The following is a 72,089-nucleotide window of genomic DNA, read 5'->3' on the forward strand; positions in this document are numbered from 1 at the left end:
ACAGTTTTTGGGCTTCAGTCACGTACTGTGTTGATGCGGTATACTTTGTGTTTTTCCATATATATATATATATATATATATATATATATATATCTCACACAAGCGCACATACTGGATGTTTCTTGTCGCCTTTTTCACCCACCATAACTTAAAATGTGTGTGATGTAGATATAGATCTAGAGGTATCTGCCCCGTGTTAGCTGAGCTTAATAATAGAAAATGAACGTTCTGTGGGCAACGAAATGCTTTTTATTTGTGCGAGCTTTCGAGATACACTGATCTCTTCTTCTGGTGGTGTTACAATGGATAATTGTGTGTGTGTGTGTATATACTATATTTCTGTGATCTGACCCTGTTGTTCTGGCTATTAATAGGATCATAGTTTTTCTATGAAACAACGTCTTAAAAGGTAAAGGCATACTTTTTTTTTTACATGGGTGAGAAGCAGAGGATCTCTGGAGCTCGATCATGTTAGTTTCAGCTCTGGGGTCCCTCTGCTTCCCGCGATTTGGGGGCCCCCTGATTCCCGAGATGAAGCCATCGTGGCTTTTGTTTGGCCCGTGTGACATGGGAGATTCAAAAAGTTCTGTTGGGGGAATTGCTGCTTTTATATGAAAGAGAGGTGGTAATCCTGGTTTGTTTTCACCATCTTTTATCCGCTCTCTGTGTTATCTCCAATGAGAACTTGCATCTTTTGTTAAGAGTTTGCAAATAAGCGTAACCATATTTTGTCTTTTGTGACTTTGTTCTCCAGGTGGTATGTTCATAGCTACGGGCAGCACCGACCACGTGATAAGAATATATTACTTGGGGTCAGATGCAGCTGAGAAGATTGCCGAATTGGAGTCGCACATGGTAAGGTGTAGATTTAAGTATGATTATCTAATTGGCATCAAAAACAAGGCATTGGGTTTAAAGCCCTCATCAGTTTGCTTTCCTGATTTCATTTAAGATCATAAAACGTTATATGAAGCGTTAACCCCCTACATAACAAAAGGACCCGCAACAGATTGTACAGTGCTGAAGAGGTTGTCGTTTCTTTACATATAGTTTAATGTGGGTCGTGTACATTTCTATCCTGTTTGTATTGTATGTCTTTATTTAAGTAGCGCCAAAAGTGTACTCAGAGCTTCACAAAGAATACAGTATGGGGAATTATAATAATACAGTAAGCGCAGCAAAATCAGACAATAGGAAAGGAAATCCCTGCCCCGAAGAGCTTACAATCTAAGTGGTATGATGGGAGACTTACAGAGACAGCAGGTGAGGGAATAAGTGCTGTAGATGACAGTGCTTGGTCACAATGGTTGGTAGGAGTGACTGTGGGTGTGGGACAGTAGCCATGAGTGCAGGCTATTGGGATGATTAATTTGTGGGGCGAGTTTTAAGGTTAGTCAGTATTAAATGAAAAGGTTAACACCATTTACAGGGGAAGAGATGGCAGGGAGGCGTGGGTGAGAGCAGGTGTGTATGTCTGGTTTCAGGCTTAGGGGAGATCCCCAGCAGCAGAAAGGAGTAGCTAGAGGGTGTGAATAGAGGATTTGTGTGGGTGTTTTTTATTGAGGGGTAAAGAAGTTGTTGGGAGAGAGGTGTATATAAATAATGGTGGAGTGGGGAGTGGGGAAGTTGGAGAGAACAGAGACGTTCGCAAAAGGAGTGAGGAAACAGTAAACAGAAAAAGTATTATGGAGGGCATAGTGAGATGCAGGAGGAGAGACTTCCCAGGTATTAGCGGATAGGAAGAGTACAAATAATCACAGCTTTTAGAAAGTCAAGTTCTCACAGTTGTTGTTGTTGTTGTTCTGCAGAATCCAGATCTTCCTCTAATCTTCACCTCCAATTTCAACTCCAAAATTAACTCTACAGACACTTTAAATGTGACACTTTGTTACACACAGCCATATGGCTCACAGCCAAGATAGACTGTCTTAAATACTCTGATCAGATGCATTTAACTAACAATTAAGGGAGGGGTTTGCCTAGTCGGCTCACAGAAACATACCAAATAGTTGTTGATTAGATTTTATGTTCTCTTTCAATTGATAGAAGAAATCAGCTCACAGAAACATACCTGTTTAAGAAATGAATCAAAATGTTAGGCCAGATATTCAGAATGCATCCATGATTAAAGATATAGAAAGAAAACATCCAGAGATGATAACTCCAAAATTAACTCTTCAGACACTTTAAATGTGACACTTTGATGTTACACACAGCCATATGTGACCGGTAATAATATCTCTATGTAACAGAGCAGCGGCCCACACTACCATTACATACGTTACAATCCTGTTCTGTGGCCCCCTGACATGTGGGGGACTCCCCGGCTCCTGAACAACGAGATCTTTTGCCCACCAGGCAAGAATAATTTGCCTGTGGACAGAAAATGGCTTCCGGGTCAGCGCTGCTTCCTGCGACAAACAGGAAGCGGACACGTCATTGGTAGATGGCGTGCTGTTTTTCTATTGGCTATCGTAGGCAGGCAGGCAGCCATTTTGTAGTTTTCTGTAAGAAACGCCCAAAAATACCATTTCCCACGTCACCAGGAGTTGTGGTGCCACGGGTCTGCTCCGACAGGCACCCCGTTCAGGTGAGCTAAAAAAAGCAACCATTTTGGGAGTGATTGCTGCTGTAACATGAGATAATAAATGTAATCCATACATAAATAGAAGAGTAATGTATACGTATCGGCTGTATAATAGCCCTGTGTGTTTGCTTTGACTAATTCATATTCTTCGCATTGTTCTCAATGTCCTTGTTTAGCAATGCAATTATTATCCTATTTGACCTTGTTTCTGTGCATTGTGCTTCTTCCTACGTACTGTAACTGGGCAGAGCATAGATCTGCAGTGATGGCCTATTCTCTTACCTCTCGCGCTTATAGTGCCGGCGACACGACGGTGACGACACGCTGCGGTCGCTGGAAAAATCAAATTCACTTGACTTCCAGCGATCGCGACCAGGCCATCACCATCTCTACTATAAGCGCACGCGACGGCGGCAACACATTTGTTTTGCCGCGCCGTCGCCGGCACTAGAAGCGCAGCCTTACTTTACATGGGTATGCACTAATGCTACCGAACTGTTCTAAAATCTGAAAAGAAACACACTTACACTGCACCGGGCAGGGTAACACTTGTGCCACACACACTGCAGCGGGCAGGGTAACACTTGTGCCACACACTTTCACTGCAGCGGGCAGGGTAACCCTTGTGTCACACACTTACACTGCATCGGGCAGGGTGACACTTGTGCCGCACGCACTGCAGCGTGCAGGGTAACACTTGTGCCACACACTTTCACTGCAGCGGGCAGGGTAACCCTTGTGTCACACACTTTCACTGCAGCGGGCAGGGTAACCCTTGTGTCACACACTTACACTGCATCGGGCAGGGTGACACTTGTGTCACACACTTACACTGCAGCGGGCAGGGTAGCACTTGTGCCACACACACTGCAGCGGGCAGGGTAGCACTTGTGCCACACACACTGCAGCGGGCAGGGTAACAATTGTGCCACACACTTACACTGCAGCGGGCAGAGTAACACTTGTGCCACACACTGCAGCGGGCAGGGTAACACTTGTGCCACACATTTACACTGCAGCGGGCAGGGGGCAGGGTAACACTTGTGCCACACACTTACACTGCAGCGGGCAGAGTAACACTTGTGCCACACTGCAGCGGGCAGGGTAACACTTGTGCCACACATTTACACTGCAGCGGGCAGGGGGCATGGTAACACTTGTGCTGTGTCTTATTAAACAGTACACTAACCAATCACTTCCTTTTTCTTCAGGATAAAGTGGTTGCTGTTCAGTTTTGCAACAACGGAGACCGGTAAGTGTGGTGTAATAGCAGCAGATAGAGCATAACAAACCAACTGTGGGGATACAGAGTCCTTCTCTCTCACTGTGATAGTGCTGTCGTTATCCCAGTGTCACAATTATCCCCATTGTGATGGCGCTCTCCTGAGGAAACCAACCCCATTGTTGTTATGAGAAGGGATTTAATTGTATACACATTTCCTGCCGTGCAAAACCAGCTGTAATATCACAATTGTTTAACTTGTATCGCTCCTTGTCTCTACTGCTAGTAAGGACATCCTATCCTAGTGTTCACTCTTTGCACTCCTGAAATATTGAATTAGAAGACGTTAAAGTGGCGGTGTTAATCTGCTCACTGTTCTGTAAAGTCCGAGAAGGCTGGACCCAAAATCAGGCTGTAATCTGTGTATAATGCCCTTTTCCATTCTTTTCTTTGTTCACACTATACAGTATCTGCTGTTTATTACTTTTACATGAGTTCCATGTTACGATGGGTCACTGCGTCCAAAAAGGAGTTGTGTGTTTTTGTTTTCATTTGTGTATTGTATAAAAAGGTGACATTGATTATAGAATTATTACAGTTCGTTTAATAACCGTAAGCTTTATTTAGCTCTTCCTGTTCCCTTATTAAGAGGTAATGCTGGCAGTATTTTGTTTTGGATCATTTTGCCACTTTGTGTGTAAAACCCAATGCAGATATCTGTCATGTTTCATTATTTCAATTTAAATTGCAAAGTTAAACTTTGTTTTTTTATTATTATTATTGTTACAAAATCCTATACAGAATGACCTCTTTTGGTCATATCAATCATATAAACACATTGTTTCCAAAAAATGTCGTTCCTCCTTTACATTTCTTCTAACTCCCAGGCTAAGACCCATACTGTATGTAAAAACGTTTGTACTTCCGTGCACATCAATAAGCTCCAAACAATTTGCACATAAATTGTACGTTTTGTAAACTTTCAAAGGTCTCTTAATTTAATATGCAGAACCATGTCATGTATTAAACATACAATGCAGCGTAGGTTCCTATTATTTAGAAGTGTGTAAACACTAAGGGCCTTATAGGGGTGGCCGACTCCAGCTATCAAGGGCCACCACCAAATCAGGTTTTCAGGATATCCCTGTGTCAGCACAGGTGGCTCAATTAGTGTCTCAGTTATAATGACTGCACCACCTGTGCTGAAGCAGGGATATCCTGAAAACCTTATCTGGTGGTGGCCCTTGATAGCTGGAGTCGGCCACCCCTATAAGGCCCTTAGTGTTTACACACTTCTAAATAATAGGAACCTACGCTGCATTGTATGTTTAATACATGACATGGTGAAGCAGTGAAGCCGGGTTTAGCAGATACTAATAAATGACACATTGCATTGAGATGAGTAATTTTCTCGGATATGTCATCGGAGACGCATGAAATGTTTCCCGCTTTGCTCGTTACCGAGCTCACAGTAATCACAAACACTGCTGCTCATCTCTTCTTTACCTCGGGTTTATTTTCAGCGTGGGTACATGAAATGGGAAAAGGCTAATTCTAGCATACGATACTAAAAGCATGTTGTGTGCTGTGTTTTTCTTCATTAGGCACTGAGGTTATCTGTGTGTTTGTGACTCTGGCAGGAAAGATGTTGGTGTATTTACTGTAATATTGTAACCCAGTCAATGCCATTGGCTTTTGAGTGAATTCATATAAAATGAGTTGTGGGCCGTTAAGAGTTTTAGTTTGTAGGATACTAGATGAGGTTAAAAGCCATATGTCCATCAAGTTCAACCTATAAATGTAAAAGTCACATCATCTATAGCTGTTCTGAATGTGGGGCTTGTTCGATGACAGTAGAGGGTGATACTTTGATCATACTTTTTAGATTCAGTACTGTTATTGCTGAAAGAAACAACCATTATTTACCTATATTACCGACCAATAATAATAATCATTGGAAGACCCCTGTATTTACTGTACACTTGAATGTGTTTATCTCTATGGGCTGAAGGCGGGGGGCTCTGTGAAGAAGGGCACTGACTTAAGCAGAGTAGTGCGGTTCAAATCTCAGTGTGCGCTCCTTGTGACCTCGGGCGAGTCACTTTATCTCCCTGTGCCTCAGGCACCAGAATCGCAGTGTAAGATACCTGGGCCTGTGACATTCTGTGTCCTGCGCTGCAGCCTGTGAAGCACTTTGAGTCCCATTGGGAGAAAAGTGCTAAATGAAAGTTATTAATATTCTATTTAAACACGTAACATTTAAAAATACCACAACTCCATCTGCAAATCAGATAGTGGATGTTGCAGAAGTCACAGATTGCAGGAGGGGGGTGTGTAATAGGCGTTTGGAGGGGTTACAGGGAGCACCACTATTGTTTTGGGTGGCTCTGTCCGGTACTGTTCGAATGGTTCATGATCCCTATACTTAAATCATTGGCACAAATTATTATTTTCTATAAATGCAGATAGGGACTAAAATTGGTTACTGTAAAATATCAGAAAGAATCTGCGTAATTTTTTTTTTTTTTAAATAATCAAAAGGCTATAGAAAATGTGGCTTATGCTCATTTTGAGTTTGTTGATTACTACTTTCGCATCTAAGGAACCGTGGCGGTGAATGTCTCTCAGCAAAGGGCTGTTTCTCATTAACGGTTGGAGAGACATGAGCGCCTCAGTTTATCGCCTCAGTATTTTGGCTCAACGAGAGAGCTATTCTGTAAGCCATACATTCTGTAAGCCACACAGAATCCCACCTTTCTGCCACCACCCATTACAGTAATGGAGAAGCATTTCATTTGGTAGCTTTTGTGTTTTAATTTTGCAGATTTAATGCAACAAATATAATTTCTCAAGGAATTCAACACAGGAGAACATGGCAAGGAGAGGCGGCCATGGCAAACCAGATACCCTCAGCCTTTCTGTAACGTATATACAGGCCAAAGAACCTTTATGTTAAAGATTGGCAGCTTTTACGGGTTCCAAACCTTAACTTTGCTCACTTCAGTCATCATTTGTTTGAGTCGAACATCAGAAAGTTCTTTTGAATCTGAGCAATATTAGAAGCGAAACCCAGGAGAGATTCTTCCTCTGGCTGTCATGTTTTTTTCTGGTTTACTTTGAAGAATCTAGGTCAACGTTTGAGTTTGCAAACTCAAAGTGCGGCAATTTTTGTTTCCAAAAAGTTTGTTCCAAAACATGTACCTGTTTGTTTTACGTTTTTTCCAAAATTTCAAATAAATCCAAAACCAGCCGAGTTCCACCAAAACAGCAGCCACTGTGCCCACCGTTACGTTACATATGTCTGTTTAATCAGGAAACGGTTCCGAATGCATTTAGAAAGCGGCAAACAAGCATAGGGAGATGCATCAAAAGATGTAACACAGACATTGCAGCAGATGTAGTCCAACTTCACAAGAGTAGAGAAAAAATAAAAGTGGTGCTAGTCCTATTAATGAGGTGCAATAAATAAAGTCCCGCAGCTGGTGTCCCAGGAGGTGATTCAAACTCCTCCTTATATAAGATTGGTAGAAAATAAAGTTGTCCTCCAGTGCGTGGTCTTATTGCTCTTTTCTTCCTTATGCAGACAAAAAGACAACAACAAAAAACACCACACACCAGTGGTATAATAGGCGTCGACACGCAGTGTCTTAATCTATAGAGAAGCAGAGAACGTGACACTTGCCTGTGTGTTTGTTCCCGTAGTGCATACTCCTCTATTTTCCTTCTGCTGTTACCTTAAAAAGTGGAGAGAGGCGCATAGCATAATACTGTTTATTACAAAAATAAGGGAGGTGAGATAAAAATACACTTACAAACGACCAACCACATGGATTCACTGATGAAGCCAAACCAGGCGAAACTAGTTTGATGTGGATATCCCCTTTTTGGTCTTTTGGAGCCACCATACCTGTGGAGTCTGCGGATCAGCCAACCATCACTGACAAGCAGCAGGGAGCTCTGCACAAGGAGAGGGACAACAGACTGCACGAGTCTGAGAAAGCCTCCCATCCCTGTGGACCCAGACGGACAAGTCAGGAGTTGAGAAAAAGTGACTGAAAAGCACCTCCAGCAAGGACGTTTTTTAAGGACACTTGCAGCAATAGAAACCACTACAATCCATGTGGTTGGTCGTTTGTAAGTGTATTTTTATCCCACCTCCCTTATTTTTGTAATAAACAGTATTATGCTATGCGCCTCTCTCCACTTTTTAAGGTAACAGCAGAAGGAAAATAGAGGAGTATGCACTACGGGAACAAACACACAGGCAAGTGTCACGTTCTCTGCTTCTCTATAGATTAAGACACTGAGTGTCGACGCCTATTATACCACTTGTGTGTGGTGTTTTTTGTTGTTGTCTTTTTGTCTTCATAAGGAAGAAAAGAGCAATAAGACCACGCGCTGGAGGACAACTTTATTTTCTACAACTTCACAAAAGTGCAATCAGCTGCAGGCCTATAGTATATAATAGTATGTCGTACTACTGTATAACTACTGGCCAAATCATCTAAGATGGTAAGGCAATGAAGCCTGTGGTTGATAGGACCTGTATGAGCATGGGGTTATTGGTGAGGAATTCTGTCCGGAAGGTCTGTTGGTGACTTTTTCGGTGTCCTATCCAAGTTTCTATTGTAACACTGGTCCACAAAGAAGAATAGGTAGGTAAATAGGGGTTTATCCGTTCAACTGCAATAGTGGCGATCGGGGCACTATCCGTGTGACAGTACGCCAATCGGCACTGTTGCAGTTAATTGGATAACCCCCATAATCAACATTTGTTTCTAATTGGGCTTCAACGGCTGTCACATTAAATAGAAAAAGTGTAAAGAAAATAAATCTGATGTATGGATTTCTGGTTAATGTTTTCTTGTTCTTAGCTCGTGCTCTGTTTTCTTGTTCTTAGCTCGTGCTTTGTTTTCTTGTTCTTAGCTTGTGCTTTGTTAGTGGAAGCAGAGATGGAACTGCACGAATTTGGCAGTATCAACAGCAAGAGTGGAAAACGATCGTACTTGACATGGCGACCAGGATGGCCGGGTAATCATTGCACCGTTGGTGCATTTCTCTTTTCTGAACTAAGAAGTAGACAACAAATGTATGTAATCATTACAGTAAAGAAAGCAGATGAGAATTTTGGTAGAAGCTTCTGTATTCTGAGGCAAAGCTGGGACGGGTGCTCACAATTTTGAGGTTAAACGAGGAAGCATCACCTAATTTGGAGATGAAAACCCGGGTCTCTAATTTTTATCATCTGTAAATAAAAATGAGTCGTGGGGGGGGATTAATCAAGTACAATAGTATTTAATTATAGTGTATAATCGATCTGGATGTATTGCAAACATTAGTGTCCTTTTTGTAGGACAACCTGTAAAATTAAATGCATGCCCGACATGTGCCTAGCTAATCTAATATTGGTTTATAAAATAGCCATCAGTCATATAATGATCAGCATCCTAAGAGCATGGCAGTAAAGCACTATCAATTTCACAGGAGCAGTATTGCCAGTTCTGAGGACAAAGTACCGAAGCTCAAAGTCACTATGGTAGCCTGGGACCGATCTGATACAACGGTCATTACCGCAGTGAACAATTTCCTTTTAAAAGTGTGGAATTCCCATACTGGACAACTTCTTCATATCTTATCTGTGAGTACACCTAAAGACGCTTGGATTTGTCAATTGCTATGACTTAATTCCAAAAGATAAAATTGCATTTTATTCAGAATAATTGTTGTCCAATCGATGGGGAGCACAGATATGTGACTAAAGATATAAAAACAAAATAGTGCAAAATGTCTAATAAAAGTATAATGCTTTAACTTTGTAACCTATTAAAAGTATTATAGTGTTAAACTATAGGTTACAAAGTTTAAGAATTATACTTTTTTTTTTTTAGACATAATGCATTATTTTGTTTTTATATCTTTATTCACATATTTGCGCTCCCCACCAATTGGACAACATATCTTCTGAGGATTGGAGAAGCAATTCTGTGGAGGGTTGAAGCTGCACTTTATATAGTATTGTATATTTATCTACACTTTTATTTTATTTTTTGCACATTGTTGCACTGATAATTGAATCACTATTTCAACGGATTCACTATTAGTTTAATGCACCGATTTAATAACGTTGCTTTCACTTTATTTTTATTCAGAATGCAGGATTTTTAGTTAAGACTTGGGAACATAAGAATAGGGAATTGAGCCATTTGTGAGAGCAAGCTGAATATGCGAAGGAATGTGTGTTTCTTAACCAATTGTGTTTATTTTTCTACCAGGGCCATGATGATGAAGTATTTGTGTTGGAAGCACATCCATTTGATTCCAGGATTATACTTTCTGCTGGTCATGATGGGAACATTTTTGTCTGGGACCTAGAAAAGGGAACCAAAATTCGCAATTACTTTAACATGGTAAGTCACATTGTTATACGGTTGGCAACATACACAACTCCTGTATTGATGCAGCAGAACACCGTTATAGCGCGGTGGTTGGGGCCCAAAGAATCTGATTGCATTATATGCGGATCGCGTTTTAAAAAAAAAAAACCTTATGCGACCATTGCACCGCTCGGGTTCTGCAGCCGCCGGAGGGGGAGAGCTGGGATAACCCTCCCAGCTGTCCCAGAGCCGGCAGCGCAGCGACACCCCCACGCAGGACTTACCCGGCATCTGCAGCAGCGGGCAGCTCTCTCCTCTCCCTGCTTCTGCCTTCAGCTTCCGGCTGACGGAGATAGGGGAAAATCAGAGCAAGCTCCCTTAAAGTGACAGTAAGTCTGTGTTTCTGTGCGTGTGCGTCTCTGCGTGCGTGTGCGTCTCTGCGTGCGTGTGTGTCTGTGTGTGTCTGCGCCCGCGCGTGCGTGTGTTAAAAATGGAACTGGAGGGGTTAAATACCTGAGACGGGAGGTGGTGGCTTAAAAACGGAACTGGAGGGGTTAAATACCTGAGGCCTTTCCTGGCTTTCTGACAGCACAGTGGGTGGTAGGACCAGACTGACAGAGATCCTCCTGAACAGAGAGCGTCAGAGCGACGCGTCGCCATCGTAACCGGTGTCAAATGACGCCGCAGGGTCACGTGACGTCGCGTTGACATGGCAACTTGACTCCGCAACATCATTTGTTGCCAGAGCTGAGGAGGGGGGGGGGGGGGCGCGCAGGCATCAAGCTCCCTGGAACATGACGAGCCCTGGTCACACAGCAAGGCACAGGAGAGGCTAGAAAACGTCATGGTAGGAGATCTGCATATTATTGGGAGCCACGCTCACATCGCGCTATAAGCGGATTCGCGTTGTAATGGATTGCGCTATCACAGGGTTGAGCTGTAGTTGGTTTGTTGTACCTGTGGCTAGATTTGTGTTGTAATGGATTGCGCTATCACAGGGTTGAGCTGTAGTTGGTTTGTTGTACCTGTGGCTAGATTTGTGTTGTAATGGATTGCGCTATCACAGGGTTGAGCTGTAGTTGGTTTGTTGTACCTGTGGCTAGATTTGTGTAGCCTGCAGTCGATCGTTTTATTTATTATTTGGTGATGACTGTGAACTTAGCAGAGTTGATTAAATAAAACCAAATCATTGCCAAAAACCTTATTAACTGTATTCTTTTGCCTCTTAGTTGTAGTAATGGAATGCAATTTAGTACATTTGTAATGTCCCACAAGCTCCTTTGTAAAATTATGTTTAATAATTAAATGTTTTCACAAATATAGTGTATGGGGGTAAAGAAGGGGGGAAAAGTGCATGTGATGGGTATACCAGCACTGTATAGTTAAGAACAAAGCCTTATCAGGGGCACAGAAATATTTTATGAATTTGGGAATGTTCTATGTGGCTTTATTTATTTTAAAGCAGTTTATTGAATAAAAATGTACTCTGACAAATGGAGGGATATTTCTTCCCCTACGTATTTCTCTTCTGCAGGAGACAATTGGCTCAAATTGTTTAACATGTCTTTGTCCGTTCCTGCAGATTGAAGGCCAAGGACATGGTGCAGTGTTTGACTGTAAGTTCTCTCCTGATGGACAACATTTTGCCTGCACAGATTCCCATGGCCATCTCTTGCTGTTTGGTTTTGGGTGCAGTAAAGGTTATGAAAAGGTAGGTTGTGGGTTTGGGAAGATGCCAGGGGAGCTCTGCCATCATCCAGTTTTAATCAGTTGATAACTTTTCCATCTTTGAATCGGTGCTTTAACTCATTAGAACGAATTGAACACGATGGCCAAATGTATAGATGTTAAAGTTCTTGTGTAATCAGCGGTCTCTACGACAATCCTATCTTCTGTTTGCTTATACTGTGATTTGACTATTTGGGTTCCCCGCTCTGATGCCATTGAGGAAATGCATTCCTTAACACTATTAACGTTTCGAGATGAATGACATTGGTGTGATATATTTTCCCATTTCTTGATGGAAGGAGCCTTGAGTCACTCATAGTGAAGCAATTGTTTCTGACTTCTAGTTATGATCAAATGGAGATCAAACGTATTTGCTGCATATTAAGTCTTGGCTGTATTTTATAGGCTAATGCTACACACGTAATCTGTACCCTGATTTGTCTTCACTTCCCCCAACTTCTTCTAACCATGTACATGAATTATATTGGCAGATTCCGGATCAGATGTTCTTCCATACAGATTACCGGCCCCTCATCCGAGATTCGAATAACTACGTCCTGGACGAACAGACTCAACAGGCTCCGCATCTCATGCCACCTCCGTTCCTCGTGGATGTCGATGGCAATCCTCATCCTACCCGATTACAGCGGCTGGTACCTGGGCGTGAGAACTGCAAGGATGAGCAGCTCATACCACAACTGGGATATATAGCTAATGGTATATTGTAATATTCTGTACTGCAAGTAAAGTCTAGGAGATCACTGGTTAGTCCCATAAGGAAGTGCAATGTTCCTGCAGCCGTATTGGTCTTGAAGAAACACACGTGATGTAGGTTGATACCTTTTATCAGACCGTTCTTGATCGATTAAATTATATTGTACAGAAGTTTCATAATATCATGGGTTTCTTCTCGAAGAAGGTTATAAGGTTTTGAAAGCTCTGTAACTATAATTTAATCTATAAAGAATTCTGATCTTTCTCCGCTAAAAGGTAACACACCATACATTGAATAAGGAAGAAATCCGCATGGATAAGAGATGATGTTTTACATAAACAGATTTCTTTTGCTGGTATCATTCAGTTGATTTTTTGAAAAATGAAAAACTAGAGAGTACATTTCCAGAATTGACCAAAGTAAGTTGTTAATGTAATGTTCCCTTTGCTGTGATAAGGTGATGGGGAGGTGGTGGAACAGGTCATAGGCCAGCAGACCGGGTCCCAGGAGAGAAATGTTCTTGATGGGATGATCAGAGAACTCCAGAGAGAACAAGACCAGAGGCATACACATGATGGCGAGGCTGTGGATAACCCTCCATATAACAGAACAAACTCTGTCAGCGGGGGCAAGTACATTTATTTAATTGTTCAGTGGTTACAGTAACACTTTGCCTATTGAATGTAATAATAAATACTCCATTAACAAGCGGCAAAAGCTGAAATGAGGCATGTTCCCTTTCCTTGCAATTCCATATACCCAACTCCAGCAAACGTCAGCATCCATCGGTCCTTTCCTATCTCACTCGCAGGACGAATATGTCCATAGTATGTAGCATTGTGTTGCATTGTCCATATATAATGTATAACCTGCTTCACTTTGTTGATTTGATATAGTTCTAAGAAGCCAAAGTCTGGACTTAACATCACCACCTAATGTCGGTCTCCGCCGAAGTGGCCAAATTGAAGGGGTTCGTCAAATGCATCACAATGCTCCTCGAAGTCAAATAGCTACTGAAAGGGACCTCATGGCTTGGAGCAGACGGGTGGTGGTGAATGAGTTACATCCAGGTATTAGTAGGTAAGATCCAATACATATCTTCTTGCTTATGCCTGTTAGTAATGAAGTCACCATTTATCATGTTTGGTTTTACTAGCTCAAACGTCTCATTTGCATTACTTGCTAGTATTAAAGGGCTTCTAGATAAAATCATTGACATGATTACAATTCCTCTATTGCAGGGTTCAGGAAGAATGCCGGGCTGCCAAGGGTGATATGGAGATGTGTCTGTACAATACAGAAAAAAAGAGAAAGCCAGCTCATCTCACACAAAGGGTGAGCATTTTAAAGGTCATCTGCAGTTTTCCATATAGAGACAATCCAGCAGTAAGATTGGTGTATACCGTTTGTCATACAAAGTGTGACCATGTTGCTAACTCAATCTGCCTTGAAGTTGCCATGTGGTGGCCTAATATTTGATGAGGATCACAGGTGCAGGCTTTAGGGGGAAGCGTGCAAAACCGAATTCTGGATAACCCCCTGAACCCACCGTCATTCGCCAGCTGCTAATTAAGATGCAAATTAGGAGCTGTTACTAAGTCCCCCTATACAGACTGTTGTGAAGCAGATCAGAGTCCCAGTCATTTAAAAAATGACGCTGAACTCTCCTCAGCACTGGGAAGCAGCTCACAGAATATCGTGATTGTTAATCTTTACAAAAACAGAACCATGATTTTTATTTCCATGTGGAATTACAATGTTTAATTCTACATGACCTCTTGTGGACTTTTCTCTGGATCCTCATGTTCAGTTTGGTCACACTTAGGGTATCAGCACTGCCTAACGTCACGTACGGCACACCTGTGTGACCTGTGTATATGGGACATGGGTTAATACCCACAGCTTTCTAGCTGGTTCAATCTTCCTTCGCAAGGTCCCTCAAAACAATAATATCTCCCCGCACTCCGTCTCCATATACCATTTGTCACGAGCAGCACGTTTGTGAGCACGTGACTTAGATATGCAACCAGGGTTAATACATACAGCTATGTAGCTGTCCCAATTTTCTCCTTTGCAAGGTACTTCTAATGAGTTAATATTTACCCTTATTCCGTTACAATATATATCTTTAACCTACTTCCACCACCAAAGTCTCTGGTCCCTGTTTATTAAGAAAAACTACGCACTTAACACACACAAATACTGTTGTAGCAAAATGTGTATGTAAATATAATTTACTCCCTATAAAGCGTGCAACAGTTCAATCAGAGCCCAAAGTACTACTTTTCAAAGTTTGGCTTTTATATATAAACATACAGTGCTTGGATTACAGAAAAAGATTATTACAAAAACATAAAGTTATAATAAATGCAGGCAGTTCCTTAAAAGAACAGGATAAACATAAGCAGAAATCCCTATACAGAACATATACAGTGTTCATTAATGATCTTCCCACAGCTTGTAAGGAAGCCTCAATACACATGTATGCAGATGACACAATCCTATATGCACACAGCCATAGCCTCTCTGACGTTGAACACATACTTCAGTCTGACTTTTTGAGACTCGAAAACTGGATTTCCCAAAACAAACTGTTTTTAAACACTGACAAGACTAACAATGGTATTTGGGACCAAGTCTACATTTTTAAAGCTTCCAGCGACTGAGCTCCTGATTAGAACCAACGCTAACACCACCCTAACCCCTGTCACTAGTTTTAAATGCCTGGGCTTATTGTTTGACTCCCACTTAACATTCGGAATGCACATTGATACCCTGACAACCAAGACCTATGCCAAACTAGGGGTACTTTACAGGAACAAATCCTCCATAAGTCTCCTGGTCAGAAAGCGTATCGCACAGCAGATGCTAATGCCAATTATTGACTATGGAGACATAGTATATGGCTCGGCACCTCAAACCCACCTTAGCAAACTTGACACCCTCTACAATTCAATTTGTGGTTTTGTTCTCCAATGCAACTACAACACACATCACTGCGAAATGCTTAAAGAACTAGATTGGTCATCACTAGAGTCTAGGCGCAAAGTTCACCTTTCCTGTCTTGCCTTTAAATACTTTCTGGGCAAGCTACTCAACTATCTGAACAAGCTCCTCACCTCTACCACATGCAGCACTTATCACCTGAGATCTGACTCCAAAAGACTGTTCATGGTCCCAAGGCTCAACAAAGTATCCGGACGTTCCTCCTCCTCCTTCCGTGCACCCCAAAACTAGAACAACCTACCAGAGACTCTCACATACAGCACCAGTTTAAGTTCTTTCAAATCTAAGGCTGTCTCACATTTTTATCTGGTCTGTAACTGTTTTATACGCCCATAATATATATTTTCTTTAACTGTGCATGCAATGTCTTGTACATAATGTATACCCCGCTCACTTTTATGTAACTGTATTTGTAACCATTTGTCGTAACTCTGTGCACATGACATACTTGAAAACGAGAGGTAACTCTCAATGTATTACTTCCTGGTAAAACATTTTAGAAATAAATAAATAATATCACGTGTCATAGGTTCTTCCCAGAGAGGTCACTGGCGTAGAAAAGATGAGAATGAATGCGTTTGATCCCAAAACACACCTCAGTTGAATTCCTCTGTTGAATAACTCCCTTGCAAGACTTATATACCATTCTTCTCCAATTGAAAACATCATAAACCCACCCCTGTCATCAGTCGGCTCTGGCTGACATTTACACCTTAAAAGAAACAAAACTTCATGTTGAATCTTTAAAGTTTGTATCAATATCTAAAAGGCTTCATAACTTTGTTTCTATAATACATAGACACACGCCATCTTCACTGTTGTGTCTGTGCACTCAATATAGAGATCTAAGCTGCACACCATAAAAATCTAAATACATACTATTACCGGTGCTCCTGGTTCAGGGAATACCTGTCTCTAATCCAGAATCAGTAGAGTAAGGTAACTCAGGGCACTACGTATTTTCAAAACTAATTTAGTGAGTGAAATTCTGTGCGCTCCACATACACGCCTCCGCATAAAATATATATGACCACCTAATGTCTATTTTGCAGGAGAAACAGCTATCTGTCTTTGGCACCGCCTTAGTCATGAAATGTTTGGCATAATTTGATTTGTTTAATCACAACGGTTACGCATATCTATTTGTTATTCTTGCAAATTGCCGCCAGGCCCATGATCTGCATATTTAATAAAGTTACTCTTTTTGGAATACCTTCATTGCCATGACCTCTCATACTTTGCAGGACCATCCAAAAAATATCTTTCAAGGTGCATTTAAAAGGGTCTTGCTTATACTTGTGTCAGGGAAGCCATATTTCAATCTTTCCGTAAAAAAAAACAACAGATGTCCTTATCAATATATAATCAGTCCTATACACTAGGCCTGGTCAAGGGTTTAACAGGTCATAAAAAACAACTCTTGTATTTTTAAGACATAATTATACAGTATAACAGGCATAGTTCTTTGTATTCTAGGACGACGGGATGAACCTTAAGGCTGCGCTTATAGTGCCTTGTGACGTCGTTCCAAAACAAATACATTGAATCCAACTCATGTGCTTATAGTATGCGCGACGGTGACGTTGCGACCAGAAATTTTGTAGTGAGTGTTATTTGATTTTTTTTTAGAGACAGTCGCCGCATGTGACTCTAAACCAATCACAGGGAGCCTATTGCACTCTGCCTTCCCTTCGTGACGTCACTGGCCTTGTCGCCTGCGACGTCGCTCAAAACTAAAGTTCCACTTTCGCCAGTGGCAACGGGTGACGTCATCGGTCGCGTCGCCGGCACTATAAACTCAGCCTTACGGTCAGAGTGAATTGTCTGTTCCTAACGTTCTTGAGGATCTGCTGCCTCACGTTTCTGTATTTCCTCATTATGTTTTATCAGATCATTTTAAATTGTGTGCCTTCTGCTTTCAGAATGAACATCAAGCCTGCACTGGGCGTTCCCTGAGACAGACACGGCGTAAACGCCAACATGCCTACCAGACTCGTTCTACTATTGAGCATAATCCACAGGCTCCCGTCCCAAGTACAAATGGGGAAGAGTCCCAAAGCTCCCCAGAGGTAAGACAGAGATGAAAGTCTCCTCCAGCCAAATGACTGTTAGAGGTACAGAAATGTTAACACAGTAAGTAGGTATTATTAGCAGTATCTCAATAAATCTTCAACGGGCTATATAATCATACATTGTTTTTTTCAGCTTTTTGCTGCCAACACATTGTGCTGCCTCTTTGGTGTATCTATGGTACAGAGGTACACACACACACACACACACTCACACGCACACGCATGCATCATTTCATATTCAACAAAAATAAACAGATCATGAAATGCACTCAGTGTAAGTAGTTTCTTATGGCATCAAAACTGAACCCTGAGAAAGTAAGGACAGCCCTTGGCGAAACGCCTAGGGAAGGCTGTGAGCAGCCAGGAAGTGACATCACCAACAGGAAGTGGAGGCTGTGATATGGATTGGAACCAATTACTCACCAGGCACCGTCCGTGGAATTGACCTAGTCGGCATCACCACAGAGGATCAATTCTGATACCATAACTTTTTACTTTGTGAGAGCATTTAATTAATTCTTTATTTTTGCTGACTAAACAAAATAGTGTGTGTGTGTGTGTTTCTGTACCAGATATGCACCACTGAATGTCAAGAAGGAGATGATCCTACAGGAAGACAAGCTGCACCACTAACCGCATTTGTATTCATTCCTAAGGACTAATTGTGAAAGTTTTCTACTAATATTTGTAACCATATTTTAATTCATATTACTACAGCTCAACCCCATTATAACGCGATCCGTTACAACGCGAATCCGCTTATAACGCGATGTAAGCGTGGCTCCCAATTTTCGTATTTATGAATACTTTACAACACAATTTTTGGTATCTTAAATACTTTATTGTACAATGCATACAATTGTATATTATTTCTAATGCGATCCGCTTATAGCGCGATGTGATTCTTTGGATCCCAAGAACAGCGTTATAAGGGGGTTGAGCTGTAATTACCTTCAGAGCGCATTTTTGACGTTCTATTGAAGTTGTGTCACATTGTGCCTTTTGGCAGCAAAAGGGTTAAAAAAAAATATTTTCATATTTCTCCCCCACGATGGGCCTGTGAGCAGCGATTGGTCTTCATTTTGGGAATAAACGTACTTCTGGCTGTTAAATTAGCTTCTCCGTTTTGGCACCTAATTCCCATTTGTTCGTGGTGAAGCCGGTTTCTCATCACAATTGTTTTGCTCCAGGAGGATGAACCGGACGGGCCGAGCGATGCTTCTGCAGAGGACACGGTGGTTGCGTGGCAGACCGAGAGCTCATCTAGGTGCTGGCTTCTCCGTTCTCATCGTCATATTGGGGATAAATAGCCATCTTGCATAAATAGGGAGAATGCGGCCAGATATGTATATACTGTCAGGGAGAATACGGCCAGATATGTATATACTGTCAGGGAGAATACAGCCAGATATGTATATACTGTCAGGGAGAATACGGCCAGATATGTATATACTGTCGGAGAATACAGCCAGATATGTATACTGTCGGAGAATACAGCCAGATATGTATACTGTCAGGGAGAATACAGCCAGATATGTATACTGTCAGGGAGAATACAGCCAGATATGTATACTGTCAGGGAGAATACAGCCAGATATGTATATACTGTCAGGGAGAATACGGCCAGATATGTATATACTGTCAGGGAGAATACAGCCAGATATGTATACTGTCAGGGAGAATACAGCCAGATATGTATATACTGTCAGGGAGAATACAGCCAGATATGTATATACTGTCAGGGAGAATACGGCCAGATATGTATATACTGTCAGGGAGAATACAGCCAGATATGTATACTGTCAGGGAGAATACAGCCAGATATGTATATACTGTCAGGGAGAATACAGCCAGATATGTATACTGTCAGGGAGAATACAGCCAGATATGTATATACTGTCAGGGAGAATACGGCCAGATATGTATACTGTCAGGGAGAATACGGCCAGATATGTATACTGTCAGGGAGAATACGGCCAGATATGTATACTGTCAGGGAGAATACGGCCAGATATGTATACTGTCAGGGAGAATACGGCCAGATATGTATACTGTCAGGGAGAATACGGCCAGATATGTATACTGTCAGGGAGAATACAGCCAGATATGTATACTGGCAGGGAGAATACAGCCAGATATGTATACTGTCAGGGAGAATACAGCCAGATATGTATACTGTCGGGGAGAATACAGCCAGATATGTATACTGTCAGGGAGAATACAGCCAGATATGTATATACTGTCAGGGAGAATACAGCCAGATATGTATACTGTCAGGGAGAATACAGCCAGATATGTATACTGTCAGGGAGAATACAGCCAGATATGTATACTGTCAGGGAGAATACAGCCAGATATGTATACTGTCAGGGAGAATACAGCCAGATATGTATATACTGTCAGGGAGAATACAGCCAGATATGTATACTGTCAGGGAGAATACGGCCAGATATGTATACTGTCAGGGAGAATGCAGCCAGATATGTATATACTGTCAGGGAGAATACAGCCAGATATGTATACTGTCAGGGAGAATACAGCCAGATATGTATATACTGTCAGGGAGAATACGGCCAGATATGTATACTGTCAGGGAGAATACGGCCAGATATGTATACTGTCAGGGAGAATACGGCCAGATATGTATACTGTCAGGGAGAATACGGCCAGATATGTATACTGTCAGGGAGAATACAGCCAGATATGTATACTGTCGGGGAGAATACAGCCAGATATGTATACTGTCAGGGAGAATACAGCCAGATATGTATACTGTCAGGGAGAATACAGCCAGATATGTATACTGTCAGGGAGAATACAGCCAGATATGTATACTGTCGGGGAGAATACAGCCAGATATGTATACTGTCAGGGAGAATACAGCCAGATATGTATATACTGTCAGGGAGAATACAGCCAGATATGTATACTGTCAGGGAGAATACAGCCAGATATGTATACTGTCAGGGAGAATACAGCCAGATATGTATACTGTCAGGGAGAATACAGCCAGATATGTATACTGTCAGGGAGAATACAGCCAGATATGTATATACTGTCAGGGAGAATACAGCCAGATATGTATACTGTCAGGGAGAATACGGCCAGATATGTATACTGTCAGGGAGAATACAGCCAGATATGTATACTGTCAGGGAGAATACGGCCAGATATGTATATACTGTCAGGGAGAATACAGCCAGATATGTATACTGTCAGGGAGAATACAGCCAGATATGTATACTGTCAGGGAGAATACAGCCAGATATGTATATACTGTCAGGGAGAATACAGCCAGATATGTATACTGTCAGGGAGAATACAGCCAGATATGTATACTGTCAGGGAGAATACAGCCAGATATGTATATACTGTCAGGGAGAATACGGCCAGATATGTATATACTGTCAGGGAGAATACGGCCAGATATGTATATACTGTCAGGGAGAATACAGCCAGATATGTATACTGTCAGGGAGAATACGGCCAGATATGTATATACTGTCAGGGAGAATACGGCCAGATATGTATATACTGTCAGGGAGAATACGGCCAGATATGTATACTGTCAGGGAGAATACAGCCAGATATGTATACTGTCAGGGAGAATACAGCCAGATATGTATACTGTCAGGGAGAATACAGCCAGATATGTATACTGTCAGGGAGAATGCAGCCAGATATGTATATACTGTCAGGGAGAATACGGCCAGATATGTATATACTGTCAGGGAGAATACAGCCAGATATGTATACTGTCAGGGAGAATACAGCCAGATATGTATACTGTCAGGGAGAATACGGCCAGATATGTATATACTGTCAGGGAGAATACAGCCAGATATGTATACTGTCAGGGAGAATACAGCCAGATATGTATACTGTCAGGGAGAATACAGCCAGATATGTATACTGTCAGGGAGAATGCAGCCAGATATATATACTGTCAGGGAGAATACAGCCAGATATGTATACTGTCAGGGAGAATACGGCCAGATATGTATACTGTCAGGGAGAATACAGCCAGATATGTATACTGTCAGGGAGAATACAGCCAGATATGTATATACTGTCAGGGAGAATACAGCCAGATATGTATATACTGTCAGGGAGAATACGGCCAGATATGTATACTGTCAGGGAGAATACAGCCAGATATGTATACTGTCAGGGAGAATACGGCCAGATATGTATACTGTCAGGGAGAATACGGCCAGATATGTATACTGTCAGGGAGAATACGGCCAGATATGTATACTGTCAGGGAGAATACGGCCAGATATGTATACTGTCAGGGAGAATACGGCCAGATATGTATATACTGTCAGGGAGAATACGGCCAGATATCTATACTGTCAGGGAGAATACAGCCAGATATGTATACTGTCAGGGAGAATACAGCCAGATATGTATACTGTCAGGGAGAATACAGCCAGATATCTATACTGTCAGGGAGAATACAGCCAGATATGTATACTGTCAGGGAGAATACAGCCAGATATGTATACTGTCAGGGAGAATACAGCCAGATATGTATACTGTCAGGGAGAATACAGCCAGATATATATACTGTCAGGGAGAATATGGGCGTCTCCATAGGTTATTTTTTTAATAGTGAAGTGATATTGTGCAGTGTTGGGAATGTACTTAATATTTCTCTCTATAATCAGATTAAATTCCAAGCATTTAGGACCCTATTAAATATACCATGAAGTCCTTTCCCTTTCTTGGGAAGATTTATGCTCCATCAGTTTGATGGGAGCTAAACTCTTCCTAAACAAGGTGAAGATGGCTTCGCAGAATAATGCATTGCCTACGCTTCCTCAGAAGTATGTAACCCAGATGAGCAATGGATCCAATGTCCTGCTTGTCCCATCTCGGAGCCTCTGTTATGTGCCGGTGACGTGGTGCACTTACAGCAGATACTGTTATTTACTGGTTGATTTTTACGTTTCAGTGACTCGTCAAGTGAGTATTCAGACTGGACCGCCGATGCCGGGATCAATCTCCAGCCGCCCAAAAGGCAAACAAGGCAGACAGCACGAAAACTCTGCAGCAGTTCTGAGGAGGAGAATGGCAAAGAGGTCGAGAAGCAAAGGAAACGCAAGCAAAGCAAAAGAAAGGTAAGGAGTGTTTCACACGCGTATGTATGATTGTAGTTATACAGCGCCAGCAGCGTACGCAACGCTTCACAAAGTTACAATGGGATGGGAGGGGATATGATAACTGTATACAAATATATTCAGGGACAGTACAAGGAGAAAACACGAGGGTTAGGGAGTGATCACAAAACCACACCAATTGAATAAAGTAATGGGTCAATTATTATGGTAATCAAAGATGTGGGTGCAAACTGTGAACTGAAAAGTGAATCAGAAAAAGGGGGGGGGGGAGAACACAAATTGGATGTGCCTCCTAAAAGAATTCACTATAATGCACTCCTACATTGTATAAAATTTAACTTTTAATAGATTTACTTAAAACATATATTACCAAAACGTCGTGTGATGTGAATTTAAAAATAAATTAAATTGACAATACCAAGCATCCGTGTCAGTGAGTATATGTTTGAATAATCCCAATTAAACAACTCAGTGTTGTTGAGATTAAAGGACAAAGGATGCTGTAAGTCAGGGTGTAAACCCCTCTGGAGCACCTATGAGACCAAGAGGTAAGTATGTAAAAATCTATATAAATATAGCCTGCTCAGTGAGTAAAATCCAGCAGTCCTGCTTAACTATATGAGCCACTGGGCACTTGGAGTAATAATTAATGGTATATAACCATCCACTTATTAAGGTAATGCTGCTAATAATATGAGAGTGGTGGAGAGTAATTCACAGCATAGTAAAGCTTGCACTCACAGCATCAATACCAGTGAGTTGCCCAGCAAACAAGCTCCAAGTAAACACATGTCATGTACAGCAGGAAGGCAAGCTCACTGACTGTTGGTGAAAATAACCAGCTAGTAGGGTCTACATAGATAGAACCAGGAGACTACAAAGCACTACATTAAAACAGCTCCAAGTAGGCGACTGACAACATTGTGCGTCCAACGCGCGTTTCCCTCCAGCAAAGAAGCTTCTTCAGGGACAAATTTACTGGGGGAAGGAGGACTGAGCCCTTTTATACCCAAACAGTACCTTGATTGTGAAATTGATGATTCCCAGCTGTTGCGCATGCGCAGTGTGCCAGTATCCAAAATTAACCACATTAACCTTCAAAAACGCTAAATAAACGAGCCAGATAAGTGGCTGCACATTCAGCCATCAGGATGTCAAGTTGGTGTGAAAAACCGAGCGTTATTGTGGCTTCTAGGGTTGCGTGGCGTTGATCAGCATAGAGAGAGTGCACTGCGCATGCGCGTGGACTTAGAGAATTGTATGAGTATCACTGTGTATTATTAATTTTATTTTTTACACTATTACCACTGGTAAACATTTGATTATTTAGAGCGCCACATTTTGATAAGTTTTCTTTTGTAAATAACATAAGGCACCTGGAGACCCTGCCCCAAAGACCTTACAATCTAAGGTCTCTAATCTGAAAAGGTGTCAAATGTTTGATCACCCAAGTAGGATGTTTTTTCCTTTCAGAGTATAAATAAATATTCCCCTTTCCCCATAATACCGAAAGGTGTAAACCGGTAACCCTTCTTCCCCGGGGTACACACTGTCCCTGAGATACTTACTGGGAAAATTACCAGTGTTATTTCTTGGTTTATAAAGATTATTTAAACGGCGGACCAATAGGGAGCTGCAAACTGTGTCGTTGCGGCTTCTTATTGGCCCGCGGGACCCGCGCGTTTGGCTGGCGAATTTTTCCCCCTTGGTTGGAGATATAAAACCGGTAACTTCACCGACAAGTATCTCCGTAACCGGGAGGTTCCTGGAGCTAAAGGTAGAGCAGCTCCGCTCCAGGGGACCCGCCGGCTCCAAACATAAATAAAAGAGCAGCGCTGGGCTGACATTTGCGATTGTAGAAGACTCTAACCTGGAACTTTAAGCGTCCTTTGTGTTTTGTGTGTCAGTGTTTGTAATGCATCAAATCAGATAGGTATTTATCAACCTGTCAAAATATATTGGTAACCGTGAGCCTTACTCCTGATCAATGTGGCTGTTTTTTGTCATGCACTGGTAAAGTAACACATTTCTGAGTATTTAGTGTTACACATGAATGATATTTCCTTTTCTTGCCTAAAATGGCTTTGAGGTGTCTGCAAGGTACGACTATATGTATAACGAGTATCAACTCTTTCTGGTTGAATGGTTCTGATCTGACGTTCTGCTCTTTATTTAAGAAACCTAGTGAGCTTCTCTCTATGGACGGAGAACCAACTGAAGAATGGATTCCTCCCCCATGGATCCTGGACACCATACCACGGCGTTCCCCCTTTGTCCCACAGATGGGAGATGAGGTATACTGTATATTGTATTCAGAATATACAGTGCGTGGTGCACTGTTATACTGGCACCCCCTTCTCTTTCCTCCCCGGCGCTGGTTCCGGTTCCAACACTCCCATACATGTACAAAGAAACGTACTCCCGAAATAGCAACCGCATGGCGCAGTAAAGCATAGAAGGTTCCTTCAGATCATTGTGCAAGTATCACAACGTTTCGGGGGCACCGACCCTTCCTCAGGGAGTTGTGCATTCAGAATCTAGCACGTGATCGTTTCGTTGCATGTTGAACCCTTTGAGTGCTGAGGGTGTTTGCTGAAGACACTTTGGGGTTTTTCGGTCCTTGCCAGTGACGTAGCTAGACATGCGTGGGCCCACGGGCAAAAAAAATTGCAGGGCCCCATTAATATCAATACAGACTGCAATTTGTTTCTCCCTCTCTGATCTTTCTCATCATCCCTCTTCATGTCTCCCCATCCCATCTCATCATCATCCCACATCATCTCTCCCCCTCCTCATCTCTCCCCCTCCTCATCTCTCCCCCTCCTCATCTCTCCCCCTCCTCCTCCTCATCTCTCCCCCTCCTCCTCCTCATCTCCCCCCTCCTCCTCATCTCTCCCCTCCTCATCATCTCTCCCCTCCTCCTCATCATGTCTCCCCCCCTCCTCCTCATCATCTCTCCCCCCCTCCTCCTCATCATCTCTCCTCCCACCTCCTCATCTCTCCCCACTCCTCCTCATCATCTCTCCCCCTCCTCATCACCATCAGCTCTCCCCCTCCTCATCATCCCTCCCCATCATCTCTCTGCCTCATCTCTCCCCCACCTCCTCATCTCTCCCCTCCTGATCATCTCCCCCCCATCCCCTCATCAACTCTCCCCCTCCTCCTCATATCTCCCCGTCCTCCTCATCTCTCCCCCTCCCCATAATATCTCCTACTCATCACCATCATCTCCCAATCCTCCTTATAACCATAATCTCTCCACCTCCTCCTCATCACCATCAGCTCTGTAACAAGTGCTGATTCCTCTGCCGGCTTCTGTTTAATGCTGGGGGCAGCCGCCGCACACCATCTCCCCTGCCTGTCCATCTGAAGAGAGACAGAGGGGCCAATGACGGGGGGAAGAGCGGGCCCCCGAGCTATAGCTGCACCCCTTGTCCTTGCTGTCTTCAAACCTCAATAACAATAATCTTAGGCTAAAATCATAAATGTAAAAAAAAAAAAAAAAATATATATATATATATTAAAGGTTGAATGAAGTGAATATTAACTTGTATCAATCCTTCATTCGAACACACACACGGGAATTCTGGGATTTTACCACACTTCCCTGACCCAGTATCTAAAGGCTGATATCCCTTGCCCCTTTAAGTTTTAAAAGGAGAGAGACATCCCTCTGTAACCTTTCAAAGGTGAGCGAGATGCTAAAGAGGCCTTCTCCTGACGTAACTGTTTAGGAAGAATCACCTCGGGACCTGTAGGTCAGTGACCCTTACATCAGTCAGCACTCGAGGGCTTCATTGACAGATTCAGGGCCATATCTACCGTACAAGCCGTCTTCTACCATAAGGCACCTGCCGGTGCTATCTCTGTATCGGTTTGCATCATTTGCTGTACCAAGCGCCTGCAACATGTTGCGTTTCAACACATTCCTGACTCCTTTGGCAAAACGGGTTAAGGTTGGTTACCATGATTGAATAAATATGAAAACCTCTTGGTTTTCTAATTCAAAACATTTACAGGTAGTTTGGAATATGCGACACTTAGGCCGCGTTTATAGTGCCGGTGACGCGACCGATGACATCACCCGTCGCCACTAGCGAAAGTTAAACTTGCGTTTTAAGCGACGTCGCTGGCGACAAGGTCAAGTGACGTCACGAAGGGGGCGGGCCGCGGTCTCTGGTTTAGAGACAGTCACATGTGGCGACTGTCTCTAAAAAATCAAATTGACCCGGCTGCAAAATATTTGGTCGTCCCGTCGCGCTTACTATACGCGCTTGCGACGGAGTCAATAGATTTGTTTTGGAGCGACGTCGCATTGCCGTCGCAAGGCACTATAAGCGCAGCCCTACTTGCTCTACCTTTGGGGATTGTAAGAAGCCACTGTTCTAAAAGCTGCTATTGCAGGAACTAGTAGACCGAAGAGGCATGAAATAGGTGTACTAAGAACATATAATCTTATTATTTGTGCGGAGTAGTAAATACAGGACAGTAACTTTATTAGTAGTAGTGCTAGAGCGTTTTTTTCTTTGTTTTTTAGTACTGCGTATTGAGAACTTGATTACTGTTTGTGTGGTTTTTATTTTCCTGTATAGGTTATTTATTTTAGACAAGGGCATGAAGCCTATGTTCGAGCAGTGAAGAAGGTTAAAATTTACAGTATTAACATCCAAAAACAGCCATGGAACAAAATGGAACTCAGGGTAATTCATGTTTCTTTCACATTATATATTATTATATTACAGTATTTATATTTTCTTATTCATCTTTGTCGGAACATTAAGTGCTTTATGAAATCCATGAACATATAACCTTTTTTTATATCATAGGGACCTTTTTAGCTTACTGCAAAGCAGAATAAATGTCTGCTATTAAAGAATTTAATTTCACATACTCATACTAAATATTTCCTGTAAAAATATTCCATAGTTATTTTCATTTTAATGGAAGTTTTTATTTGCATTTACTACGTACAATGTAAAAATTATGCAAAATTAGGAGTTTTACCCTGAACTTATTGCTTACTATTGGGTCATCTGAATATAAGGTTAGTGTTTACCTAAGAGGCCATACGTTGGAGTGCTTTCTAGCATTGTGACTTCTTTCTTCAGAGGTTGTTCTCATAGCAGTGATCTCCCTGTTTTGGGAGTACAGTACATCTTGGTAGATCCACCTGGCGTAGAGATTCCATTATTTTTACGGTGGGAGACCCTTGTGGTTTGGGCTAAAGGGAAGTACCACATGTTCCTCTTTTGAGGATCCGTGGGAACGGGCCTGAGGAAGGGGTATCCAGCCCCGAAACGTTGCCCCCCTTATTCCACCACATCAGCTCCTTGTTTTGCCCTTTTTGGCATATTTTTCCCCCCATTTGTTATTTTTTCTCCCCCTCTTTTGTTTCTCCTTTTTCCCACTCCCCTCCCACCCTCCCTCCCCTCCCACCCTCCCTCCCCTCCCACCCTCCCCTCCCTCCCACCCTCCCCTCCCACCCTTCCTCCCCTCCCCCCCACCCACCCTCCCCACCCTCCCCCCCCCCCCCTCCCTCCCCTCCCCTCCCTCCCCCCCTCTTATGCCGATTAGGCTTACTTCAGTTTTTACACTTTGATCCCTAGATGTGTGTATTCATGCAGTATCTGTCACTGTAAATATATTTTTCAATTGTTTCATTATAAATACAATTTTGGCTTTTGATATATCACAGTGTTGAACTATTATTTCTACATTTATTTTCTTTTTGTGTGCTGGGAACACCCACCAATTTTCTGTATTAGTATTGGGAAGCTCCAGGGTCCCTCCCTCTGTTCCCGTGCACCTCACGTACTCTTATTTTTGGTTTAAAATTGGAGTGCTGCCTATAACGTCATACTTAATGTAAAAATTATGTTTTTATACTGATTTTAAAAACGTATTTACTTAAACATTGTTTTTAATAACCAGGAACAGGAAATTTTGAAGGTTGTGGGCATTAAATATGAAGTTGGGCCGCCGACACTTTGCTGCTTAAAACTGGCCTTTCTGGATCCTACCTCTGGCAAAATGAGCGGAGAGTCTTTTTCGGTCAAGTAAGTATTAATGAAAGAAATATGAAAGAAAATCTAATCGATAAATACAATCCCTGGTTTTGTGGCTCTAACAAAACCGTATGCAGCTGTTAAGAATGTGATTGGAAACCAGCATTGAACCCCTTTTGATGTCGGTGTTTTCTCATTGTTACGTTTACAGTCACCAGAGGCTACTATTGTAGCCTAGTGGTGCTCAGCTCCAGTTTCTTCTGTAGCTTTCGTGTCAGGGGTCCATGCCATATTTTTATTATTCTCTTTATTCATTATTCATATTTATAAATTATCTTATAACGCGATGCAAGCGTGGCTCCCAATTTTCGTATTTAGGAATACTTTACAGCACGATTATTGGTGTCTTAAATACTTTATTGTACAATGCATACAATTGTACGTTATTTCTAACGCGATCCGCTTATAGCGCGATGTGATTCTTTGGACCCAAGCACAGCGCTATAAGGGGGTTGAGCTATATATATATATATATATATATATATATATATATATATATATATATAGCTACTGTGGTCAGTGAGTAACAATGGCTGGGAACCTTTTGAATGAAATCAATAGGAGAATGAAGATGGGATGGAGGCGTTTAGCAGAAACAAGACAATATTTCAAGGGAACCTTCCACTGTGTCTCAAGAAAAATGTATTCTGCCTGTGCTCATGTATGGATGTGGAACTGGGGCCCTAAATGTAAAGATAATTCAGAAGCTTCAGACAACTCGAAGTATGGAGAGAGATGCATGCTGGGTATTACCCGAAGAGACAGGAAAAAGATTGAAGGGTTTCTAAACCAAACAAAAGTCTTTGACATCACAAGGGTGAAGATATTAAAATGGCGGTGGGCCGGACATATCGAAAGATTAAATTATTATGGAACCAGGATAGTACTTCACTAGATTCCAAGAGAGATTAACAGAGCAAGACGACGACCAAAAATAAGACAGGAGGATGAAATCCGCAAAGTGTTTGAGCGACGTGGAGAAGAGAGGCTGAAACCGCAGAACCTGGGGAGATAATTGGGGCTGCTTCATCCAGCAGTGGGGAGACACGGGCTGAAGATGATAATGATATATACATCATGATTATATGTCTTATTGCCACCAGGTGGGAAAAGGGTCACACTACAAAAAGAAAGCGTGGTTTGTATTTGTCTGGTTAGTGTTAGGTTTACAATCATTAACGATCCTGGAAGCTAATTGAAAGTGTTGCTGCCCAAACATGTACAATTTGTTTCAGATGTAAAAAGAAATTGGGTGTTGAACTACAATACCTCCCAAACTCGCAGAACGCACTCGTTTTTCCTCTGTTTACCTATTAACTCAGTCATTTGTTTTGACATTTTACAGCTGAAAACGAACTAGTAACCAGTAAAACTTAGAAGTTTATGTTGCTGCCAAACTGTTTTAACGAGTATGTTTTTGTGTATTGTTTGCCTATAAGGTTGTTCATCGTGGGTGTTACGTGAACCTTTTTTTTTGGGATTTCTTCCTAGGTACCACGATATGCCGGATGTTATTGACTTTCTTGTACTTTATCAATTCTATAAGGAAGCAAAAGAAAGAAATTGGCAAATTGGTAAGTGCTTAGGGATTCGCCTAACAAAATATATAATGGTAGATCCCAGGCAGTTTAATGGGTCCCAAACTGCACGTTGTGTGTGTTTGCGTGTGGTATAGTTGTCTGACCGCGGGAGCTTCCCAAGTCGCTTCCCACAGTGCTTTGCTTCTGCTTCTGCAAGACATTGTGGGGCATGCCTTAGTAATCTCCTGCAGTGACCGCTATACCACCCACACTACCTGCACACACTGCGATGCGGTTCTAGAACCTGGCTAAGCGTGTGTTCCCTCTGAGTTCAGGGACGGTGCATTGACGGGATCAGTCAGACAGTCTTGCTAGCGTTGTTGTGGTGAATAGGCAAATACAAGTTATTAATTAAGGATTCGTGGAACAAATCTTTATTAGCAGGAGGGTCACAGTTTTAAAAAGGCTTATTTCATGTGCAAATGGATAGATGCTGCATTTCACAATGATTTCAAGCGAATAGTTTTTCTGCTTAATGGCTGCATGTATATGTGAGGCCGTTGTATGATTCACAAGGAGGAATGTAAAACATCTGAATATGTTCAACCTTCGCCTCCCTTTGCTGTGTCTCACAGCGACACAAAGTAGCCCTGACACAAGTGCGCTCTCTGGGTTTCCCTATTACAGGAGACCGGTTCCGCAGTATCATAGATGATGCGTGGTGGTTTGGGACTGTGGAGAGCCAGCAGCCTTTCCAGTTGGAGTACCCGGATAGTTCCTTCCAGTGCTACAGTGTTCAGTAAGCGTGTGTGTGTGCGTGTGTGTGTGTGCGTGCGTGTGTGTGTGCGCGTGCGTGTGTGTGTGCGCTCGTGTGTGTGCGCGTGTGTGTGTGCGCGTGCGTGCGTATATCATATCATTAATATGAAAAAGAAGCTTACTGTCTTCTCATGTGCTCGACTGAGCAAGAACACAGCATCCACGTAGGCAGCTAAATGAAATGCAACATGACTCCTCATTTCTTTAATCAGATATGGCTGGGTGGGAGGGGGGTGTTTTCTATTCTGTTAAAGTGACTCTAATTAAATTAACGATGGCCACAACCCTAATGGGAATTTCTAAGAAGGGTCCTTGCCCCCGTTACTGATTAATGAATGAGGCTGTAAGGATATAAGCAATTGCAGCTTTTAACGTTAGAAATTAATTTTAAATGTGTAATGTATGAATTTGAAATGAATTTAGTCTGTAACAGTTTATGTTGGTGAACAGTAGGCGTGTCCGTTTCCTGATTTTATCTTTTTATTTTATTTAATAGCTGGGATAATAATGAGAGAGAAAACATGAGTCCGTGGGACATGGAACCCATTCCAGATGGAAGTAAATATGCTTTTGTTTTTTGCCTTACGATTGGTAAACGTGTGCAGATAAAGACGATGCGAGAGGCTTTCATGCGTGTGTGTGCAGATAAAGGCAATGCGCTAGGCTTACATTCGTGTGTGTGCAGATAAAGGCCATGTGCGAGGCTTGCGTGTGTGCAGATAAAGGCAATCTGCGAGGTTTACATGCGTGTGCGTGCAGATAAAGACGATGCAAGAGGCTTTCATGCGTGTGTGTGCAGATAAAGATGATGCGAGAGGCTTTCATGCTTGTGTGTGCAGATAAAGGCAATGCGCGAGGCTTACATTCGTGTGTGTGCAGATAAAGGCCATGTGCGAGGCTTGCGTGTGTGCAGATAAAGGCAATCTGCGAGGTTTACATGCGTGTGCGTGCAGATAAAGGCAATGCGCGGGGTTACATGCATGTGTGCAGATAAAGGCAATGCGCGAGGCTTACATGCGCGTGTGTGCAGCAGCTTTGCCAGACGAGGTTGGTGCTGGCGTCCCGGTTACTGCGGAGGAACTGGAATCTCTGCAATATAAACCCGTGGAAGGAGAATGGGGGTTGGACTCTAGAGATGAAGTGTGCCAGCGAGTCATTCGAGGAATCGATCCAATTCTTGCTCTGGGTATGTAACAGTCTATTGAAAGAACATCAGGACTTGCTGAGCGATGTAAAAAGGTACATTATAAGTGTCGCCTTCTGAAGGGAAGGGAGGGAGGTAGCTGCATTATTATGGTAGCAGGACTGTAGCCAAATGCACAGGTGTGGAGAGGACCATTTAATAGCCCTACTGAAAAGGAACCAGTAGGTGAATGTTAATGTCTTTGCAATTAGTGATAAATACCAAATACAGGCATACCCCGCATTAACGTACGCTATGGGTCCAGATCATATATGTAAAGCTTCCTAATTTTTAAGACCTGCTAAGGAACAGTGATTGTTATTATGTCCTGATATGTAAAACCATAGAATTTAAGAGGGTGTACTTTATTTTTCACACCACTGCATGTCCTTACTCGCGAGTGTACTTAAAGTGAGTGTCCTTGAACCGGGGTATGCCTTTACATTTTGACTCCTACTCCGTATGTTGGGCTAAGATCTTCTCCAGCACTGGAAAGCATCCTCATGGTATAATGAGTTTTACAGGGCATAAATGCCCTGATTATAGATTGGTATTGACCTATTTTCTTGTTGTTTTGTTTCAGATTTTGCCAGCCCGTTCTGTTGCCCCGTGGACCTTGGCGCCTATCCCTCGTATTGCACTGTAGTAGCTTATCCAACAGACTTCAGCACCGTGCGAAAGAGACTTGAAAGCCTGTTTTATAGGTTCGATTTACTTCAATGTATAGTGGCCAGACTCGGGCGTTTCAGTGGTGTTTTCCAGAGGTCCCATGCATGAGCACACTTTATTTGACTTTTTACCGATTAGGCACATTGTAATGTTATTTTTTGGACATCTGCACTTAAATTAATTCTGTTCAACTGATTTTGTTGCTTTTCCAAGATGGCAATTATGGGAACAAAAGTAGCTTTTAATATGAATTTAGCCGAAACAATAAAGGAACATGTTCGGTTCTAAATACAAATTAGATTTTTTTTTTATCATGTTGGTAAAAGCTTTCTTGTTTTTTTTTTGTTTGTTTTTTGTAGGTTTTTTTTTAGCACTTTATTTTTAATAAACATATTTCCATTAAAAGTACCCTGTAGATATTGTTGTAAAGTGAAAAATCTGCAGCGGGTATTTCCCGTGGTGCCTTAGCTTGGTCACAAAACTTATACAAAAAGAAAGTGGGTTTTTAATTTAACATTTAACAACAATATTTTCCGCATTCTTTACCTAAAATGTGCCACGGGAATTTTACGTGGTTAATTTCTGTAGTAAAAGGAAATCATTGAGAGAAAGAAGTTGTGTTGTGTCATCAGAGGGTAATTAAAGTATGACCGTAATTGTGACGTGTTATAGACGGTCCTAATGTGAGAGACGCGCAAAGCTCGCGCCCGAGTTCAGGAAACATACAGACGTGACCCTTTAGCACAAAAGTTGTGAGTCATTCAGAGCTGAGTAACATCACGGTTATAACCCGCCAAGTACTTCCGCGCTTGAAATATGGCTTCTATTGGAGAGGCCGCGCTGTCAGCTCTTAAGCAAAAGCCCTGGGCGGGAGTTGGCATCTTTAAACAAAATCCAGATACTGGGCGAATCGCTTGCAGATTGCGGCGAATTTCCGAGAAACTTTAAGCCCTTAAATGTTCTGGTTGGCCAGGAATCTGTTTTGGTCAAATAAACCTGAAGTGGTTTGCCAACGCATTTTGGAAAGTTACACACATCTGTAGTTAGAATCTGAGTAAATGTTTAAAACTTGTTAAACAATGTTATGCCTTAAACTTTAATCTGTAATGCAAGTATGTGTGTTAGACCAGGGGTGGGCAACTCCAGTACTCAAGGGCCACCAACAGGTTAGGTTTGCAGAAAGTCCCTGCTTCAGCACAGGTGGCTAAATCAGTGGCTCAGTCAAAGACTGCACCACCTGTGCTGAAGCAGGGATATTCTGAAAACCTGACCTGTTGGTGACCCTTGAGGACTGAAGTTGCCCACCCCTGGTATAACTCCCTACCGCTCACGTATTGTACATTTCTTGTTTTTAGGAGGATCTCTGCATTGATGTGGGAAGTCCGATACATTGAACACAATGCTCGGACATTTAATGAGCCCAACAGTCCGATTGTCAAAGCTGCTAAAATTGTAACCGACGTCCTGCTGCGCTATATTGGGTAAATGTCTTGCTTCTTTGTTTGTTTTTCTTTTCGGAGTTTTTACAATTACTGAAGTGCCCAATCACTGTGTTTTTTGTATTGTTTCATAGGGACAAAAATTGCACTGATGTATTAGAAATCTATAACCAGGTGAAGGCAGAAGACCTCAGCAATACAGATGAAGAAGAGGAGGTGAGATACAGATATTGGGGTACGGTGTTAATGGCCCCAATTATCTCACTGCGAACATTTAAAGCAGCAATTCTATTTTCCTCCCTTTTTTTTCTTTCTTATTTCTATATATAAAACATGTGACAATGTATAATTCTACATGCTTACCTAAGCTGGCAATAGTTTGGTGCTGCTGTTATAAATCTGTAACAATCCTGCTTGTGTGCCTAACATAAAATGGCTGCTTCAGTCAGTGTAACTCAGCAGCTACAATGTATCCTTATATTACTACGGTAACATTATTTATTGTTAGTTTGCAGCTCAAACTATTGAGAATATTGGCAACAAATTATCCCAAACAGGAAAGTGTTGCAAAGATCTTGCACTCCTCTGTACCTGTGCTAAAAACCTGCTGTAGAAATCAAAGGATGCTTTAAAACGCATTAAAAATGGCATTAAGAGTTGCTTTTAAAAAACAGTCACTTATCTAGTACTACACAACTGTTTTATTTTAAAAAAAAACCCACAAGATTTCACGTTTTGCTGCTTTAACAAATGCAGAAGAATTATTTGATGTCAGTGACGCTCGATACATTTTGCTCGTGAAATGTCTCCTTTGAACTCGACATGAATTATTAGCGTTTGCAGAATTCTTACTTCTAAGATGTCACATTGCATAAAACACTGTTTTATTTGTTTAGAATGTCGGGGCTGATGCAGAGTCTGACGGCCCAGGGACCTCAGCAAGGCCGGTGAGTACCCGTCTCACACCGCCTCATGTTACATATTTGGGGATTTATGGGTTGTTCTTTTATCTCAAAAATATTATTGGAAATACTTTTTAATCTGTGCAACACACACACATAAAATTAAACAAGTGATTCACTTCCTTAATATTCACACACCCGGAAAGTAACAATTTGACTTATTTGTTTACTCTGAAGAATAGTTTTTCTTTTTCGAGGTCCCCTTTATTCATGTGCATCAGGCTACTTATGTGGGTCTGGGAGCAATGGAAAAGCTCCACAATTCCTGTGATAAAAGTGTTAAAAAAAATGGATTTAAAAGGTGAATGGAAATGTGTATATATATAAATATAAAATTCACTAGTATAAAGCCCATAACCATAAATGGACGTGATTTATACTAAGATGAATTAAATAATGTGTCCAAAAGTCCGCAGTGTACAATCAGAACAGGTGAAATGTTCCAACCCAAAAAATAGTGTTCATTTGGTTTGAAAAAAACACCACAAGATGTCCTATAAAAAGTTCAACGTGGAATACATCTTGGCGATTTCTGACAGCTCCCTCTGAGATGAACAGGATCCGCCAGAAATGTACAAAAGAAAATCCAGACGCGCGCACTCCATAGTTTGAGAAGGTACCTTCATCTGTCGCAGTCTGATTTCATCATAATTACTTTGGAATCTAATGCGCGTCCATGCTGCCAAAGCCTGTGCCGGGCACGATCGCATTGCCTTAAGGCATTGATCACACCCATAGACCACGCGGGCGCACGTGCGCAACAGAAAAGGGGGGCGCGCATTGCGCGAGGAATCAGTTGAAACTGATTTCTCGGTGCGACAGGCAAGCCACGCAAGCGGTTCGCCCAATGAGGGCAAACCAGCTCCGTGACGTCACACACGCGCCCCTAGACACCCCCCGACAGCGTCAACCATGTCCGAAAAATACGCCCGCTTCACGCAGGTGACGTCATGGACGTGCACGCCTCCGTGCGGGCGAAGGCTGTTTGGACGCAGCCTTAGGAGAAAAGAAAAACAAAGATTTGTTGATTTGAGAACCAACAAAGACATCACCAAAAGAGAGTACCATGCAAATATTCAAAGTGTATCAAAATAATCGTTTCTTTGCTTCCCTCTTTAAGGTAATTTGCTCTACGAAAAGAAGTCTTCGCAGTGCTAATCCGGATGTATGGAAAGAGAAATGCAAGGAGCTGATAGATCTGATCTATGAGCGGGAAGATTCGGAGCCCTTCTGGCAACCTGTCAGTATGTCCTCATATCCTGTGAGTACACCAGCACCTGAGTGTCTGTACTGCGGGATAGTTACATTATAAATACAGTTTGTGTTCATTATAAATGCAATGTGTGTTCCAACTAGAGGAACCCCTGTAACTGCTTCACCACGTTCCCAAGCTGCCACGCAGGTTACAGTACCCGGAGAATGGGCCTGTGCAAAGTACTGAGTAGAAAAATAAGGCAGTGCACTGCCCAAAGTAACAGGAGGCTCACGGTTTTTAGCAACAAAAAATAGATTTATTACATAAAAAGTGGACAAAAGGGTCCCCCCTAGGCTGTAGCAGGGGTCCACCAACTAGTTTCAGGCAAAAATGCCCTTTATCAAGGTGTACAGAACAACCCAAAAAGCCCCAATTTATAATACAGCACTGATCGTGCTATCACGTGACGTCACGACCAATCAGAAAGCAGCACCTATTAGATGTGTCACATCAATACATTAAACTTTATTAGACCTCACATGTCTGCAAATACAAGGCAATGAGTATGGGCAAACAGGTAGTGCGCTCTGATTGGTGCACTGACTTCTGGAACAATTGTAACTTTTTTAAACTGACATTTAGAAACGTCCATGACAAAAAAAAGGGGGCTTCTTAAACCTTAGTGCAAAGATAAAAAAACAACAAAATATAGAGAACAGACATTCTACATAAGGACTAACATTAATAATACACTTAAAAAAAGAATATTAATAACAATTGCAGCTTAAAATTAAAAACATAAACATATGTATAAAGTGCTATTAATCAAAATTGTGAGAGAGATAATAATACATTAACTCCCATGAGGAATTTTAACTATGTCCTAGATGGCATGAATATTAAAAATTGACAAAAATAGCACAGTTGCACACAGAACATTTGCAAGACCTGGAGGGCACAAAATAGATTCATACATTATTGTTAAATGTTACTTAATCATTTATCCCCTCTTTCCTTTGAGATTACTAAACACATAGACCAGAAATTAACCCTAAAATAAAAAAAAGAGAAGGGGAGAATCCCCTAAGTATGGAATCATGTATGTGTAATGTGCAAAGTAATGACCTTGATTCCTCTGTAGGATTACCAGAATGTCATAGAGATTCCAATGGACTTTACATCGGTGAAAGCGATGCTTGAAGCTGGAAATTACAGCGATCCGTTGGAGTTCGGCAGGGATGTTCGACTTATTTTCAGTAACTCTAAAGCATATACCCCGAACAAGAAATCAAGGGTAAGAAATCCAGGGGACACATTATGGTTCTATGTTCTTCTGCATTTCCCTATGGGAAAGAGACGCTTGTGAAGTGCTCAAACTGAAGGTTTGCTAAGCAGGTGGCACCTTAAGGCCCATTCAACACATAGCCCCACTTACCGGATATGGGCCTTAGCTCTATTTGGCATTTCCTTATCGAGATATTGTGAGCTTTTCCCCCACCGTTTTGAGAGTTTTTTGCGACTAAAGGGATCTTATTTGACACATGGAAATCCGGGCCAGCGCTCTGTCCTGCGATGTTCTTTTAGTTATTGTGTTTATCTACTTTAATGGAGGAACGCGTTCTTGCAGGTTACCGAATACACATCTACTCCTTGCTTACTTGTCCTACATGAAGGTTCGTCTCCATCCCAACAAATTATTAAGAAACCTCCTGCTCTTGTAGTTTATAATCCAAGACTGAAATCTTTCAAGTCCCAATACTATCAGAAATGTAAATGTTACTATTTTAAAAATAATCTTTGTGATGTGCGTTTTATTAATGCAAAAAAAATAAATAACCTTTTAATAGTAATTGGCTAAGTTGTCACATCCAAAATCCAACCTTTGATACTGCAGTGTATGGGCACAGTGACATCTCATGCTATAAATCAGGGGTGGCCAACTGCAGTCCTCAAATTTCACCAACAGGCCAGGTTTTCAGGATATCCCTGCTTCAGCACAGGTCGATCAATCAGTGGGTCAGTCAAAGGCTGTACCACCTGTGTTGAAGCAGGGATATCCTGAAAACCTGACCTGGTTGTGGCCCTTGAGGGCTGGAGTTGGCCACTCCTGCTATATACCGTACACAATACATGTGCAACTTCAGGTACTATATTTGCAGGCTGCTCTAATGGCACACGTTCTGCAGGTTTGTAGTGTGATTTTTGTACTAATGGCTATAAAACCTCTGTTTTTCCCAGATCTACAGTATGACGCTCAGGTTGTCTGCTTTGTGCGAAACATACGTCAAGAATATTATCTCTGATTACAAATCGGCCCTAGTGTTCCAGCAACGGAAGAGGCAGAGTTACCGGAAGCGTACCCGGATCCGGAGCAGCAGCAGCAGCAGCAGCACGGCCTCCAGCAGCACCACCACTTCTAGGTAATGGAAATGACATAGCAATCTTTCTGACTTCATGTGTCCTTGTGTTGAAGATACGGTTGTGTTATGTTATTGGTCACTTCCCTGCTTCTTGCTGAAGATATAATAGAGCTGTTATCTGGCTGTCGGTTCATTATGTTTTCTTGTTGCAGTCCTAAAGGAAAACAGAAAAAAATGAAGCTTCAACTGAAACTGAACCAGACGGTCTCTCAGCCTTTGCCTAAGAGCAGCTCTTCTTCTTCGTCTGAAAGTAAGAGGCACGCGAATAGCGTCAGACACCCTACAGCCCCCTCTATAATTCACATGTCTTAGGCCGGTCTGCACCCCTGCCTTTCAACCATTATCACCTAGCATACAGTGCTCCCACTGCAGCACGGGATTCTGGGAAATGACATGCAAATGAGCACACAATGTGTCACCTTTTGCCTGAATTATCCATTCACATGGAGCCCATTTAAGCAGATGCATCGCCATTCACACAGCTTTTAAACACAGCATGGGAGTAGCAAAGCAAGTCAAACCACTCACAGACATGTTTCAACCTTGATGGGTTTCATCAGTGTGAGGTTGGTTTATGCTTGCTTTGCAATATTTCTAGGCTGGGTAGGTTTACCATTACATTTTAAGTTATGGTGAGTGAAGAAGGCAACGAAAAACCTCCAAAGTTAGCATATTGCCAATAAAGAATATCACTTGTGAGCACATTCACATGTCTCAGACAGGTATGCACCCTTTCAACCATTATCACCTAGCATGCAGTGCTCCCACTGCAGCAAGGGATTCTGGGAAATGACATGCAAATGAGCACACAATATGTCACCTTTTGGCTGGATATCCAGACACATTGTGTGCTCAGTCTTTGACTGAGCCACTGATTGAGCCACCTGTGCTGACACAGTGATATCCTGAAAACCTGGCCTGCTGGGGGTCTTTAGGACTGGAGTTGAACACCGCTGTCAACTGTTATAAATAGAGGATAACATTAGTTTTAGATGAAGCTTTTCAACCTTGTTAGCTGCTTTAGGCCGTGATTATACCAAAAAACGCACGCAGCATCGCCCGGAGCGATGCCGCGCAGCACCACAACAAATGGTATGCATCCCCGCAAAGCGCTTCTACCTGCCGTGACTGTCGCGCTGCTTGCTACTGCAATGCGGGAGACAGTTGAAGCATTTTCCAAATTAGTTTTCTGGTTGCGACGGCCGCGCCATGTGACGCAGCCGTCCAATCAAAGAGCAGATGCCTGCCTGGTCTCCCCTGCATTCACGCGCGCTGAATAACGCTCTGCAACGTTGCAAATGTCACATCACAGATGCGCGCACGTATTGCAATGCATCTGTATAATCGCAGCCTTATGATGCCAAAGAAATGTAGTTCGTTTATATGTCGTCCACTCTTCTGACCTTAATACCTTTTGTGTGTGTCTGTGTGTTTCATTAAAGATGTGTGTTACCGGTTTGGTACTTGTCATGTTGTGTGGTAGAAAAGCAAGCTGCGCATTGTAAATTCTGGCTGTTGCTAAAGGTTTTGTAACTGTTTATTGTTCCTAGCTCATTTCATTTTATGGAGAAAGAATAAAGATGTACTAAACATTGATTTAATTCCCAGTGTCTGACACTGCAGAGGAGTCTGGGAAATTATTATTACTCCCTGATGAGGAGCCGTCGTCATCATCTGGATCTAATAAGCAGAATAGGAGCGAGACGGACTTGGACCAAGCAAATGGTACCAGGGCTAAATCCACTCCAGTGAAAGGTAACACGCTGTTCCTTTTGTGTGTTTGTTCCTTGTAGCGTTTGCATTAATGTTGGCTTCTTTTAAACCTGCTGAGATTATTCACAGCCTTATGCTGCTATAGAAGTCGTTTAACTCAACAATGCGTTGTAATGTGTTATTTTCCACATCCGATGCTATTTACTGGACCAACAAGAAAATTCTTCATAGATCCAAAACCAAACTTCTTCTTAGAATGAGGATAGAAGGAATGATGCTACCAAAGGTGCACTCATTTGAAACCTCCAAGTTTTCTTAGCTGCACCCCCTAAACATTATATAACTAAATATAAAGAAAGAAATGGCCACAATCAAATGTTGCTAGTATGTCACCATAATATATTATACTGGTGGCCACCCGTTCCCACCGATGAGAGAAGGTTTTTGTTGGAATTGGTCCCAGGTGGCACAGTAAAATAAAAATCTTGTTCACAGCACACAAAAGGCAAAAAAGAGGTGATGTAAGTCAAAGAAAATTTTAATAGGCAACAAAAAAAAAACACAAATCCACATGGGATGAAAGTGTCAAACTACAAGACATCTACGAAAAATGTGAGAAAACATGGGAGAGATGGGGATGAGTGGGGAAAATGTAAAAGTACAGGAAAAGGGGGGCGGCAACGTTTCGGGGTAAGAACCCCTTCTTCAGGCCCGTTCCCAGAAGACACACAATGCCTAATGGTACTTCCCTATTCCCTGTACAGTTCTCCCTATCGAAAACACCAATGAAATGGGTAAATGAAATAAATATAACCTCACAGGGGATTGCAGCAAAAAGTATGAAACCAACACAGGGGGTCGCAGCAAACAGTCCAAAAAGCAGTCCAGGACTTCCAAGCAAACACTTAATAGGGACCAGAATAAGTCCAATGAACTACTGGGTAAAAGAGTACCCAAGTTTCACATGTATCTCCCTACACGAAGGTCTGATCACTTGCACTGAAAGTCAAAAGGAACCAGCAAGTGTATACGTAGTAATACCAGAGAGACTATACAGACGCAGGTTATGCTGATGCAGACCCTGTGTGTTTGCTCGTGTAGATTCCGAAGTTGCAGTCCTCCTATTCCCTACGTACTCAGTGGTTTAGAACAGTATTTGACATTACACCGATGCATTAAACCTCATTATGTGTTGATAGAGCGCTGGAGAAGTTTGTTATATAGTTCTTCAGTGATGGAATTGTGATTAGATGCTTTCCAAATCTTACAGGTCTTTTCTTGTGTAATGTACGCAATATAAACCGCTCCTTGTTTGTCCACTTACGGCGCAATCATTTTGCGAAATAAACCGGCCTCGTCCTTGGCATTTATATCTAATAAAAGCTGCTAGTAATGTTAGAGATGGTACAAAGTGATTTCCCCGGCCTGCAACTCCAGTATGTGTTTAAGTGGGACTGTTCTTGTAATTAATATGCCATTGTTAAAGTTATTTCTTGTTCCATAAATATAGTTCCATGTTGTACAAACCTTTTTCTGCATGTTGGCATTTCATCATTACGTAAGTATGGAGACTGATTTTCCCAAATCTGAGCACTGTAGTAAAATGTGCCATAGCAGGCATACAGGTACTCCTGCCTTCTGGTCATGATTGATGTTTAAGAAATAAACACCTCTATTTACTTGTTAACTGGTCCTGAATTAAGGAAATGTGTGTGTTGTTTTTTGTTTTTCATTTTAGTTGAGCATACCAATGGCCCACTTACAAATGGCGATGGACGTGACACACCAAAGGCCAAAAAGAAGTTGCTACGTTCAGTCGAAGATAAAAGTCTGGGAGAAGAGGAGGAGAAAATTGAAGAACCCAAAAGGGGTCCCTGTACACCTTCATGTGAGGGTGGAGAGTCCGTGTCAAGTTTAAGTTCAAAGAGCGAGTCAGAGTCTGAGTCCAGTTCAGATTCTGAATCGTCTACCAAATGGGATCAAGATTATGTTGAGGGAGACCATGATTACAGTAAAGTAGCACGGACAAAACTTAAAAGAAAGCTATTTAATAAATCTGGCAACGGGAAGAACAAAGGAAGAGGTCGGGCCCGAGGAAGGGGCAGGGGAAGAGGCCGGGCAAAAGGTTACGGTCGTGGAAAAGGTGGAGGTATCAAAAAAGGTAGAGGTAGAGGTCGAGGCAGAGCAAGAGGTCCATGGAAGAAAGAATCCCCCAGGGGCCCCGGGTTAAAACGTGCACAGCTGACTGATGATGATGATGACGACGATGACGATGAAAGTGATTTTGTAGGGCAATTGAGGAAAAAGGCCAGAATAAACACCAGAAACCAGGGCAGAAGAACTGTGTTGTACAATGATGATGATTCAGACAATGACCATGATAATTTGGTGCAAAGTGATGATCCTTTGAACCTTGGAACATCCAGATCTGGAAGGGTGCGTAAAATGACAGAAAAGGCCAGAGTGAGTCACCTTATGGGATGGAATGGCTGACCGTGACTGGAAATAACTTTTATTTTAAAAAGGGTCTTCTACTGCAGGGATTTTACCAGAACAAATTCCTAGTAGGATATTTGTGGAACTCGCTTTTCATGGTGGTGCTTTTTTTTTGGTGCAGTTGTAAATTTATTACTCGATAACATTTTAAGGCCAAGCCTTACTTTTAAGGTCTTAAGAATTGACTTTACGTCCACAAATCCAACACTACAATTCTAAAGGTGCAGCTTCCAGCTCCATATGAGTGGCATGAACTCTTTTAGCATCATGGTTATAGCTTTTGTGTGTGTATTATAGAATAAGCACCTTTTTATAGAGATTTTATATGGTTTTGTGAATTTTATGCTTCAAATACAGAAAATAATAATTTTTGCACACGATACCAACCCTGATGGCAGCTATAAAATGTTTACAGTTTATAAATTTTTCTGGGGATCTCAGTAATTTAATCTTCCAATGCCAAATGCTCATTATGTGAGTTAAACTAAAGTATATCATTGACTATGGTTTCAATCCACTCTTAAGTGTTTGTTTGGTTAATATGTTTTTTTGGAAATAGGTTTAAAAGTGACATGGTGCTGGTGCCTTTGTAAATATGAATCCGTTTTTCCACTTTGGGGTTAATTCTATATTGTCCAAAACGGACAGTATGGGGTTCGGGCAAGAACCATCCAGACGGACAGTATACTGTAGTATATAAGGCGCTTTGTGTCATAATCTGAGCATTGCCGTTTTTATAGTATAATAACAATGGCAGAATATGCCAAATGTAAGATTTGCCTATATTTAGATCCTCTAAATATCACTGTCTGTAGTATTGGTAATACAGGGTCTTAAATTGAAGCTTTTCCTTAGCAGCTTGCTTGCAATGGACAACATGAAGGGAAAGCAATGCTAGCAGCCCGTGTTTGCTTTGTAGCTGCAAAGCTCGAGCTTTACTGAAATGGATGGGGGATTTGTTACCATGTTCCTGAATGGCAGCATAGCCACAGTAGTATGTTGGCTCTTGTAATCATTTGAATACCAGACAGGAGAAGTTCTGCAAGTGAGAAGAAAAATGTGTTGGAGGATGCTCTTGCTTGAAATGGGGGTAAACAAAAATACCAATTGGGTTATGTACAAAAGTAGCCATAATCCTCATCGGTAGCACAAATGTGAATCTGTTAAATAGACAATGAATGGTTCTGCAATACAAAAATTGCCAAACTGGATTAATTTCACACACCACAAATAGGTTGGTTGTCATTTTGGTTTAATATATTTGTATTATTGTAATTCTAGTCTTAAGAGCTAGGAATGTGCAAAAGTCTGGTCCATTCTGAAACAGGACATCATATTGTAAGCTTTCTCTGAGATATGCCAGTCTTCTATTTGTTAGGTGAACACAGTGGCATAAGACACATCTGTTGTTATTGATTTGCCGAATACGGTGAGGTTTTACATACGAGATAGATTTCACCGGAAGCTACAGTATATCAGTCATTAAAAAATACATTTGGAAACATTAGTTTTATTTGTGCCAAATTTCTCTTTTACAGGAGTTGTTCGCAAAAGTGTGAGTAAGAGGATTTGATACAAGATAATAATGGTACAGAATTGTAAATCGCATTAAAGCATGTTGGCATAGAGGGGACTGGTTCTTTAACAATGGTGTATTCATTCTAAACACAGGGCTAATGGCAATAATGCCCGACTTGCCACTGGTGTTCCCAGAATGTAAGCCCAATTCAGGATTTCCCCAAAAATGATGTTAACTTGCTCCCATTGGTAAAATACAGATAACGGAGTCTGTTCTGCATCCCTCCGAACTTACTGAGATGATTCTGGAATTGTCATTTAATATATACTTTTATTGATCAGTTGTTTTTATTTTTGTTTTAAAGATGTTAAGTGCGTTTGTTTAAGCCTTTCTGCTGTTTTCAGTACCACTATATAGAGGATTCTACGTAACATTTGGTGCTTACATGTGTTCCTTGATTCTTATTCTTATATTGGAGAGGGCTTCCTAACCGGTTCCCCTTTTATGATCAAACCATTTTAATTCCGGCACCACATCACTTACCTTGTCATATCTTCCATTTAAAACCGGCGCTTCGAAGCGTCAATGTGAATACGGTCACTGTACTGTGATAGGTGAAGCCGCCACTATTCCTAACCTGCCTTTGCTACATATGGTTCGTGGCATATAACACTTGAAGCTGGTTTATCCCAGCAAAACAAGGCGGATTGTTGCTATTAATAGTTCAGGTGCTAACACATTATCTCCAAACAATTGTATGTTGTCCCTGTGATATGAGAAAGAAGAACTTGCATTAACCAATCTATTCAAATAGAGAAGCATTATTGGGTTCTTTTTCTACTGCAGTACTTCTGTTATTACCAATGGTTTACCTGCTGCCTGCAATTGTTGCCTATTTCAAACACACAAAGCTAATATTCCATCCATTTTTGCAAAGTTTTTTTTAAGACAGTTTTCATACTCCTTACATTTGCGTTACTTGGAAGCTATTTAGTGCTAAGCAGCCAAACAATAGAAATTTCCACGTTGTTTTTCGTCCTCTGACCTATGAGATAGAATCATTTGGTTCTTGAGTTTTCAGTTAGTCTTTAGTTTGGGCTTTTTAGAACTATTTTCATGCTGCGAGCAAGCAGAACATTTTTATAGTGGCCCAAACATCACTTTGAAATGTTGGCTTATGACAGAAGTATAGTTCATTGTTCAAGTAGCCGTTTATTCCTGGGGAAATGATTTGTTCTAGTTTTGTTACCTTTTAAGGGACAACATGAGTTCTTCTGCGATGCACAGAGTTTTCTAAACTTAACAGGGCCCTGCAAGCTATGCACACCACGATAATATCTATGAAGAACTGTCATGTTGGTATCTTTTAAAATGTAGCACAAACTAAAATGAATGCCTATAAAAGGTAAACATAAATGACCATAGAATAGTTTTCTGCAAGCAACACATTGTACTGCAGCTGAGCATGGAGAATATAATTTATTTGTATTAGCTTTTTTTTTAGTATTATATTTGGGTTTCTATGAATTATATTTTTTTACGAGTGTTTAAGTTTACTATTATGGATTCGTTTTGGGCAAGTGATAATAGCTATTTAATGGGTACTGTTAAACAAAAGCAGCATTGGCATTTTCAGTGGTTATAGCCATTATTTTGTAATTATGCCCAAGTACCACAAACCACTTACCCTAAACTTTGTAAGTATTGTTGGGGAACATTGCCACATTAACGGCTACACACTTGAAGACAGATTTTTCCACTTCCAAGAGAATACTACTTTTGTGTTAAAATGTGGGTTTCATTTTGGTCCACTTCTGGCTCTGTCTAATTATCTGTTAATGATTTAAGATGTAGAATTCTCTGTTTGGGTCTGAATCTGAATATTTACCCTCCAGCTCTGACCATTTCTCCAATTGTAAATCCACACCAGCAAAAAAAAGTTTAGTATTTGTGTTCTGTGGGGGTTAATCATTAAACTACGATAGTGCCGATCAGGACACATCTGCGTAGACACTCCCATTGAATATAATAGGGGTTTCCGTGCAATAGTTCTCCCCATCAGTACTATTGCAGCTTAATACATAACACCCTATATCGTGGGTGGCCAACTCCAGTCCTCAAGGGCCACCAACAGGCCAGGTATTCGGGGTATTCCTGCTTCAGCACAGGTGGTGCAGTCATTATGACTGAGCCACTGATTGAACCACCTGTGCTGAAGCAGGGATATTCTTAAAGCCTGACCTGTTGGTGGCCCTTGAAGACTGGAGTTGGCCACTCCTATCTCATATCTTTGAATGTGTGTTAAGGACTGTTATGTAGAAAATGTGTAACTTTGTAATCTGTTAAGAAAATAATAATAATATAAGTATCTAGTTGAAGTATTTTCTTTTTTTTTATTATCGACTTCATTAAATATTTATCACTTTACAGTAAATGAAGGCATTTGATAATAAGCCTTCATGGCTAAAGCTATTTACCCACAACATAGATTTATAATGTATTTCAACATTTGGGCATCTTTTGGTTCTGATATACAAACTAGAAAATGTCTTAATACTTTACGCTCTGCAATATTCATGTATTTAGTTAGGTACCACTCACTGCTGGAAGTCATACAGGTTCGTTGAATATTCCACTAAAATCATTATCCAAGCAATCCAGCTGCCAACAACAATTCTCCCGATGTTTGTAATGTAAAAGATACAAATGATATGCCAACTACATTGCACAATATTCTGCTCATAAAAGATGTAGGCAGAACGATGAAATTGTTCTGAAAAAGAGGCAAGTGCCCTGAAATGTGAGCACTCGGCCAATATCTGACCTTATAGTGTTTGAGTACATATTACCTTGAGCACACCCCCCTTCCCTCCCTGATGTAGATTACCACGGCATGTTTGGTAGCTCTGGTGAGGTAGGTTTGAGTTGCCACACTTTAATGTATTATCTCTGACAAAGAAAATCTGCCTCGGTCGTTTTCCAATTGGTTATTCAGTAGAACGTTTTCCCGATTCTTTTGCCTGGTACCTACTAGTGTGTGAATTGTAAAATTGCAATACCCGGTCATCTAGTGTTCATGTAATGCAAGGGTGTCATTTGTAATTTAACATGAAGATAGCCATGTGGTTCTGCCATTGGCCCGTTTCTGACCTGAATTGATTCTGGAAGAATACACAAGTAATGATGGTGCACTTTTGAAATGGACCACTTTTTTTTTAATTTTTACATTATCGATTCTCACTATAAAACGACCCTAGTCAAAGGCTTTTAAGTGATCGAAGTATTATTTAATGAATGTGTCTTTATAAACTGGAAAGCGCATTCCGTGCTTGTTTATGGATTCGGTATCCATAATGGATACTGGTTTATGGATATTGGTATAACCTCCTTATGATCCCGCTGAAGTCACCTTGAACCTGTCGTCATAAACCTGTCTGCCAGACCAACTACAAACCACATAAACTCTCCCGTGTCAGATCTTCGTGGTTTACAGACTCTTGGCATTGAAATGGGTAATAGTGTGATGTAAAATGTGACTTGTTTTGCTGAATACATTTTTGTTTTTATACTTTAATTCTCTACAGTTCTTTAAATTAACATATAGGATTGCCTTTTGAAACTGGGCTCCGATGGCGTTTGGGTATTTAAAACATTATTTCCTTGTTATGCTAAGGTTTTCTACTGCTGTTTTTACACGATCATTCTTACAAAGTTTAATAAAAAATAATGCATTAACCTACCACAACTGCATTAAATGGCTTCATCATATGGGTTGGACTTCTGCATAACGTTTTAGGGGGATGCTTTGCCAAGTCTTTACTGTACAGCAGATGTCTCAGGTCCTCTTAAATAAAACTTCAGGGATTTTGTATTGCTATGTTACCATGGCAAACCAAATGTAGTATTTATATGCAATGAGGTGTAGTTTTTGTATTGTAAAAAAATGTACATTTGTAAAAACAAACAAAAAAAAACATTGTTTTCTAGAGTTTTTTTTTGTTCCATTTGCTTTTATGTATTTTCCTTTTGTTTTTTGTTTTGTTTTTTAATGTGGGACTGTCTTCAATAAAGAAAACCTTTTCCTTGGACTTGTTGTTCTTTGTTAAAGATCTGCTGAATTGCTAAGCGCTTTTCTGAAATGCAAAGTCTGTATTACCAGACCACTACCAATATGTTGAAAGTAATATAAAGCGGCAGGTGAATCGTTGCAATACATGGAGATCGTCTTTGTAGCTCACTGGCGAGCCAGCACCAGGAAAAACATGCAGTTTCACTTCCCGAATTCAGAGGTTGCCATGTGTTTTATGAACGTAGTTTGTCATATCAGTGACTAAGGGAGTTTGTAATGACTGTTCTAATGGAACACCTGCCATCAGCAACACTGAAGGGAGCTGTACTTTTCACTCACCAATTGGATCATTGGGAATCTGGGTCAGCTAATTGCTATGAATTAGTGACTCATTTTCCTTGGTGGGTCCGCTAAGTTACAATATACAGAAATACAGGCAGTCCTCAGTTATCCAGCGGATTCCCTTCTGGAAGTAGCGTTTGATAGTGAAACCGTTGGAAAGTGAGTCCCATGTTAGACAGTGGCGGTGAGCGTTGGATAACGCATTCCGGCGTAGAAACACGGCCCTTAGGGTTGCATTGTAAAGCGTTGGATATGCCATTCGTCGTAAAGTGAAACGTTGGATAACAAGGACTACCTGTACAGTTATTTTATGTGTACAAAGATATAACTTGTATTCATGGGTATCCATCTAGCAGTGTAAAAAATCTGCTAGTGTACTTGTATCAATTTTTTTTTGTTTTTTTGTTTTTTTAGAAAAGTCGGGAACGGATGATATTGCAGTGATTGCATGGTGATGTTGCAGTGATTGCATGGTGATGTTGCAGTGATTGCATGGTGATGTTGCAGTGATTGCATGGTGATGTTGCAGTGATTGCATGGTGATGTTGCAGTGATTGCATGGTGATATTGCAGTGATTGCATGGTGATGTTGCAGTGATTGCATGGTGATGTTGCAGTGATTGCATGGTGATATTGCAGTAGCCTCCATATACAATATGCAGTCAAGATATGCTGGTAAAGAGGATACGGGCCAAGCAGAGATTGGCGTAGGCAACACTGCAGGAGGAGGTGCGGCAGTGAAGGCGGGGGGGGCGGCCGGTCGGCGGGGGTCTCCGGTCGTCCAGCCACAGCTGCTCAACTAAAGCTAAGTCAGGTTTAGTTGAAAGTACTTGGAACTGTTAGGAGGTTTTACACTTTTACACTTACACTATGTCACTTCTTACACTTTGTTGACCTGCCAGTGTGAACTACCCTAGTAGTTCGTCGGCGCCTCGAAAAAGGTACCTCATGGAGCTAGCCCATGAGGACCGCTCTCCCCTACAGAGGACAGATCTACAAAGGCCTGGTAGCACAACCCAGTGGTGCCAGGCAACTGTCCAGTCCGTAGGGCCGAAGAGCCGGATCTGGCTCACCCCAGACAAGGCTCTTCCCACTTTGTTTATTTTTTTTGCGCGCTCCCACGCTCCCTCCCTACCCTCCCCCTCCAGGCCACCCCGCCATATCGATGCGCAGAACCCCCATGATAAAAGATCACCCACACCTACTCCATCCGAGGTCCTACAGGCCCATTCCGAGACCACCCAGGTCATACAGATCATGAGGCATCAACAATGTTACACACCAGGAAAATGCGTACACATAATACGACTTAAATGGCGTTAAATATCATCTCTAACAATGTCAACGGCTTTAACAGCCCCATAAAAAGGAAGGCCGCATTCATAGATTACAAAAGGAAAAAAGCAGACGTGCTCCTCTTGCAGGAAACCCACTTCAGTACTAGCAGCTCCCCTAAATATTTAGATAACCACTATAAGCAATTCTACCTAGCGTCTGCCACGGAGAAAAAGAGAGGGGTAGGGATCCTCTTTCATAATAGCGTCCCCTTTACAATGCAGACACTCAGGAGGGATAAGGCAGGCAGATTCCTGATTGTCGTGGGAATTATCCACGAACAACCGATCACCCTGGCAACGCTATATGCTCCTTGTGAGCAAAGTCATGATTTCTTCAGAGACTTCTTCCAAAAATTGTCCCAGATAGCCAAAGGCCACATTATCCTGGCTGGTGACTTTAATCTCACGATGAACCCAAACCTGGATAGGTCGGGCACACCCAGACGTGGGCAGCGCAAGGCAGTAGAGGCTCTAAAGAAGGGACTTAAGAAAAATCAGCTGACTGATATCTGGAGGGAGTTATATCCCACAGAGAGAAATTACACCTTCTATTCCCATCCCCATGACGCATATAGCAGAATCGACTATTTCTTCATCTCTAGTAGACTGGTCCCCTTGGTCTCCTCTACAAGGATCCATGATATTTCGTGGGCTGACCATGCACCTATAGAGCTACGGTGCACTCAAATTCGTTCTGATAGGCCTGGTGCAAACTGGAAGCTTAATGAGTCGCTGGTAAAAAAAATCCCATATGTCTGCGGAGCAGTAAGAGAGGAAATTAACCAATTCTTTAAGATTAATCATGGTTCAGTAAAATCATACTTTACCCTCTGGGAAGCCCATAAGGCAACCATAAGGGGCACATTCATTGGTATAGCAGCGCGCAGAAAACGTGAGAGAAACACCAAATTGGTGACGCTCCAAAATAAACTACATGCCCTCACAACAAGGCACAAAAAACGACCTGACCCGCAGATATTAACGGAAATAAAGAACACCAAAATTGAACTAAACCTTCTGCTGACCTCGCAGGCAGACAAGTCACTGAGTTGGTCAAAGAGGAAATACTATGAAAAGGCAAACAGGCCAGATACTATGCTAGCACGCAAATTACAAACCAAACACTCAAATTATAATATACAGGCAATCCGATTAAAAACTGGGGCCTCTACATCAAATCCGAAAAACATAGTAGAAGAATTCAGATCTTTCTACGAAAACTTATATAATGGAGAGAAAGTGGCACATAATACCAAAACCACAAGGGCCGCAGAAGATTTTCTGACGAGCGCCAACCTGACAGGGCTAGATGAGGTGGACAGAGGGGTGATGGAAGCGGAGGTCACAATGGACGAACTTACCCAGGTCATAACAGACCTCAAGCCTTCAAAGGCCCCAGACCCTGATGGCTACACAGGGCTGTAGTATAAGAAGTTCATTAAGAACCTGGCCCCATGGCTGCTCCGAATGTTTATTGCCGTATTGGCGGGAGCCGCGTTCCCGGAGCAGATGCTTCAAGCGTCTATCTCAGTGATTTATAAGGAATGAAAAGATCCGCAAGATTGCAAAAGTTATCGCCCAATCTCCCTCATTAATACTGATATTAAAATATACGCCAAACTAATAGCCAATAGATTGAGTCACATCCTGCCCAGACTTATACATCCAGATCAAGTCGGCTTTATTAAAGGTAGACAAGATGAGGACAACACCCGACGAATCATTGATCTGCTAGAGATAGCCAATAATAAGAAAATACCAGCTATGATGTTGAGTCTGGATGCAGAAAAAGCTTTTAACAGGATTGACTGGCCTTACTTACGAAAGACGCTTGGGGCGTTTGGCTTTGGGGACAAGGTGAGTGGCGCTATAATGGCGTTGTACTCCGGCCCCGCTGCTAGGGTCATACACCAGGGATTCCCATCAAATACATTTCAAATTAAAAGCGGTACACAACAGGGGCGCCCATTATCTCCCCTTTTATTCGCCCTGTGTATGGAACCACTAGCAGCGCAGATCCGCAACAACCCGGATATCTCAGGGATCAATATAGACTCAAAATCCCATAAGGTTGCCCTGTATGCTGATGACATCTTATTGATGGTCTCTAGACCCCTTACCTCTCTGCCGAACCTATTTGACCTGCTGAATAAATTTAATAGGTTATCTGGATTTAAAATTAATCAAACCAAATCAGAGGCCTTGAATATCAGCCTCCCAAAAGCAACAGAAAAACTACTGAGTCTGAACTTCAATTTCAATTGGCAACCAAAACATATTAAGTATCTAGGAGTTCATATCACTAAAGAATATAAGGGCATCTACGAAGCAAATTATCCCAAACTGATTTGAACCCTAAAAGATGATCTGAGAAAGTGGATGCCATATAGGATCTCCTGGATTGGTAGGATACATAGTGTAAAGATGAATCTCCTCCCCCGTATCCTATACCTTTTTCAGACTCTACCAGTGCCACTGAGACTGAAGGAAATACTCTCACTCCAGTCTGAAATCTCCAATTTTGTATGGGGCGGGAAAAAATCGAGAGTAAACAAGACAATTATGAGAAAGACAATTCGGACAGGGGGACTAGCGGTACCTTGCCTGGTACCTTACTACAAGGCGGCGCAAATGTGTCAACTCACACAATGGCAGATCAACCCAGCATTGAAAAGATGGGTGGATCTGGAGACATCAGTCTGCTCCCCATTGGAGTTAGACAATATATTATGGTTACCTAAAACAGCCGTTAAATGGACTAACCGGCCGCTTTCCTCGATGATCAACTCATTGGCGATTTGGGGGGCCGCTAAATTTAAATATGCCCTAACATCCAAACATTCGCTGATATCCCCGCTATGGGGTAACCCCGACTTTGCACGAGGATTACCAGAACACACCTCAGAAATTTGGAAACAAAATAGATATAATCGACTGAGAGATCTGGAGGGGATACCAAATAAAATTAAATCATTTGAACAAATTAGATCTGAGAAAAACATCCCACATTCTGAATTTTTCCGGAACCTCCAGCTCAGGGCGTACTTTAACAAGAACACGCCATACCCACCATTAACTACATTCGAAAAGCTCTGTCTGACTGAAACAGACACACGGGGACTTATATCGCAGATTTATGGAGAAATAGTGGGTTCTGGGAACACACGACAAGAGCAAAAACTGGCATACAGAATTAAGTGGGAGACTGATCTGGGAGAAGTCCTGGAAGAGGAGGACTGGTCGGCCATATTTGAGGCGGCAGTCAAAAACTCTATCTGCACGACTTTGAAGGAAAACGCATATAAAGTAATGATGAGATGGTACCTCACCCCTCTGAAATTATCAAGGTTTGGGCCAGGATACTCCCCGCTGTGTCCAAAACCGTGTGGAGCATCGACCGACCTGTTGCATATGCTGTGGTCTTGCTCCCGTATCTCACCCATTTGGGAAGAAATTAGAAATTGGATCCAGAAGATTTTTGATCTCCCAATTCCCCCGGACCCGTGGCTGTTCCTCCTGAATAGACCATGGCCGGGACTCTCTAAAACTGGTAATAAATTAGTTGCACATTTCGCAACGGCAACGCGGTGCGAGATCGCAGCTATGTGGAAACAACCCGAAACCCCAAATATCCCCAAGATTAGAAATCGAATGTGGTACATATGCCAGATGGAGAAATTAACGAGTTTGCTTAATGACACTGGTGATAAATATCTAAAAGTCTGGTCGCCTTGGTTGGAACAGACCGATATCCCGGGGATAGAGGTCACCACAATCTGGCAATAATAGTTCAAAATGCGTTTCCATTCGAAGGACGGGAACATTGCAGCACACATCCCGGGCACACACAGGGAAGCAATAAGACATAAGAGACCTAAGAGATACGCCAACGAGAGCTGAGGGATGATGCAAATCATGATCTGAATACTAATTTTTAGCCTAAAAGCCGGAGAGGACCGCATTCGCGGGGCCACCACCCCCCTATCCTCCCCCCCTCCCCCCCCCCCCCTAGCCTCACTTTTATTTTATTTCTCCCATAGCGCAGCACCTTAATTGTACCACACAATGCAAAACCGGAGTTATGTTACGGTCCAGACTGAAAAGGTACTCTCGGGAGTACTTTGGTATCGCACGGGAATGTTATGTTTGAGAGACTCATTTGATGTGTACTGTGATACTTTATGTATTGAAAACTCTTTCAATAAACTCAAAGTTGAAAAAAAAAAAAAGATATGCTGGTAAAACAATTATGGATTGGGTGCTTCAATCAACAAGACATTAGCATTGCCCGACGTTTGTCTTAAATGTTTTAGCTATCGCCAAGGTTTGACACATGGAATGCTATAATTGAAAACACAGGGCAGGTAGCGCTAACTAAATATACAAAATACAAACCCTTATATGAGAAATGGCCCTCACATAGGGGGCTGCCTAAATACTAAAACTGACCCCCTGGTCAGATAGGAACACAGAAAAGAATGTAGTATTAACAAGGCGCCAGTAGGTAAAGGATATAATCACACCAATAGGAAGACCAGGAATGGATTCCAGACCGAAGGGATGTGCTTGATAGAAATAAAAAAGAAAGAAACACAAAACATAGTATAATACTGTAAATGCAATGGACAAACAACATATACTATACACACCTACTAAATTAATAAATATCAGCTGAGATCATGGGTGAAGTGGCATTTAAAAAACATTTACTAAAACTTATTAAAAACAATGGACATAAGAATAATAAAAAATAAAGAATAGTATAACATGTAGTAAGGACATTAATATAGGCCTGGCACTCTGCAACACCAGGTGAACTGCCCACTCACCGGACGAAAGATATATAAGGGCGGTGGATAAATCTGAGAGTATCCCCTCTCTACTGCTTGCACAGCTGCTGCACCGGAACAGATCCTTGGGTTGATGGTTGCACACGCCAGCCTGCGTGTGTTCACTCTCCCTTGGTGCTCGATTATGCCGTGCAGCTAGTAGCAGATTCACCGCAACAGATTCGTGGAGATATTTCAATGAACTTCAGCTGATAAACAGCTGATTCGTCTCGGCAATGGGAAACAGCTCTGGCGTAGCGATGCAGGTCCTGCAAAGTTTACCCTACGCGTTTCGAAAGCGGGCTGCTTTCTTCTTCAGGGGTTCTAAAATAGTGTCCCATAACGTCCTTTTTTATAGGAGTCCAAATGAGTCCAAATTACACCCTAATTAAATTGCAGTGCGCATGTGCGCAAGAAGAAAGCAGCCCGCTTTCGAAACGCGTAGGGTGAACTTTGCAGGACCTGCATCGCTACGCCAGAGCTGTTTCCCATTGCCGAGACGAATCAGCTGTTTATCAGCTGAAGTTCATTGAAATATCTCCACGAATCTGTTGCGGTGAATCTGCTACTAGCTGCACGGCATAATCGAGCGCCAAGGGAGAGTGAACACACGCAGGCTGGCGTGTGCAACCATCAACCCAAGGATCTGTTCCGGTGCAGCAGCTGTGCAAGCAGTAGAGAGGGGATACTCTCAGATTTATCCACCGCCCTTATATATCTTTCGTCCGGTGAGTGGGCAGTTCACCTGGTGTTGCAGAGTGCCAGGCCTATATTAATGTCCTTACTACATGTTATACTATTCTTTATTTTTTATTATTCTTATGTCCAGTGTTTTTAATAAGTTTTATTAAATGTTTTTTAAATGCCACTTCACCCATGATCTCAGCTGATATTTATTAATTTAGTAGGTGTGTATAGTATATGTTGTTTGTCCATTGCATTTACAGTATTATACTATGTTTTGTGTTTCTTTTTTATTTCTATCAAGCACATCCCTTCGGTCTGGAATCCATTCCTGGTCTTCCTATTGGTGTGATTATATCCTTTACCTACTGGCGCCTTGTTAATACTATATTCTTTTCTACATGGAATGCTATAGTTTCAATATGCTTGATCTGTTCAATCACTGCAATATCACTATGCAATCCCTGCAATATCACTATGCAATCCCTGCAATATCACTATGCAATCCCTGCAATATCACTATGCAATCCCTGCAATATCACTATGCAATCACTGCAATATCACTATGCAATCCCTGCAATATCACTATGCAATCCCTGCAATATCACTATGCAATCACTGCAATATCACTATGCAATCACTGCAATATCCCTATGCAATCCCTGCAATATCACTATGCAATCAATGCAATATCACTATGCAATCCCTGCAATATCACTATGCAATCCCTGCAATATCACTATGCATTCATGGCTTCTGTCCTACACCCACTGTCACTCCTACCAACCATTGTGGCCAAGCACTGCCATCTACTGCACTTATTCCCTCACCTGCTGTCTCTGTAAATCTCCCAACATACCACTTAGATTGTAAGCTCTTCGGGGCAGGGATTTTCTTTCCTATTGTCTGATTTTGCTGCGCTTATTGTATTATTAGAATTCCCCATACTGTACTCTTTGTGAAGCGCTGAGTACACTTTTGGCGCTATATAAATAAAGATATACATACAGTAACTGCAATATCACTATGTGATCACTGCAATACACACTAATATTTGATGAAAAAGCGAGGAGCTAAAACTGAATCAACTAAGCACAAATAGAACAACATTACAGTTCTTTGATACATTGGTGGCGAAAGGTGTAGTGTTTCAAGCTGGAATTCACAAGCTGTGATGTTGGGTATTGCATTCCGATCCAGTGTTAACTACCATTGATTTTAATGGCAACTCCGAAAAGAGACTCAAAGTTAAATTCCATCATTAAATCAATGTAGTACTTGATTTGCTGTTTGAATTAAATCACAGGGGCCTCAATTTGAAAAATCTTTACATTTAGACTATTATCATTCCTACATTTATGTGCGAGAGATTAGGGTTGTGAAGATGCAGCTTTTCAAATACTCAAGTCATTTTGTTTCTTGCGGCCAGCTTTCTAACATTGTGAGAGATTGTGTCCGATTACAACATATGGATTTGCTGGCCGTAATTAATGCTGTTAATTGTTAAATCAATGTTTGAGTTCTAATCTGAACGATCTCTCCTCTCGCATGCACCTATAATCATTGAATGTGTGTCTTTCATTTGGGCCATTTCTCTCTCTTTCCCACTGTCAAAACTAATTAAATTGACCTGAGGTATCAGAAGTTATTACAGGGAACCACAATGTGATTATTATATTTTTTAAAGTGTTTGCTGTAGGGGACGGGGAAACGTAGCAGGGTATTTGATTAAATGTTGTGGAGTAAGAAGACAAGCGCCTTGTAACATGTTGCAAAGGTCAAAAGAAAATTGAGCAAGGACCTGATTACATGTTTGATTAATAGAAATAGACCTTATTGCTTAGTTTGAATAAATATTTTGAATGAAAAACACCTGCAAGTGCGCCCTATGTCTGACTTGCAGCTTAAATAATGACATTTAATGTTATTGTCTATATATGTTTAATGTCTTCTGTTCTTCTTTGGGAAAGTGTTACTCCCTGGGGACTGTTATATGGATATTACGTCTTGCAGACTGCACTGTCCATCTACATAGACTCTTCCTAGACTGTTTGAGAAACACATCTCTATAAATAATTAACACCATTGTGTATTCATTAAAACACAGTTACACCATATTAGGTAAAGTTTGGTCTCCCGACGTGCCTTAGAAGCTGAATATAGGCTGTTTGTATAACCTTTAAACCCTTCCTTTATTATCTGGCCTATGGCCTGGACACACTAGGACTTTCCCCTGAATTGGAATGTGGAAGTAATTGGATTTGAGCTGAAGAAATGTTATCCCGCACGTCTACAGCTTCCGGGTGACAACGAGGCAGAATATGTCGTTCCTGAAAATATCCTGCCCCTCTCATCATGGATCTGCTGCATAGTCACAGGCGAGGTAAGTTCCCCGAACACTGGGTGAGCTGGCATCCTTGGTTGGGTGACTCTTGCTTGCCAATTGTTCTCTTCAAAGATTTTGGAGGCATGTTTTCTAAACAGTGCTAACGGTACGGCCAACGTTGGCCCTTTGTCTCCTGTGCAGACCTGTGTGTTGCCTTCCATGCACTGATACATACAGTACATGGGCTGCGTGACGATTCAGTTGTGCGAGAATAAAGAGGGCCTTGCACTATGTAACCCTGCCAGGAGTCTCTACTGACCTATTTACAACCCTATATAAGTTATAAGTGACCAATATATAATGTTACAGTAAAAAACAGAAAAAATACTGTGCGCTACTATCTAACTAACTACTAGGATTTATAATATATGGATATACACAGTGCAGTGACTAAACCATAAAAATATGTGATAAGAGGTTATACCACAGCTCCCACAGTGAGATATATAAAAAATAAATAAATTGTATCACATAACCGTGTTAATGATACGGGCGTCTGCTGCTATAAACACAGGGGGTGGCTCAGCACCCCACACACACTAAGAAAATGGAAACAAAAGAAAACAGCGCACAACGCCAAATGGTGAAGCAAGTTCAACAATATAATTTAAATTAAAGGGGTAATATATCTGCGTACATAATAAAGGTTGGTAAAGTGCATTTAGTGTGTTTCACACTGTTTACCACTCTGCAACTTAGAACCTAAGTTTCATCAGTTCCATTTTGTGTGATTCACCCGAGATTCAGTCCCATTGGAAAAGTGGCCTGGAATATTTTGCTGGGTGTTTGCAATTAGGAAATATTAGTTCTGTTATCCCAGTTTTCCAAACCCAATCCCCCCCAAAAACCCCCTTGGGAGCGAAAGACTGACGCCCTGCCCCAGAACCAACGGAGTGGCACTAGCTGAGAGAAGCAAGCACCTGACTCTCCTGACAGCAGCTGCCGAGTGGTAAACAGTGTGAAACACACTGAATGCACTTTACCAACCTTTATTATGTACGCAGATATATTACCCCTTTAATTTAAATTATATTGTTGAATTTGCTTCACCATTTGGCGTTGTGCGCTGTTTTCTTTTGTTTCCATATAATGTTACAGCATGCCTACGGTGTGACCGCACTGCATGGCACTCGGAGAAGCGGCCGCGTTTGAGTATCTCATGTTACAATCTCTTAATGTGAAGGTTCCCCTTTTATCATAGAAAACTACTTTTTCATGCTGGTGATAAAATAAGTTACTCCTGAAATGTACGTACACCCATCTAACGAAGGTGGCAGAAGTCACGCTTTAACCTCTTTATTGCACCTCCACATAGGTGCATCATTAATACAAGTAACACACACACACACACACACACACACACACACACACACACACACGTGTGTGTGTGTATATATGTATGCGTGTATATATATATATTCCAAAAAATTGACCTAGGTGCAAGTGGAGACAAGAAAAGAAAACATAAGGTAGTATGTTCTAACAATTTAGCCCCTAATTGGTACGATATGCACTCACAGCGTTGTAATTAATTCAAGCCTTGTATCCACTCTGGGATCTGGAACAGTATCGACAGTCTGGAGCGTCCAACAGCACGTATTCCACAGCCAGGTATTATCTCATACGTAGCATTGCATATATAAAGGAAGGTAAAAAAACGTACAAATCGTGTAACACAGTTTTAATAAAAAAATAATATATTAACAATAAGTTAAAAACTCACACTTTGTGAATTTTCATAAAACAGTTGAGAATTCGGAGTATCTCACACTCATAATATTCAGCTGGTCTTCTACTTATTGTTACTATATTAATTTTTTATTAAAACTGTGTTACACTATTTGTACGTTTTTTACCTTCCTTTATATATGCAATGCTACGTATGAGATAATACCTGGCTGTGGAATACGTGCTGTTCCAGATCCCAGAGTGGATACAAGGCTTGAATTAATTACAACACTGTGAGTGCATATCGTACCAATTAGGGGCTAAATTGTTAGAACATACTACCCTATGTTTTCTTTTCTTGTCTCCGCTTGCGCCTAGGTCAGTTTTTTGCAATCTCTTCGTTACCAGCCTGTAGAGCGGTAGACCTACTGGCAGCAGACTGAGTCAGGGACAGTTAGATTGTTAGGGTTGTTACCCTCCGATATATATGTGGTAATTGTATAATTTGATTATCTCTGTGTGATTGCGCTGTGTGTATTTTCTATTTGTATGGTGTATATATATATATATATGTGTGTGTATATATATATATATATATATATATATATATATATATATAATGGTGAAAGACAGGGTTGCAGACCTGTCTAAGACATGCAAATGAATATACAGGAATATTTCCAGTTGATATATATATATATATATATATATATATATATATATATATATATATATACACTATATATATGTATATGTCTTGGATCCCTTAAACTTTAAAGGAAACGAGACTTTGATTTGTGTGATACGTTTATTTGATTGTTTTCTGGTACTCTGATAACCCAGATAGAGAGTCCTGTGTTATCCACATGCCGCAGAACACCTTTTCCTTATACAGGTGTTTCCTATCAGAGAAATGTTCCTGTAACAGGTCTAGAGACCTTGCGCTTGCAGAAATCATTATCACTGACTTAAATATGTGAGCTGAGCTAGAGAAACTTTATAGCTTTAATTAGATACACATAATTGACTAGGCTCAGTCAGCATCTCTGGTAGAGTTCATAAAAGTGACACTGAGTGCACGAGGCATTTGCATGTCATTACCCAGAATCCTTTGCTGCAGTGAAAGCACGGTGTGCTGGGGTAAAACAGATTTGGGCACGTGAATATGCTCATACGTGTTCTGTATCATTGCTGAAACCCCTTACAAATCAGAGTCTGTTTCAAGGCTCCTGTCCTCAGGGCCGCAGACAGCTTTTCTAGGGCCTAGGACTAAAGTTTCCATAAGGTCCCCCAACCCACGTGTTGGCAACCTTGTGAAAATCCCCCCCCCAGTTTTTTTATTACACTCCCCCGATCGCGCTCTCACCCCCTCTTACACTCCCCTGTCACCCTTTCCTTCCCACCCTCCCTCTCTTACACCTCCACCTCTCCCACCCCCATGTATTTCTACCCCCCACTCAATAACCCTCCTCCCCAATATACACACCCACAATGAGCCCCCATCCCCAAATACATATACACACGCCCCCTCCCCAAATACATACACAAACAGAATAAGCTCCCCTCCACAAATAAACCCTCTCTACAAATACAGGTACACACACACACACACACACAATAGGTCCCCCTCCCTAAATACACACCCACACACAAAAACACAATAAGCCCCCCTGTCCAAAATACACACACACACACACACACACACACACATAATCTCCCATCCACAAATACAGACACACACAATCAGGGCCGCTGACAGATTTCCCGGGGCCCGAGACTACAGATCTGACCGGGGCCCCCTCAATTGTCAGCAGTGTTGCGAGCCCCATTTCACATCTCGCAAGCCCCCTCTATTTCTCCCCTCTGTCTCACCTCTCACTCTCCCCACTCACTCAATCCCTTGCCCCTCTCAAATACACGCAAGCCCCCTCCCAAAATACACACAATAAGCCCCCTCCCCAAATACACACACAAATACAAACATAATAAGCCCCACACCCCAAAAAAAAACACCTTGGGAGGTAAGGGGCCTGGAGCATGTGGGTTTACCTGGGGCTCTTGGATGGGCCTACTGAAGACAAATGGCCAGTGTACAGACGAGCCCTGCAGGCCCGCGGAGCCTAAGGGAGGGACACATGGGCGGTGCCGAGGGAAGGGCCCTTCTTGCCTGCAGGAGGGACAGATGGGCGGTGCCGAGGGAAGGGGAGGGCCCATCTTGCCTGCAGAGAGAGAACTGTAGGGTTGCTGGCAGGAAGGCCTGACCCGAAACAGCAGTCCCGACTGTCCCCCCATGTCGGCAGCCCTGCCTGTCATGGTAGGTATTTAACCTTTTGAGTGCGAGAGGGACCACAGCACCTGATCATGAAAGTAATCACGTGGCACTCCGTCACGTGATCCAGTTCCTCTAAGATCTCCCTTACAAAAATTAGCAATTAGATTGACGCTACTAGATCATGGCACTCCCTGGGTGATAAGACCCCATGACGTAGAGCACCCTAAGGGTTAAACCATTGGGTATGTCAGTCTGTTAAGAGTATGGTTGTTTGCCCTTTTGAATTTTGACCACTGATTTCCCAGAACTGGTCCAATTTGCACTGGATAATTCTCAGAAACCAGGTAACTCGGAGCAACTTAGAAAGTTTGTCAGAACGCATGGCACAGAATTGTCGCTTCTTCCTTTAATCCAAGGTTGTGTTATAATATGGCCTTGTACTTGTAATCTCAAATTAAGATGCTGTTCTCAGTCCTCATTTTAAAAATAGACTTCTAGACTTCTACCAGCTTGTTACGATGAATCACCAGAAGTGTTTGATACTAAACTGTTGTTTTTGCATTCCCTGTAACAGCTGCAACGTTGCCAAGCGTTTCTTCGCTAATCTCTCGCACACTGGTGTCCAGGCAATCCCTGTGACGGATGTCAGTTCTGACTCTCCGTGACAGGCTTGTTTGCCATACAGCTGTGTTCTGCTTTTGCAAAAGTTACAATGGAGTTCCAGACGTATTCCAGTGCAATTAAGGGGAATTAAATCTGTGTATATAAAGGCAGCTTTTCTTGTTCCAGGTGCGAAAAACACAAATTTGAGTTTCCCCCTAAGAGGCCAGAATTGTTGTTGTTTTTTTTTTTATTGTTCCAAACTTTAACTTTTTAGCTGGGGTTGGTTTTGTTTGTTCATTAAATTAACCGTTTCGCTACATGGTTAGAACGCGAAATTATTTAACTTGCCATTTCAAGAGGATCTGAAATGAGGGGCCGCACAGAGAAGATTATGGAGGACTTTTTAATCCGTAGGATATATCGTTAGACTTGTATTGGTTTCATTATTGATCACTTTGTCACTTTAAAATCACCACAGTTTTTTTTTTACCCGTCACTTTTAAAATGTACAGTGTTCACAATTAATCTCACCAGGATAAGATATTTTCACTAATATAGTAAGTGATTGTTGGTGTCCTTGAGCGCACTGTAAGTTTTCATTAGACTAAGGGGGTAATAAGATAATGACCGTTTGTTGCGCTTAAGGCATATTTACCTAGCTAGTCTCTGTTTATACCGGGCAGGTTACTTATGGACCTTTTCTTTTAACAGTGTGGTCTAATCCCAAACAGATTGACAGAAAACACATATAATAAAGTAGAGTAAAAACGTGATCAGGTTTCACGCGAGGAAAAGCCGCCCTTATTCACCTTCACTTCTCTGTGAAGTTCGAAATGCTCAGAATCGTTTAATAAAAGGGAAATTTGGGAGTTTGCATTTAATTTTGGTAACCTCATGCTAACTGCTCTACATTTCTATTTACTATATATAAGAAATTAGTACAGATGTAACCAGACCTAGAAAGTGTTTTTATATTTTGTTGTATTTTACTTTACATCCCAATTAATATCGAAAATTACAAAATAACGTAATTCTAAATTGTTTGTTAATGCTGCTGTGTACTTTGCAGACACAAGATACCTCATTTTAAGAGCAAACTGTCACGGTAACTTGTGAAGGGTTATGATATACACAAAATCTTTGAGTTGAATTGAACACGACTTAGATATAATAAATATAGTTTATTCCTTAAAGAAGGTGAACACACAAGATTGCACAAATAACAAACAAGAATATAACACTTAGGGTTTAGGCAATGAAGCAATCAGGATCTGGATTGGCAATTCATTCAGACATCAGGTAACAAGTAGATGTAGTAACGAAGACACTGAGCATAGAGCTTACACTCGTTTATATGGAGTTTCAGCCCTATCCCTTAACATTGGATGCCAGGCATTGGTTATCAATTACCTCCACCCAATTACCCCTTGCCAACTCACGTGGGACCAAGGTAAAACCTTCCCACAGGGGTGGGCACTATTCTAATCAGGAGCTCATTTCCCTAGCCCCCTCCCAAAAGGCTAGGCGCCTCCAAGTCTGCCTTTTGGATCCCTTCACAGGAAAACCTTTGTCTCAATGTGTGAAACACAACACTTTACCCAAGTACCCATGTCCTGCTCTTCTTTGTTCTAGCATACACAAGCAGGGTGGGGGAGCCTTTGATCAGGGGGCTTATTGTAGACCACTTGTCGCCCCCTGAGCATTAACATACCATCTGGGCCTCTAGCTTTCCCGGGCTTAGAAATACCAGGGATGCAGAGTAACATTTTAATATTAAACATATATTAAAATAATCCGTTCTGTGGGTCTGAGTGGGCTGAAATTTGCCAGGTCCTCATGCTGGAGGACCATTGCCATAGTGGCCAAATACCAGCCTTCCACGACACCCAGAACCGGAGATACCAAAAACAAGTTAAAATCCCCTATTAACTTTAATGCAGGATTCTCCGCTATTACCTAAAAGAAATCACTGCATTTCACTCTTCCATTGAAATCAATGGGCTCTGCCGCTATAGGCTTTTAATGGAGCAACTCCGCCATTGAAGTCAATGGGAAAACCTCATTTTTCACAGTTTCCCATCCTCCGTCTGGTTGATTGGAGAGGGCTGGAAATTGCCGGAGCAGTGACTACATACTACCAAAATCCCAGCCCTCTGGTACTCGCAGAACCGGAGATATGTGTTTTCACTTTACACCCTTTTGGACTTAGCCATTTCAAAGCCACGCGGCTTTCCTCCATTAGAATCAATATGGCCGGCGCTGCCATAGGATTCAATGGGACCTCCGCTACCATTGAAGTCAATGGGAAACACACATTTTTTAATAGTTAACCCTACGGTTGAGGGGAGAGGGCTGGAAATTGCCATGCAGTCATGCCAGAGCAGTGACTACATCCTGGTCGAATTCCAGCCCTCTGGTCCCCACGGAACCGGAGTTATGGGTTTTCAGTTTACACTGTTTTCCACTTAGTGCTTGAAAGCCACGTGGCTTTCTCCGCCATTACGGTCAATGGTGCGACCCTCGTAATGAACGCGACCCTTTACCGGGGTCATTGATTGTCGGACCCGGTTGGGGTCGAGTGAGGGGGTTCCTAGGATCTAGGGGCAAAAATAATTTTATTCCGGCGTGCCCTAGAACCTAAGTTTCCCATGCCAATTGAACATGAACTTGACCGGGGATGGATCAAAGCTCTTTTCAAGACAAAGTTTCCGCTTTTGCGGTCTGCGGTTTGGATGGCTGCCAACCCGTTCCTGGAGGTCTGAGTCGAGGAATCCCCATTGAAATACATTGCTCCATTGACTTTCAATGGGGAACCGCCACTCCTCCTCTCGGGCGCCACCTGCAGGTCTTCTACGATATCGGGCCCAAATCGCCGGAATCTCCATAGGGCTACATGGGGCTGTAATGGCGACCTATGGAGAGACTGAAAAATGGATCCTGCAAAGGCGGGAAAAGGGACAAAGGGCCATAAACATAAAATTAACATTAACCCTTTCCCTCCCGACTGGATCCCAGTGTAAGTGTTGGTGCAGACACTGGAATGGGGAAAATACATATTCACAGGGATACACATTTGGTGCTGAAGCAGGGGCATAACTACAGTACTGGACCTCAGTCCAGTTAACCCCTTACCTCCCAGGTGAGGGCAGGGGGTGGCCAAATGGGGTGTAACCCCTTTAATATGGGCCAAACCCCCTCTCCCACGACACACACATTTTATCAGCCTTATCTTATGGAATATGGAATGCTTTGTCAACATATTTATTTATAAAAATGTGTTACCAGGAAGTAACACTTTGAGTTATGTCTCGTTTTCAAGTATGTCCTGGGCACAGAGTTATGATGGCAGATGCATGGTTACAAATACATGGTTACATAAATGACTAAGGTTATACATTAAATATGAAGACATTGCATGCACAGTTATAGATAATATATTATTATAGGCGTGTGTAACAGTTACAGACCAGATTAAAATGTGAGAAAGCCTTAGTTTTGAAAGAACTTAGACTGGCGGTGGCTTTAAGAGTCTCCGGTAGACTGTTCCAGTTTTGAGGTGCACGGTAAGAGGAGGAGGAGCGGCTGGATACTTTGTTGAACCTTGGTACCATGAACAGTCTTTTGGAGTCAGATCTCAGATGATAAGGGCTGCATGGGGTAGGGGTGAGGAGCTTGTTAAGATAGATGGGTAGCTTGTCCAGAGAGTATTTGAAGGCAAGACAGGAAAGATGAACTTTGCGTCTAGACTCAAGTGATGGCTACTTTGTTACTGAATCTAAACTGGCTATATAATTGGGTAAAACACAGGTTATTCTTCACTTTGTCTACAATGTCAACAGATTTTTAAATTGCTTGGAAATGTTTTCTATTGCTTGTCAAACCCAGTAATTCACATCATTTTTATCGCCATTAATTAGCTTGAAATTCCTACACCACAACAAGGCTACACTGGTAAACATGTGAACAGCATGACAACAACTGGCAATTATCTAAGTAAATACCTTTTGTTAAATAGAGAAAAGAAATCTGAGTGCAAAAATGCAATGCAGAGGTTTTGTGCATAATGATTATTTGTCCTTTGTTACCTATACAATTGTGTAAGTAACAGGTCACTGGGTTGGAAATACTGCTCTAATTCTAACTCCAGTGACCACCTGGTTCCCAACATACTTACAAGTTTAGTTGTTGCTGCTCCTTCTTTAGCATTAAAGCTGCTTTTCAAGCAATATCCTGCATGTGTTTTTTTTGTTTTTTTTTTTTTTAAATAAATCAGTTCTGTACTATGAGAAAATACTTGCAGCATTTAAAAAAATAAAAAAAAATATTTTAAATGCATTATAATGTAACAAGCATTTTTGTTCCTATAGCAACCATATACAAAGTCACATCCTCTTCCCCTTCTGAAAGAGCATCAACTTTTTGAGCCCTGCCCCCTCTAGCAGTGGACCAGTTGAATCTAGTGTCTGTCTGGTCATATGATCTTCCTCACAGAACTTTGGTTGTCAGTGCAGGACAAGATTACCCAAGATGCATTTAGTGAACCCCCATCCGAATTTCAGCAATCGATTACAGGAGAACGGATCGATCAGCAACTTTGTGTGTAGATTGTATTGATGCACATATTAAATGGGGAAAATAATAATAATAAAAAACAGCAGCTTGAACTGCAGCTTTACATATGGCCTCCGCAGTCCTCCACCCATGTCATTGCAGCGTCCCATTGGTCCACGGGACCTATGACAATTGTCAGCCATTTTGATTTTTCAAAAGGCAGCTGAAACATTGGTCATCAGAACCGGTAAGGATGTTGGGGAACCAGGGGATCCCGCAAGTTACAAATAGTGTGGTTCTACTCAAGAGAACCAGTCGGTTCGAATAACTATATAAAAAAAATATGTAATAAAAAACAAAAAGGAATATGAAGGATTGCTTCAATATGAAAAAGAAAAGCATGTGATGTTAATGTCAGAGATAGAAGTCCCAAATAAATCAGGGGTAGCATGATTTAGTGTTATCTGGCAAATGAACAGAAAATACTGAGTACACAGGAAAACGTTTCAGTGTAAGCTATGAACCTAACCAATGCTTTCCTTTTACGTGTAAGCGTGGCGTCTTAAAGTAAAGAAGTCTATTCTATAAAATTACCATTGTGTTGTATTCCAGCATACCTGTATAGCAGCAATGCATCACGTCTGCAGGGAACTGTTTGTTTAGCACTGACGCATGATCACTACAGTGACTCATACTAATCCATGCCAGTGACACTGTGTACAATACAATACCTTCTTCTTCCAAACTGTGCATAGGTTAACATCCGAGAGCAGGTGTTCAAACCCTGGCTCCTTTCCCAATGTTACAGATCTCCGAATGGCCATTTAGTATCTCTCTCTAGCTAACAAACGAGCACTTCTTTAATTCCCTGAACCTTGAAATCTTATTGGCTGTCTCGGTGATTAATGAGCCTAATTTATTTTTGCATAATATGTTTGCATTCCGTTATTAGAATGAATCTAGTTTTACGGCATCATGCTTCAAAAGCAAATGTTAACTTTGCTATGTTTTTTATAGGAATTTATGATTTCTCTGCAGTCTTCACAAAAATGACTTCTAGTTTGCTTTAGTTCCATAAAAGGACGCAGAGGCAGGAATTTCCAGACTTACCACTGATTTTCATTAGATATTTATGGATATCTCTGAAAATCTTTTCGATATACATATATCTATAATAATACAAAATGTTTTAGAACCTCCCTCTTTTTTTCTTGCGGAAGCAATGTAATATAAAGACGGTTCAATGCCGTTTGGTTTTAATCTAAAGCATAGATGGGCAACCTAATTTTCAATGTAGCCACAGGTGTGGCGAATGAGAATTGAAATTCGCCACACCGTGTAAATATTTCCCCCCCCCCCAATATCACTCTTGTGCCGCCGGGGTCTCGGCTCCTCCCCCGCCGGTCTCTGATTGGTCATCCTCTCCTCCACTCAGCACTCGCATCCTCACTGCTCCCGGCCACCGTCCGCGGCCCGCCCCCCTCAGCACCAGCGCTTCCATCGGCCGCCGCCACACTCGCGCTTGCCGCCACCGCTGCGCTTCCCGCATAGACGAATTTTAATCCGGACACGCTGGCAAACTCAAATTCGCCACACTTCCATGGCCACTTGTGGCGATTGGCCATAGGGTTGCCCACCTCGGGTTCAAGTTTATACTATCAATAAACCTTTCTCTATAAATCTGCTTGGGGTTTTCTATTATACTGGTCTTATAAAGTGCAGCAAATAAACTGTTAAAGTATGTGCTGGCAATTTAGAAATGTGTTTAGAATTACCATTTCATTTTTTGAAAGGCATTCAAACTGCGTTAGGGCATCAAGCTGATGCAATGTATCACTTTCTAAATCCCCAGGCCTTATTGGTAGTCCGCTTTATCTAATCCTCCACTTTATATTATTTAAATGTGGAAGATGAAAGTTGTCCTTAGAAAAGCAATGTATTTCTGAAATGCTCCAATAAATCTGATTTTAAGGAGAGCGATTTGTGGCGTTTATATCACAGAAAATATTCTCCCTTATGATTGCCACATTTAGGCATGGCCTGAGGTGATATTACTATCTGATTAATCATCTGCAGAGATTCCTATCTAAGCAACTAGGCAGCAAAGTATAAACAGAGTAAAAAATATGACCAAAAAAAAATAAATCACGGTTACTAAATATAAATAGAATTGTAGATGCAAAGACTCTTTTAAAAGATCAGAAGTGTGATTAGATCAGGATTCAAGTTTTTATATAAAAACTGGTAACATTTTTAAAAAAAATCTCAAAGAACTTCGAGGATAATGCAAATGTTGTTTTTTTTTTACAAATCGCTGCACATCTTGACATCTTGAAAACAAGCAGAATTCCCATTCACCGGCATAAAAGGGCATTGTTTTTGAAGAATATTGATCTTTGCTATACGGTGTTATGTGTCCTTAAACCCACTTATTACCTGCATGGGAGATACTGTATGAGAACAGCGATTAGGATTATCAAATCAACAGACCTAGAACGTGCTTTGCAAAACATTCTCGCTCGTGCCTGGAGAGTTATTTCAGACAGACAGGCCCACGGGTCACTCATTATATGTACTTGCATCTCCAGGGCTGTTTTTAGTCTATTGCCGAAAGCGGCTGCTTTGTGTCTGGGTGAGACTGGTTGAAAAGAGAGTTATTAGTTAATTCAAACATGGAAAAGGATAGGGGGTCAGGGAAGAAAAGAGAAACCCCATTTGCCGTTGATAGGCCAACAACAAATATATCCTGTTCTGCACGAGACTGCAGAACCAGTCGCCCTCACCTGAAATATCTCTGAAGGAGGAAGTGGAACAAATACTCCCTGTGCTCGGCTGACTGGACTTCACCTTCACCGAGGCTTCTTCAGTCTCCTTCGTAGCTGATTAACCCTGTTAGTGCCAAACTGGTATCTTACTTCAGAGCAAAGTATTCAGCAAGTCTGGAGTATTTGAACAACCAGGGGTTAACGTTACTCTGAGTATTTAAGGCAGGAACTTCAGTAAAACTTAATCAGATTTACAGGAAAATGGGGATTTTATCATTTTGCGGCAGAGGCCCACAATGCATTGCAAAGCAATTACCATATTCCAGGCAGTCATATTAAACGTTGGCTTGAAACATGATTAGAATGACATACCTGAAGCAATAGAAGACATGGAGAGGCTTATTCTGTATTTAATTGGCTGCTTCAGCGGATATAGAAAAAGCCCCTAAATAAATGTATTTAAAATGCTATTATATCATATATCAATCTCCTCATCGTTGTTCTCCACTCGCAGAGAAACATCTTATCAAGAATCCGATACAAAATAAACAAGATGTTTGTTTTATTTGAGAGAGATGCTAGAGACGGAATGGTGAATATTGGAATAACCAGATGTCATTAATACACCCTGACACATACAAGAAGCAGCGCCTGTGTGAGTTGTGCATTGTGCGCTGTGCAAAAATCATGAACAGACAAAAATATTTGTGTGTTTTTAATAGCATTTCAAATATGAGCTTTCACTCCTTTGCGAGTGCACCTTGCTGCAAGATGAAATCTGAAAACATAGCAAACATTTCAGGGTTTATGTACTAAGATTTTGTTTTCAATAATTTTGTGGATCAAAATTTCAGTGCTAAAAAGTAATAGAAATCGTCAAAAAAAATGTGTGTTGGATGTTTGCAGACTTCCGACATATAATGCCTGATTTGTTGGTAGAAATTATTTTTGATACAAATACCTGATTGACACAATTTAAATTGAATCAGAATTGTGTTTTTTTTAAATTTATAACTAGTATTAGTAAATATCAAATTATTAGTGTAGTATTATTTATAATAGCCATACTGTGAAACGAATTCATTTTTGAGAAATCGGAGCATAGTACCCGGGGCACACAAGTGTAGTTGAAATTAAGTTTGAAATGTGCCATTCTTACACCAAAAAAAATCAGTTTTGTGATGCATAGTATATAGTCTCCATCACGCTTTGAAATAAACAGTTTCAAGCTGCAATACTCTATTTCCCTTCTTTTTTTCTTCTTATTTGTACATGTAAAGCGTGTGACAATGTATAATTGTTCATTCTTACCTAAGCTGGCAATCGTTTGGTGCTCCTGTTATAAATCTGTCGAAATCCTGATTGTGTGACTAACATAATGGCTGCCATATGATTTATTTAAAAAAAAATATATATATAGGATTTATCCTGTTTTTCTGCTTTAATATGTACAACAGAAGAACTGGTGTTAGGTCTGTAATATCCTGACTGCTTGCCAGAGCTCTGCAGTTATCCTGACAATAGGAGGAGCTGGGAAATACTTCAGGCTTTTGTGCTAGTTGGAGGATTGATACTATGACAATCTGGACTGAAACAAACAGTAGGGAAATGTGTCAGATTTAAGTTACATGCGATGAGATGCAGTGATGCTGCCAGGGACACACGAGAGCAGGATTTTCAGTGACCATTGTCACGGTAGCTTGTGACAGGTTGTAATTTACACCAAAACTATATATAAATATATATATACCTGGGTTTG

General features: G+C 41.6%; 1 protein-coding gene across 2 annotated transcripts; it reads left to right on the plus strand.

The window, feature by feature from the left end:
* The first annotated feature begins 733 nt into the window (after positions 1-733).
* Positions 734-48,912, plus strand: LOC142467335 (bromodomain and WD repeat-containing protein 3-like). 2 transcript variants are annotated; one of them, XM_075572893.1, is made up of 30 exons: positions 734-855; positions 3,799-3,839; positions 8,736-8,840; positions 9,294-9,447; positions 10,082-10,216; positions 11,766-11,894; positions 12,403-12,628; positions 13,084-13,254; positions 13,523-13,706; positions 13,868-13,961; positions 17,555-17,701; positions 18,895-18,971; positions 22,662-22,827; positions 25,005-25,121; positions 27,420-27,527; positions 28,759-28,883; positions 30,384-30,466; positions 31,100-31,211; positions 31,725-31,786; positions 32,259-32,414; positions 32,995-33,115; positions 34,436-34,561; positions 34,654-34,735; positions 35,416-35,466; positions 36,602-36,742; positions 37,818-37,970; positions 38,915-39,096; positions 39,249-39,346; positions 40,705-40,851; positions 42,548-48,912. In XM_075572893.1, the coding sequence occupies exons 1-30, from the start codon at positions 760-762 to the stop codon at positions 43,300-43,302; spliced, it is 4,344 nt and encodes a 1,447-aa protein (XP_075429008.1). In that variant the 5' UTR covers positions 734-759; the 3' UTR covers positions 43,303-48,912. The 2 variants fall into 2 exon arrangements, with proteins under 2 accessions (XP_075429008.1, XP_075429009.1); XM_075572894.1 differs by having other exon boundaries at positions 32,262-32,414.
* The last annotated feature ends 23,177 nt before the right edge of the window (positions 48,913-72,089 follow it).

The sequence above is a fragment of the Ascaphus truei genome, chromosome 16, assembly GCF_040206685.1.
Source record: "Ascaphus truei isolate aAscTru1 chromosome 16, aAscTru1.hap1, whole genome shotgun sequence".
Taxonomy (NCBI): Eukaryota; Metazoa; Chordata; class Amphibia; order Anura; family Ascaphidae; genus Ascaphus; species Ascaphus truei.

Excerpts from the sequence above, each read along its gene's own strand:
- LOC142467335 (XM_075572893.1), top strand. The coding sequence starts at position 760 with ATGTTCATAGCTACGGGCAGCACCGACCACGTGATAAGAATATATTAC. Across the intron at positions 856-3,798 it reads CCGAATTGGAGTCGCACATG|GATAAAGTGGTTGCTGTTCA; the intron begins GTAAGGTGTAGA and ends CTTTTTCTTCAG. Across the intron at positions 25,122-27,419 it reads TCCCACAGATGGGAGATGAG|GTTATTTATTTTAGACAAGG; the intron begins GTATACTGTATA and ends TTTCCTGTATAG.